Source organism: Bidens hawaiensis, unplaced genomic scaffold (genome assembly GCF_021521415.1).
Source record: "Bidens hawaiensis isolate Kalapana, Puna unplaced genomic scaffold, B.hawaiensis_p1.1 tig00003897_1, whole genome shotgun sequence".
Classification (NCBI taxonomy): domain Eukaryota; kingdom Viridiplantae; phylum Streptophyta; class Magnoliopsida; order Asterales; family Asteraceae; genus Bidens; species Bidens hawaiensis.
In genome coordinates, this window is record NW_027491225.1 from 69,564 (window position 1) to 141,652 (window position 72,089).

A 72,089-nucleotide genomic window follows, 5' to 3' on the forward strand; every position below is an offset into this window, starting at 1 on the left:
CAATTGGGGGACATTTTTCCCGGGGGTATCGCGCGGCTAGCTTCATTGTTTCAAAGGACAAAATCATTTTTCTTGAAGTGGCATTCTTTCACGCGCTGGTTGTAATATTTTTCCAATTTTTTCTTGTATTTGGCTTCACTGATGATAGCCGCCTCTCTGCGCCCTTCAAGTAAGTTGAGATCCAACCTCCTTTCGCGCTCGTTATCAATCTTGTTCATCATGAGCACTCTATGGGATGGGCATCCAATTTCTGCTGGAATCATGGCCTCCGTTCCATAGGTTAGGCTGAACGGGGATTCGCCGTTGCTGGTTTTGCTTAATGTCCTGTGCGCCCACAGGACATTAGGTAGCTCGTCAACCCAAGAATGGGATTCTCCCTCCAACCTTTTCTTCAGCCCATTTAGCAAGCTTTGGTTCGCGCGCTCCACTTGGCCATTCCCCTGAGGGTGGTATACCGAAGTGAAGATTTGGTTGATGCGCAATTCCTTGAGCCAGTTGGATATCTTCCTGTCAGTGAATTGTTTGCCATTGTCGCTCACAATTTCCATGGGCAAGCCAAAACAGCATATGATGTGGCTCCAAATAAACTGCTTCATCGCCTCGGCTGTGATTTTTGCTAGTGGCTTGGCTTCGACCCATTTTGTGAAATAGTCTACTGCCACTACCAAAAATTTTACTCGCCCTTGCGCTTGCGGTAGGGGACCCACAATATCGATTGCCCATTTGTGGAAAGGCCATGCGGAGGTCACCGGAATCAAGTTGTTCTTTGGCCGCATGGTGTTTGGCGCATAGCTCTGACATGCTTTGCATTTTTGGATCTCTTTTAAAGCGTCCAAGTACATGCCTGGCCAATAGTAACCTGCGCTCATTGCCTTGGTAACAACCATGCGCGGACCAGCATGTATTCCACAGATTCCTTCGTGTATCTCTCTGATCACATAGCTTGCTTCCTCAGCATCAAGGCATTTCATGAGCGGTCCAAGATAAGAGCGTCGATATAGTGTACCATCAAGCAGTTCATAGTTCTGCGACTTGTGTCTTATCTTCCTCGCCTGTGCGCGATCGTCCGGTACTTTTCCCTCCTTCAAGAATTCCATTATTGGAGTTATCCATGATGAAGGGGTTGTATGAGTTACAAGGACTGATTTCGCTCCCACCGACGGGTTGCTCATTACTTCTACTCTGACATCTTTGCCAAAGTGATCGAAGCTGGTTGATGCCATCTTGCTCAGCGCGTCAGCGGATTTGTTTTCACTGCGCGGAATATGAATGATTCTGAAGCAGTCAAATTGCTCGATGAGCTTTTTCGCCTGCTCTAGATACAGAGGCATGGTGTTCTCCTTGGCATCATAAAGGCCATTGACCTGTGCTACTACCAAGTATGAATCAACATGGGCCTCTAGCTTTTTAACTCCGAATTTGTGCGCGATGCGCAGGCCAGCCAGCAGGGCTTCATACTCAGCTTCATTGTTGGTGCTCTTGAAGTCCAACCTGATGGCGTAAGTATATTCATGATTCTCTGGATCCACCAGCTTGAGGCCTGCGCCGAATCCTTCGTTGTTTGAAGCTCCGTCAGTGAATAATCTCCAAACATTTTCTTCATCATTGGCTCGCGGAGGGTCTACCTCGCGCTGAGCCTCTTCAATTTTTTCTTCTGGGATTTCTGCGATGAAATCAGCTAAGAATTGTCCCTTTATTGCTGGACGGGGCTTATAGGCGATCGTGTGCTCTCCTAATTCCAGCGCCCATTTTGTTAGCCTTCCCGAGAGCGCGGGGCGCCGCAAGACTTGCTGGATGTTGTAACCAGTCAGAACTTCAATGGGATGACCATTGAAATATCTATGAAGCTTGCGCGACGCGTGTGTTAGTGACAAAACTAACTTTTCCATGATGGAGTAGCGCGTCTCAGGATCTGTCAGCACCCGACTCACATAGTATATTGGCGTTTGGATTCCCTTGCGATCCACCAACAATACTGCGCCGATGGCGCGCTCTCCTGCTGATAGGTACAATGTCAAAGTTTCACCAGGAAGTGGAGCTGTGAGCGCGGGCAGATTTATCAAACATTCTTTTATCTCACTGAAAGCTTGCTCGGCCTCAGGAGTCCATTTGAATTGGCTTTTCTTTAAGCAATTCCTCAATGTGTTGACAAATGGGGTAGATTTGCTTGCATGGTTCGCTAGGAACCTGTTGATTGAAACCAATCTACCATTCAGCTTCTGGACTTCTTTCATGGTGGATGGCGAGGGCATATCAAGGATGGCCTCCACCTTTTCTGGGTTCACCTTGAAACCATCCTTGGTGACCATTACACCTAGAAATTTTCCCTCTAGTACGCCGAAAGTGCATTTGCTCGGATTGAGCTTCATGTTAACTTCCTTTAGGCGCCCAAGGGTTTCTTCGATGTCTTTGAGCATTTGTTTTTCCTCCCTGCTTTTGATCACCAAATCATCCACGTAGACTTCTAAGTTTCTTCCAATTTGCTCGTTGAAAACAGCATCCATAAGTCTTTGGTAGGTGGCTCCCGCATTCTTCAAACCAAAGGGCATTTTTGTGTAACAAAAAACACCCTTGTCGGTTCTGAAGGCGGTCTTGTCCTCGTCTTGTGGTGCCATTTGAATCTGGTGATAGCCCTTGTAGGCATCCAGGAAACATTTGAGCTTGAATGGCGCCACGGAGTCCACCTTTGCGTCGATGTTTGGGAGGGGGTAACAATCTTTTGGGCACGCTTTGTTGAGGTCCTTGAAGTCAATGCACATCCTCCACGACCCGTTACTTTTCTTTACCATCACAGGATTGGCTACCCATGTCTGGTAGCGTATCGGGCGGATGATGTTTGCGCGCAATAGATCCTCAACCTGCTCATTCATGGCCCTCGCCTTCTCATCCCCCATGACTCTCTTCTTTTGAGCAATTGGCTCTACAGACTTGAACGTGTTGAGAGAATGTTGCGCCAGGTCTAGCGGAACCCCAGTCATATCAGAGTGTTGCCACGCGAAGACCGACATATATGCTGTGAGCAATCTTTTCATTCTCAACCTCGTGTCGTCTGATATCGTAGCGCCAATTGTGATTGTCTGCTTCGGGAATTTTGGGTTGAGAATCCATTCCTCTGGCGCGTTGTCTGCCATTGGAATTTTCATTCTCCCTTCCCGCGGAGTACTTGTCACTGCACACAAATGATCTCGGTATACAAAAGTTACACCTGTTGGTGTTGGGAACCCCAACGCGCCGTGCGCTGGCGACGGTATGGCGTTGAATTGGGCAATCGTTCCTCTACCCAAGATCATATTGTGGCATGAAGTGGTGGGCAAGACCAAGAAGTTGACAACTTCGGCTCGCTTGTGTTTCTCATCCCCCATAGTTAGCTCAAATTGTATTTGACCTAGGGGATGAATGATTTCATTTGAAACACCAGAGATTGGTGCATTCACAATTTCAAGCCTTGCTTGGTCTGCCGGATCCAGTTTCCTGAAACATTGCTCATACATGATGTCTGATTCGCTGCCAGTGTCCACCAGGACTTTTGACACTTCATAATGAGCAATGTGTGTAGTGATGACAAGAGGACTGCTGATAGAAGGGCCTCCCCTGATTTTTGGGAAGATTACTTGTTGCTTGCGCCAATCTCCTTGGAATTGAGCGCTTCTCTTTCTTGATGTTTGCCCTTGCCTTCCTCCCTCGGCTACACAGATTCTTTTGAACTTTTTGCTGGCAGAGGCTCCTTCTGGTTGTTCATTTTCTGGTCTTGCGTTTTTCACCAGGTGAGCCAGCTTGCCTGATTTCACATCTTTTTCAATTGCATCCTTCAAGTGATGGCATGCATCAGTGTTGTGTCCTGTGGACTTGTGAAACTCACAGTACTTGCCACTGTTTGATGGTCCCTTGTAGTGTAGTGGCTTGGGGCTTTTGAACTGGACATTCTCAGTGCTTAACACTTGTGAAGGCGTTTTTGTGAGGGGAGTCCATATTCTTGGCAGATGTCTGTTAGGATCTCTGCCGCCTTCCCTCTTATCACCTTCGCGATTACGAATGTCTTTTTGGGGCTGAGGTGAGCTTGGTTGCGCCTGCTTTTCTGCGGGAGAAAAACTGGTTGGTTGCAACCTGGACCATGCAGTGTTCTGTTTGCCCCTTCTTTCGTTGCTACGCGGTGCCTCTGCTTGATGCCCTCTTTCTCTCGCTCTATCTTGGGCTATTTGTTTTTCATTTCTCGCGAAGACTCGCGATGCTTCCATTAGCTTGGCCCAAGTGGTTGGCATGCCATCTCTGCTTACGAGAGCTCGGCGGAGTTGATCACTGCGCACGCCTTGTATAAAGGCCACGCGTAATAGTTGCTCAGTGATACCTCCGATTGCCAGAGACTCCTGATTGAAACGAGTTATGTAGTCTTCAATCGTTTCATCATTCCTGCGCACGCAGTGCATGATGTCATCTGGGTCGCGCGTGTGTCTGCGCTGCTGTACGAAGTGGGCTTGGAACTTTTCCAATAGTTCCTCGAACCCATCGATTTGCCCAGTCGGCAAGCTTTCGAACCAGACACGCGCCGCACCCGTGAGGCATCGAGCAAACATGTGACACCATGTTGGCATCGTCCAGCTTTCTAGGTTTCCAGTGTTGTAAAAACCTTGTAAGAAATCGTCTGGATCTGTTGTGCCGTCATATTTGCCCAAACCACTTGGCATCTTGGTTTTGTGCTGAATGGGGGCCTTCGCAATTCGCTCAGTGAACTTTGAATGTTTCACCAAGATGGCTGGCCTGTACGGTGTGGTTACATCCACTTGCCCTCTCACTGGTAGGCTGTATGGTGTGTGCAGATCCAGATCGGCTTTGGCCCCAGGCGCCATGTTCATGTGCGCGCGGAGCTGTGAGCCTCCTGCATGAGTATCTCGCGTCCTCCTCATGCTGTGCACTTCTTCATCACTAAACTCAGCGTGTTCAGTGTGAACAGAGTGACCCTCTTCCGGCGCGCGCCCCCTTCTTGTTCCATGAACGGTTTGCTTATCAAACGCTAGCCTTTGTGTTAAGTCGGCTAGCTTTTTGTTTTTGACCATCTCATTGTACTTGTCCATTAGACGTCGTTGCTCGTTTATGAGCCATTCTTTGGGGTCATTGGTTTCATCTTCTGGACCCATTGGTCCTTTTTGTTTCGCGCCGGCTAGATTTTGGAGCGTGAGATCGTCTGGAGGAGTTTCAGTCTGGCCATGAGGAGTTGTGATGAAAGGATGGTTACTGGTGGTGCGCGTAGAGTCACGCGGCACCCTCAGAAACTGCTGTCCCTCATTAACATCCTCACGTTCAATATCCTCCAGAACTTGATCGACGTTACGAACACCAGAAACCATGGTGAAAATTTGTTTTTTTAGAGAACTGATGAGATTTTGTTGCCGTTGTAACAGGTGATGGCGCCAATGAAGAAACGTGGATCGACTCACTGGTAGACGATCTACTTTCCTCGGGTGTGATTATGCTATTTCACCGATGGTTCTCTGGAATCTGGATTCTTCCACCTACAAAATGAACAACACCGTAAACTTACCCCTCAGAAAGGGACAGAGGGGTCCTCTTTGGGGTAACCCTCCGGTGTGAGAATAAGAATTTGCAGGAGAAGATAATAATGTGAGAGTAAGGAAATTGGAGTGTATTGCTTAATATAGCTGAATACTGTGTAATTGGATGTGTCTCTCCTTGTGGAGTTGATGTGGTATTTATAGTGCTAGGGTTTCCAATGATTGGGCTCAGACCCAATTAGGGCCTTGTTGGCCTCCTCCAATTGCTTTGCGCCACGTGTCCTTGGGACACCTGGTGCTTTTTCATTGGTTATAATCACGTGGTAGCACATGTGTTTGGCTGAGTTGTCCACCTTTCATTGGCAGCTGTCAACATCAGCATATTCTTATTCCTTAAAAAGATACCTTCTGGAAGGTTGTCTAACGTGCACAATCAAGGTTGCCCTAATCCTGATTTGGATAAGGACGAGGTTGATTATGTGCATGTGTGATATGCGCCTATCCTGAGGATGCGCGAGGTCTTCTCTTTATTCTCACGCGCAGATGTTTCATGCGCAGATGTGATATGCACAAGCATGTGATATGCGCCACGCGCGGATGCGCCACGCGCAGATGTGATATGCGTGAGCATATGTGATGCGTGAGCATATGTGATGCCTGAGCATGTGATGCATGAGCATATGTGATATGCGTGAGCATATGTGATATGCGCCATGCGCATAGGTTTTGGCTTTGTGCCTTCTTGATTTCAAGCCTCTTGTCTATGTCTTGTGGGTTGACCCGCCTCGCTCTGTGTTGAGGCGGGTACATACCTCTTCAAGCCCCCCCAGTCTAATGTGTGTCTTGTCTCGCGCGAGCGAGGTAAGATAGATATTAGACTTAATAGTTTGCTCTTTTAGTAGGGGTTTGTCTTTTTCTTATTACTCATCGCTGCGCGAAATTCTATCCTTTTTGTTGAAAACGAATCGTCCCTGTACGTGGTTGGTTGTTGCTGACATGCGTCAGTGATGGAGACGTGTCAGACCTTTCGTGTGCTCGAGGTGCTACAGTTGCCTTTCATGTCCCCTCACATAGTGTCAGGAACACGTGTCGCGCTCGCGTTGGTCCGTACCTGCGAGTGGTGGCGCGTGAACTCTGGCAGCACCTGTATAGTTTCTTTTCGTGTCCCCTCACACAGTGTCAGGGACACATGTCGCGCTCGCGTTGGCTTACACCTGCGAGTGGGGGCGCGTGAAGTCCGATCAAACCAACTCACTTTAAAAAAAATAAAAAATAAATTTGCTTAATTTTGGCATATTTACTCATGGGGTAACGTCTCATGTAGATTGTGAGAAAAAGAAACATAATACAACTAAAAAAAAGGAGTTTTAACTTTGCTAATTTCTTCTGTTTTGATGGCCAAGTGGCTAATAACAAGTTCTTTTTTTCAATAATCAAAATAGGTGGATTATGATTTTAATCATCACTTATAAGACTTACCTTTTAGTGCGATCTTTAGACACATATATTTGATCTAGTAATTGTTTATGATTATGCTTGTGTTACGACTTTTTTCTTAATCTAAAAGATGACATATGATTAATTCCTGATATATCCATTCCTTTATAGTGATTATAAGGTTGTACTATGTCTCTATGTAATTAATTTGTTACACATCATTATATTTTATCGAATAGACTCCACTATCGATTGACTCTGTTGAGTTTATCCCGTAGTCTTGTTTCAAGTCTTTCATCAACTAGTTACAAGTCTTGTAACTTTAAACATAAACCAAGTGACGCAATCTTTTCAGTTGGACCCTTTTTGCTTCATCTTCTCATATTTAGCTAATCTAAGTACGAGTCTACCAATTCTCAGATCAACTACATAATAAAATATCAAATTTACAAGATTTGGTTAAGTAATTGAATTATTAAAAAGACGATGAAAACAAGTTATTTAAAAGGGGTAGAGTGTAAAATTACAAGAATTAGACACCGAGATTCACTCACTCCAACTCATCATCCTCACCACTGCCATCATGTTCAAAAGATGTAAAATAAGATTCTCATTTCACCTGCAAAGAAAATGACCCAAATTCAAACCCCCAATCAAATTCATCCTTAATTCCAAAGCATTCATTCAATTACCTTAACTTAATAACTTAATAATAATCCATCCGATTTAACACCTCATTCTCCAGTTAGTTCAACCTACCGCCATCATCTCCTTCACCCACCACCCCAATAATACTCCAAACCCATCTCAAATCCTTCAAAAAAGCAACAATGAAACTGCTGGCCTTACACCAGAGCTACGCTAACCGAACCCGTAAATCGCCGTTAGATTCGTCCATGGACGGACCTAACGCCGTTAAGTCTCCGTCAAGTGTCTTCTGGGTAATCCTTCATTGCTTATGCTGTTTAATTAGTCTAGTCCTTGGGTTTAGATTCTCTCGTCTTGTATTCTACTTATTATTTTCAGCTTCTTCGATTAATAATCTCTACTCCACTACGACGTCGTTTGGAAGTGGTACAGATATATCCGAAACGCTGTCGTTTACCACTTCTCTTCGTACCTTTACACCGTCGATAGTTAATACTAATAATAATAATAATAATAATACGAGTAGAGTGGTGGTGGGTCGGCACGGGATCCGGATCCGGCCGTGGCCGCATCCGGATCCGGTGGAGGTAATGAAAGCTCATAAGATAATTGAAGCAGTTCAATGCGAACAGAAGGTTCAGTACGGGATTAAAACCCCGAAAACTGTGATTGCGATCACTCCGACTTATGTTCGCACGTTTCAAGCCCTGCATTTGACTGGGTTGATGCATACTTTGATGAATTTGCCTTATGATGTGGTGTGGGTTGTTGTGGAAGCTGGTGGCGTCACGAATGAGACGGCTGCGTTGCTGGCGAAATCGAAGGTTCGGGTTAAGCATATCGGGTTCGAGAAGAAGATTCCGATCTTTTGGGATGCGAGGCATAAAATGGAGTCCGAAATGAGATTGCAAGCTTTGAGGTGTAAATTTGAAGTTTTGTTTTCGATTTGTGATATTATGATTGTAAGTTGACTTATTTTTTCGTGATTTAGGATTGTGAGAGAGGAGAAGATGGACGGGGTTGTGATGTTTGCGGATGATAGTAATATGCACAGTTTGGAGTTATTTGATGAGATCCAGAATGTGGAATGGATTGGTGCGGTTTCGGTTGGGATTCTTGCTCATTCGAGTCATCCTGATGAAGATCCGTTTGAGGTTCATAATCGTAAGACGACGGAAGAAGAAGATGAGAAGAAATCACCGTTGCCGGTTCAAGGTCCGGCTTGTAACTCGTCTGATCGGTTAACCGGATGGCACACGTTTAATTCTGATGTATACAGAGGCAAGAGTGCAAATTATATTGGTGATATGGCGGTTGTGTTGCCAAGGAAGTTGGAATGGTCGGGGTTTGTGATGAACTCAAGGTCGGTATGGAAGGAAGCGGAATTTAGGCCTGATTGGATTAAAGATTTGGATGATGAGGATGATATTGAGAGTCCTCTTTCTTTGGTTAAAGACTCTTCTATGGTGGAACCGTTAGGTCGGTGTGGGAAGAAAGTGATGGTTTGGTGGCTTCGAGCAGAGGCTCGTGCGGATAGCAAGTTTCCTTCCGGGTTAGTCATCTTTCTTGTATTTAGTTACCTTTGCAAGTTTGCGTCACATGTTTATCACTGCTATATATGCATCATGTTACAAGTAAGCTTGTCAAAAAAGTTGTGTGGATTTGTGATTCTTGTTTGTATAGGGTACAATTGCATAGATCGGGTTTATAGTAATATAGGTTTGAAACGTTGTGACAATGGTCAACATATCTAACGGGGTGTTTGGATGTGCTTTTTGGAATTGTGAGGTTAAAATAAGAATTGATTAGCTAGCTGTAATAGAACACGTTGATGGAGATAGTTTCTGGATCGTTCATATTTGGAATTGTTTAGGAACTAACAGATAATGTGTATATATGTTAAGGATTAATATCCACATAAAATCAGCATACTTTCTATTTTCTTTCAAATAAAAGTCTCAACAATTTTTTGCACATTAAAGTCCCTCTACATGTTAAATTTGAATAAAGTTTAGATTTTTTTTAAAACTTGGAATGATACATTCTGTTGTTTTCCTAACGTGTTAATCCCCCTTTTCTTATTACGTGGATTATATTTTGTTTATCAACAATTTGGATGTACCAGTTTCAAGTTTAAAAAAAATTCACAATCTGGTTCAATTTAGTATGTGGGACTTTAATGTACTAACAGTTGTTAAGTGACTTTTGTGAGTAAAATACAGAAAGTGTGTTGGTTTTTTATAGTATCTGCCTCTTGTTTAGCCAGTGAAATTTAACATAACCTTTTTTTTATCAGTTATAAGAATATGCTGTATATTTATTTGTTATCAAAGCTTCAAGAGAAATTGTAGAGTATAGGTTTCAATAGGTATTTTTATTTTTTGTATTATTTTTGATAGCATGTGGATTTAGAAGAAGAATAAATATGTGATCTTAAATTCTTGATATATCCTAAATAATTGGTTGATTTTACTAGTCCCTAGAGAGTAGGACAGTTATGATCAAACTGACCATTATCGCTTCAAGGTTATACTTTCGTTCATTTTAGGTGGTTGTTCACTTGTTTGATGAAGTGTGGTTGGGTTAAGGTGGTTTTAATTGACATGAATGTTTTTGGATTTTGGGAATATGTAACAGCTTGGTTCATCATGTATTCATGTTTGTCAGCATTGATAAGCATAGAATCTACAATGTGTGCAATCTGAGCCATTTCTTGAATTTGTTACATATATGTATGATTGTATGTTCATATATACATATAAGTATGCGTGTTTATGTATACAGTATTGTCACAGTGATGATTTAATATTTTCCTATTGGAACTCTTTGGTTGTCTTTTTACTCGACTCATTGTAGCTAAGAGTTGGGTCCTTTTTCTGATGCAGATGGATAATCGATCCTCCATTAGAAATGACAGTGCCAGCAAAGCAAACACCATGGCCTGATGTTCCCCCTGAACTCCCATACAATACCCAAAAAGTGATCACCGCCACCCAAGAGACCGCCGAGAAGCGTGCAACAAAAACCCGGACCCCTAGATCAAGACGCAGTTCACGCAGCAAAAGAAAACACGAATTAAGAACCGCAGATGCACGCGTCTGAGCTAGGAATTCTGGAGAAAGAATCAACTTGTAGAGACATACTGGGTCAAGAAACCTGGTGATGAAATCTTTAATACAAAGTAAATAGGTGGTGTAATATTTTTTTTTATATATTTTACTTTTTATTCTATTTCCGGGTTCAAATTCATTCGATTTTCTGCTTGTGATTGATTAGTATTCAAAGGACATTTTTGCGTTTTATACATACATGAAGTTTTTATGAAATATGAGCAGATGGCAATCTTTTTACTGCAAATTACCACCATAACATTGCGTAGCTCATTTCTTGATCACACCTTCAATCTTCATCGTCCTTTCAGACTTCAGTGTGGAAATGCTGATGATTATGTGGGTCATGGGTTTATTTCCTTCTAATGTTATAAGTTGGTATCACGGTGTCGGTGTTGCAATGATGTTGAAATAACTTGGCCTGTAATATAGAAATATAGAAACAAAGTGGCCTATATTAATTATTTTGCTTGAAGAGCAGGGTTGGATAGAATTGCAATGAAACAGGCGAGATGATTATACAACGGGTCTATTTGGATAATTTAGATTGTATCATATGTGGTTTTGTGCAGTAACCGGCTAATTATCTACTTTTTTCATGTACGTGTGCATGTAGCTAAAGATTCTGAATCTTTCAGGTGTCTAGTCTATTCGATACATCTTCGGTTTTGGTGACATATTCGGGAGCTATGCTGATATAAAAAAGGCGATAGGTGCCGTGTTCTTGACTACACTTTGAAATTTTTGGAAGTGGCAAAACGACGAGCTCAGCAATCGAAAGAGTGTTGAAGAGATTTAAGGCTCTCTTCTCGTTCTAATTTTTGTTTTTCTCGTAATTTGTTGTTTGCACTTTATTGTTCGTTGTGCTTCCAATGTTGCTCGCCTTGGGCCCCAATTGCCTTTGTGTTTAATAAAATCTACCGTTTCAAAAAAAAAAAAAAATCAACCATCCTCAAGTTCTCAACTTCAATTCTTTGCATATCTATCAACATTATAGTACGTGTAGGTGTGTGCGCGTGCGCCGGGGGGGGGGGGGGTCTAAAGGGGCTTTAAGATGAAAAAGTGTTGTCATGAATGTACCATGTAAGCATGATAAAAGTGATTCTAAACGGGTGTTGTGGGGGCTTTATTGGGGTTTTATGTAAAAAGTGATATTGGCTAGATATGATTGGTTGGAAGGAAATTAATAAAAATAAATAAATAAAGAAACACACAAACAACCTGCCCCACGTTCTTTACTCGCCATATGCCCAAAGGGCTAAAGCCCCTATGTTTTGGTGTCAGGCGCTAAGTGTCTTATGTGGCATGTGGGCTTTGTTAGGTTAATGCCCATAACACAGAGTCTTAACTTCCAATATCTTCTAATTTTTTTTATACGCGTTAGTAAGTTGCCATCAACCATAAACATTTCAATATGAAAATATCATAAGATAACTTGTTTCACTTGGTGTTTCATTTGAACGTGTAGGCAACAACAAAATTTAAACATTTTTAATAAAAAAATCTTATCCAACATTTAAAAAGTAAAAAATAAAAATGGTGTGAAACCCAAATACAAATACAAAGGAGTGTTCGTAAAGCCGGGTGTGTATAAGATCCGAACTTCTTTTTATTTTGCAGTGAGAATAAGAATAAAATAAATAGGTTTCTTGGAGAGAAGGAAACCAGAAGAACAAGAAACAACCCAAACACAAACACAAACACAAACACAAACACAAACACAAACAGCGATGGATCCCAAATTGACCGAGGTCTCACAGCTATTCGAGCGATTGAAAGCTGCCTTAGTTCGTAATGATTTCGATACTTGCTCTAGGCTTCTCTCTCAGCTCAAGGTACCCCCCTAATTCACCATAAACCCTAATTAATTATTATACGCTTTGTTTTTCCGATTTTTCTTTATATATGTGTTAATTGTTTATTTGAAATCACTGTTTAGTAGATTCATTAGTCTCTATTGAAATTTGTAATTCCACATTTGAGATCTAGTTTGACCGAAAAGCTGAATAATTAGTTATTGCATATTTGCTTAATTGAATCAGCCTTTTTCATTTGTTGTTACGATTTACAATACGCAGATACTTGTATATGTATATAGTATTAACAGTTGGACAATAATAATACACTAAGAATAGACACTGAGTATGCAATTGTTGATGTTAGGGCTGTTAATCAACAATTGGACAATAATAGTATTGAGACCTTTGTGATAATATGCTTTTGAGACACTACCAAACTAATTAGAATACACGTAAAGATATTTCATAGTTTGGTTTCATACCGTCTATTAACAAAAACATTGCAGTAGAAAACACAGACCAAACAGGTTCAGAAAACTAGTAGTTTACTTAACACTGATAGGACTTGTTATAATTTTTCAGCATATGATCAAGATATGAATACTTAATTACTAGAGTTTGGCTCAACTAATTTTTCACCAAAACTTACATCTTAAGAAATTATTGATATTTTAAGTTGGGAAACAGTTTACTGTGTAGGTTGTAGATTAAATGTTTTCAAGATTGATATTTGTATGCCGTCTAGTGGCTAAGAAAGGAGAGTGAACAAATTTCACTTCTCTATATCATGTTTAACTCATGGTTATAACATTATTTTATCAACCATTTGGTAAACTAAATTATGGTTTCTTATCATGTAGGTCTTGTTGATTGAGTTTAAGAGCCTCCCACCGTTGTTTGCTGAAACTCCTAATGCAGTTCAAGAGTTAACTCTAGCAAGTAAGTATTCACTATCGTTTATTATGATTTTTTCTTATATTTATTATGATTTTTTCATATATTCTGTTGTTTATGATATGAATAATCAATATAAAAATCTGTTTACTTGCACTCTCCATGCTCCTTTTTCAGCTCATATAAAGTCTATATTTGTTGATAATTATAGGGGATATATACGAGCATGCTGTGGTGCTTAGTGTAAAGATGGAAGATCAGGATGCATTTGAGAGAGATTTCTTTCAGCTAAAACCATACTATACAGATGTTGGGTAGAATTTATTGCTATGTAGGCCTGTAAACAAACTGAACGAACATGGACAGTTAACCAAACGAGTTTTTTGTTTTTGTTCGTTCGTTAAGAAAATTAAGGTGTCCGTGTTCGTTTATGTTTGTCCATTAATGTTCTAAACAAACGTTTCACAAACATGAATGAACACAAACAAATGTTAACACACATAAGCGAACATAAACCAACACAAGTTAAAATTAAACGTGAATTTCAAATTGAAGTTTAAAATGCAATCATTATTACATCAAACACTTTAAAACTAAACAAACAATTCTAAGTATGAATATCAAATTGATTTCAAATTAACATTTGGAGTAAATAAGTTGAATAAATATTTAAATGAACACAAACGAACGAGCACACACAAACGAGCATAAATTAACGAACATAAATGAACATTCACGAACATGAATGAATGTTGTGTTAATGTTCGTACATTTATTAAATCAACGAATATAAACAAACTTTATGCCTAATGGTTCATGAACAGTTCACTAAATGTTTGGTTTGTTCACATATCTATTGCTGTGGTTAATTGGTTTCTGTTAAATTTATTGGTGACACTTTTATTCCTTTTTTTATTTGGAACAGTAACCGTCTTCCACAATCCCCTCAGGAGTACCCAATTTTGGGTCTTAATCTTTTGAGACTTCTGGTTCAAAACCGAATTGCTGAGTTTCACACCGAATTAGAATTGCTTTCATCCAATGCTCTAGAGAATCCTTGTATCAAACACGCAGTGGAACTTGAACAATCATTCATGGAAGGTGCTTACAACCGTGTATTGACAGCTAGACAAACTGTCCCCCATGAAACTTATGTTTATTTCATGGATCTATTGGCAAGAACAGTCAGGTAAGAATCATTCAATCTGCAATTTCAACACTAAAACTGTAATTATAGATATTGGTTGTTAATTGTTATGTATGACTTCATTTGCAGGGATGAGATTGCAGGGTGTAGTGAGAAGGCGTACGACTCTCTTAAGGTTGAAGATGCTCGCCAAATGCTGTTGCTTTCTTCAGACAAAGAACTTTTTGAATACATCAACGAGGTACCAAATATCATAATAGTTATTAATATGAATATGACAATTATCATAATATAAATATTAATGTGAATATGAATTATTGAACAGGAGCATCCAGAGTGGGAGGTAAAGAATGGATGGTTGGTCTTCAACAAGGCGAAAGACTCAGCAGCATCATGCAAGGAGATTCCATCTCTCCAGCTCATCAACCAGACTCTCAGCTATGCGAGGGAGTTGGAGCGCATTGTTTGATCACATCATATGTTTCTTGATTTCGAAAAAAAACTTGTTATTTGCTTTCTGGAACATAACCCAGGACCTGTTTTGTAATTTACTCATAATCTTACTGCTTTGTGTTATTTTGTACTTTCTTGAGCTCGTCTCTAATGGTGATTAGCCGTTTGGATCGTTCTATGTTTTTGATCGGAAATGACTGAAGAGGGAATATTTTGTTCAGCTTGGGGTTTCTAGTCTTGGTTGCACATTTTAAAAGTTTTTGACCTAGCGAGCATCAACATGATGGCCAATTGTCCATGCATAACGAGAAGAAAAGTCATTCAGATTGTTTTAACTCAATTTCCTACCCAATATGCTTGGTTGGATCTATGTCTGATAAATTTGGTGGTTTCAAGTTTAAGGGGCTGTTTGTTTACATCTGAATGAAACCATTCAGATGTTTATGTAAACATCTGATTCATTCAGATTTTAGACTGTTTGGTTCTAAACAGAAAAACATCGGAATGACTAAAATTAACATGATGGCCAATTGTCCATGCATAACGAGAAGAAAAGTCATTCAGATTGTTTAACTCAATTTCCTACCCAATATGCTTGGTTGGATCTATGTCTGATAAATTTGGTGGTTTTAAGTTTAAGGGGCTGTTTGTTTACATCTGAATGAAACCATTCAGATGTTTATGTAAACATCTGATTCATTCAGATTTCAGACTGTTTGGTTCTAAACAGAAAAACATCGGAATGACTAAAATTAGGTCTGAATCATTCAGACTTGTTGTTGCTGCTGAATGAGACAGATGTTTATTCGGACCTGACTCATTTAGATCTAAATGAACCAAACAACCTTTCCAACTTTTTTTTAAAGTCTTTATTGAAAATTAAACTTAATGAATTGGTTTCTGAATAACTTACAACAAAAAAAAAGTACTGGAAAGTAGTCGTGCACAAAAAAACCGGTTCCGGAACCTAACTGGAACCGAACCGGAACCGGTTCCAGTTCCTACCCGGTTGGCCCAATACCCGGTTTGGGTATTTTTGTACCCGAAAATCGTACCCGGTTCTCCTATTTGTATGTCCCCATCGGTTCCAACCCGGTTCCTAATTGTAACCGGTTCGGTTCCTACCCGAAAAAACCGGTTCCGGCGTCTTTTTTTTGAAAAGTCAAACACAGGTCAAACTAGCCGTTGGAACCGGTTCCAACGGTAATATAGTCGGTGGAACCGGTTTTTGAGACACAAAATAGCCGTTGTAACCGGTTCCAACGGTAATATAGCCGTTGGAACCGGTTTTTGAGACAAATAATAGCCGTTGGAACCGGTTTTTGAGACAAATAATAGCCGTTGGAACCGGTTCCAACGGTAATATAGCCGTTGGAACCGGTTCTTGTAGCCCAAAAACTATATATAAGTTGTTTTCCATTACTTGTTTCACCACCAAACTCAAAAACAAAACTAAAATACTACTCCTTTAGCAAACCCGTTCCGTTACCCGACCATCCAACTAAATATTATTATGGCACCCATAAAAAAAACTAACAAGAAGGCTAAGAAGAGTGTTTTTGTTGCCTCCGTTCCTGCTACGGAGGACCCAAGGGTTGTTACGGTAGTCAACCATAACCGCAACGAAGACATATGGAAGAATTGGGATTTGATTGTGGATGACGAAGGTTATCAAAAGGCTCGTTGCAAACTATGTGGTTCACTATTAAAGCACGATTCCAACTCTACTTTGAGAAAGCACATCGAGAAGCCATATTGCAAGGCGTTGAAAGGGATTGGCGCGACCGATCAAATTGACTTGGGTAAAGATGGTACACTATTTCGTTACAACACGACTTAAGTTCAAGATAGAATGGCAAAGTTCGTTATTCAACGAGGTTTTCCGTTTAATCACTTTGATGACCCGGATTTGATGTCGTTGATTCGAGAAACTCTACAACCGCGATACACACATGTAAGTCGTACTACCTTAAGACGTCATTGTATCAGGTTGTGGGAGTGTGCTAAAAAGAGTTAATCGAGTCTTTGATTCTTTAGAAGCCACGGTTAGTTTAACTACCGATGTTTGGTCGGCACCACACGGGTTGCCCGAATCATACATATGTGTCACCGCTCATTGGGTTGATCCGGTGACATAGCAATTGATGAAACGCACCATCGCTTTTGAAAACTTCCCGTTCCCACATACCGCCAAAAAATTGTTTGAATTACTTGATGAAGTTATAACGACTTACAACTTGAGAAATAAAATATTTTCGATTTCGTTTGACAACGCTTCAAACAATACTAAGGCGGCCGAAAAATTTATCATTAAATATTCACCACCTTGTTTCGAGGATTTTTTTCATGTTCGATGTGTTGCACATATTATCAACTTGGTTGTTCAAAAAGGTATTGACAATGAAAACATTTGTGGCGATTTAAAATTCTTTAGACTTATGTTACAAGATGTCTTCAAAAGTGGTAAAAGAAGACATCTTGAATATAAGAACTATTGCAAGTCGGTTGAAAGAAAGTATTTGGGGCCGAATTGGGACGTTCCAACCCGTTGGAACTCAACTTGTCATATGCTAAAGTGTGCTTTTGCCCAACGCCAAACTTTACAAGCTTTTCATAACAATCTTGTTGAAGAACGCGAGGCCAATATGTTTCCGGAAAGTGTTTGGGTCCAAGTCGGTTATTTGTTGGAGTATCTTGACGTGTTCAAAAAGTCTACAACAAAATTATCGGGAGTCTATTACCCTACTAGTTGTTGGGTTTTGCAAGAATTGTACTATATGTCTTATGTTTTTAAAAGCTTTGCGGAGAAGAACAAACTCTTCAAGAATATTGTTGCGGTGATGAAGGAAAAGTTCATAAAATATTTTGAAAACATACCGCCGGTCTTTACTTGTGCCGCCGCATTAAACCCCTATTGAAATGTTAATGGGGTTGAGACAACGATTGAAGAAATATTCGACAACTTAGGTATGCACGAGATCGACCCGAAGTTGTCGACGGAAGCAAAGGAAAAGTTCAACAAAAACCTTCAAGACCTTTTTGACCATTATTTTCAAATGTATGGTCCAAGCACGAGATCGTCTTTTGTGAAAAAAACAACAACTAGTAGGCCGTGCAATGACCCACTTATAAACTTGATGAATGGGATTCGTGAATCGGCATCTAAGAGGCAAAGAGGAAACACACCAACTAGCGAACTTGGTCGATATAGTGGAGCAAACTATGTTGAGGGCGCAACGGTCGACGAAATTCGCAATATTGATTTAGTAAAATTATTTGTGTTTTTTATTTGTTTTAGTAAAATTATTTGTAACTTGTTCAACTAATATTTAGTTTTGATTTGTTTAATTATAATTACTTTTGTTACTCATGATTAATTTTTTGTTACTTTTTTAATAACGACGAACATTTTATTTATTTAAACAATAACTATTACAAACATTATTAAAACATAAACGATACATAACAACTAAAACTTAAAAAACAAAGTCCGTCGTTTTAATTCGGGAATACTTATTTTTGGGTTGTAGAGCCGGACGATTCTCCCACTTCCGCTTTTTTAGCATCCAAACTTCTTTTCTCTCGACAATACTTATTCGTATGTTTTCGTAATGTTGAGTTGGACCCTGCTTTAAGAAACTTCGAGCAATATTTGCAACGTGCCATCTCATGTGAGTCGGTCATCAGACACAAATCGTAATGAACCCAAACATCGGGGCATCTTGTTGTTTCGATCACCATAACAACTTCGTCATTAGTTGCCATTTGTTGTCGGTTTAAGCTTAATTGTGTTTTGGAGTGTGTTTTATAGTTTTGGAAGTGGTTTAACAAGTACACACTCATACATTTATATTTATAGAATGAAAATTAGCTAAATATAGTAATAAAACCGGTTCCAACGGTCAAAAACGGCTATATAGCCGTTGGAACCGGTTTCTAACGGCTATAATGTTTGAATTTCAAAAAAAACCGGTGGAACCGGTTTTTACGTAATAACCGGTCCCGGTTCCAACCCTACCCGGTTCCTAAAAGTTTGCATTTCTGGGCATCGGTTCGGGTCGGGAACCGAACCGGTTCCTGACTGGAACCGGTGTCATTTTCTACCCGGTGTGAAAAAAACGGTTCCGAACCGGTTCGGGTTTTCAAGGTGAACCCGATTTGTGCACGTGTACTGGAAAGTAGACGTGCACAAAATAACCAGTTCTGGAACCGAACCGGTGGAACCGACCCGGAACCAGTTCCTACCCGTACCCGGAACCGGTTCCTGACCGGGTATAGGATTTCTCCTCGGAGCCGGTTCCGGAACCGGTGGAAAAAACCCGGAGGAATCGGTCAAAAACCCGAAAAAAACCTGGAGGAATCGGTCAAAACCCGACCCGGAACTGGTCAAAAACCGGTCAAATACCCGACTATACCCGGAACCGGTTCCTACCCGAACCTGGTTTGATTTTTGTTGACCATACCCGGAACCGGTTCCTACCCAATTCCGGGTTTTTTAAATACCCGATTTTGTGCACGTATGCTGGAAAGTAAAAGAAAGAAAATGAAAACAAATGTAGAAAGAAAAAAAAAATCGAAAAGAAACAAATATCAAATTACATATTTGGTCATTTAAAGGCAAGGATAATTTGTCATTTTCAAAATAGTAACTAAAGATTTCTAGAACGCATTGTGTTACAAATACATAAAACATAAAGGATGTTACACGTGACTTTTAAAGATAAAGGATGAAATATTCATTTTGTATATATGCAAAGAATATTTTATGTAATTTTGTCAAGAATTAAACTGTTTTCTGATGGCGGTAACTGACCTGACCATAAACTCGGAAAATCATAAAGCACCATAGAAACGAAGCTCCACTTCTATATGTGATACAATAACTGCATCTCCTACTTGCTATGGCAACCCAACTGACAAAAAAAAGACATTTGTCATCTGATCATTTATATTTATAAACACTAAACGCCATTGTCATCGACCATAGCCTAATTAACCCTCCACCAATCTACTAGTGTACGCCCACTAACATTTACTCTCTGGTACCATGACGTCAACATGTAAAAGACGAACTATAACCTGAAAAATCATAAAGCAACATACGAATGAAGTCAATACTCCTATATACGACAATGACTACACCTCATACTTGCTATGGTTACCCAACTGACAAAAAAAAAATAGACGTTATCGTCTAATCAATTATAAACAATAATTATCGTCAACCATGGTCTATAGATAACTATCACCAATCAACAAGTATGCATCCACTAACATTTACTATCTAGAACCATGATGAAAGCTGCAACATAGTACAACCTCAAGAATTATAAAGCCCCATAGAAACAAAGTCCCACATCTATAGACGGCACAAAGACCATATCTCATATATGATACAGTAATCCAAGTGACAAAAAAAGTCATTTATCGTCCAATCATTTATCTCCGGTAAGTGTTATTATCGTCAACCATAATCTATTAATAACACTCCACCAATCTATAAGCATGCATCCAATAGCATTTACTCTATGGTATCATGACGTAAGCATACAAAAAAACAAATAGTAACCTCGAAATCAGAAAACACCATTGGAACAAAGTCCCACATCTATGGACTGCATACAACTGTGTCATATTTGTTACAATAATTTGATTGATGAAAAAAAAACATTTATCGTCTAATCATTTGTAAACACTAAACGTCATTCTCATAAAACAAATCTATAAATAACTCTCCATCAATATGCAAGTATACATCACTAACATTAGTCTCTGGTACTTTGACGTATGCACGTAAAAGACTGATTATAACCTTGAACTACGTAAAACACCTTAGGAACGAAGTCCCATGTCCATGGACGTGACAAAGACTATATCTCATAGCTGTAATATAACCAAAAATTGACAAAAAGGATATTTATTGTCTAATCAGTTATATGCACTAGACGTCGTCCTCGTCAACCACAATTCATAAATAACTCTACACCAATCAACAAGTATGCATCCACTAACATTTGCTCTTTGGTGCAGTTTCGAAGATAAATAGAAACAAAATCTCACGTCTTTAGAAGACACAACAACTCTCACCAACCGATAGAAAAAGGATTCAAATTATCGCCTAATCACTTATAAGCACTAAACACCATTATCTTTAATCAAAGTCAATAAATAACTCTCTACCAACACACAAGTATACATCCGCTGACATATACTCTCGAGTACTTGACATTAACATGCAAAAGACGACTCTACCCTTGAATATCATAAAGCACCGTAGGAACAAAGTCCCACGTCTATAGACGACACTATGACTAAATTTCATATTTGTTACAGTATCCAAACTGACATAAAAAGAAAAGAAAAAGAAAAAAAATGTTATTATTGTTACAATGACTTCCCTATCATGCACATTCATAATCAATATCAACAGTTGATATCATGCATTAATGGTTAAACTAAGATAACACTTCAGTAATATGATTATTATACATGAGTGATGAGCCAACTAATTCTCCTGTGTAGAAAAGAAAACATGTAGAATTCTGTTAAAGCTTCAATATAAACATATGGTATGTATACATGCACCATATGCTACCTATGATCAAATTACTGCTTTTAGAAATATATAGTTAAAGCAGCAACTGGTTGCAAACACATCCTTACATCAGCATCTCTAACATGATCTACCGACTATCCCTCGTTTGAAAGAGCAATTTACGAGTCAGGCTTCCAACAATACCCCCACCTACTTAGATTTATCCAACCCTTATTTGTGTCTTAACTTATTTAACATTACCTAAAAAGAGGAAATATTTATGAAATATACAAGAAAATAAAGTGAATCTAAAAATATTTATGAAATGCACACCCTTAAAAAGTTATACCTTAAAAAAGACTCTTCAGCATTCGAGTTTTACTAAAGGTGTTCATCCGTTAATTACTTACGAATATTTTAATCAAACCGTTATACGTCACACCAAATCAGAGTAGTTAAGATTGTCGGCCTGTTTGCAAACCGTTAAACGACAAACCAAAACAGATTAGTTAGACTGTCGGCCGGACCAACCAGTTTTAGCAGTGTGACAATTCAGATTGGACGGTTTGTACTTTATACCAATTTTTATATATTTTTCCTCAAAGTCATTAATTCGTATTATACTTTTTGAAGTAACGCTTATGGTTCATGATTATAATACATATGCATCATCATGCTTTCTAAAAGTATAATATATTAATTAATGTTAATAATAATAAAGGTCAAATGACAGTTACGGTCAAGCTGTTGTTAAGTCGCCAAGCCACTGAACCAGAACTGACTGAATCTCAAACCGGCTGACTTGCTTCGATTTAAACTTTATTCAGTTTAATTGTTTATAATGGTTTATGAAGGCTACAAACATAGAAAGTTTATTCATTTTTGTATGCCAGATGCAACTGTATGCAAGAGCTCAATAAACCAAAAAATTAAGCATAAGCCAAATGAGGTAATCGGTAGATCTCAAAATATTCTTCATAAACACAACCACTAATATCGTTGTGTAGGTAACTACACTTTCACAATTAATGGTTGCAAACTAAAATCGTTTAATTGTCTTTATTACGAAGTTGCCATGCCTATCGTAGACCATTGATTAAACCCAATTAATGGTTCAAATTCATTTCTCGCACTTCTTACTATTATATCATTTATCGCATGAACCATCCCATATATATATAGGATTTGGTTTATTTCAAAAGTGTTCTTATGGTGAGAAGTGCGAGAAGAGATTCTAACCAATCAAAAATTTTCTATTTAATTTTGGATTATTTAATTGTAGAAATATATTAGTAAAAAGTTTAATGAGTTTTCTTTAGTAATTAATAATAATTAATGTTAAGTTACAAATAACTATACATTTGTTTTTATTTTTTAATTTGATTTAATCTTCAAAAAATACATAAAACAAAACCACCATACTTATATTATAAAAAAATTACATTAACCATCGTAAAAACAAATACCTACACAAATCATAATATTAGCCTACACATAAAAAAACTAGTTCATATTATCACCTACACATATCACAATATTAATATACATGCACATAACTAGTTCATGGTAAACTACACAAATCACAACATTAACCTATATATACAAATTTAATTACTTCATATTATAGCCTACCCATTTGTATTTACCTAAGTAGGTCACAAAACTAACCTACAAACTTGTTCATGATATCACATGCAATTAATAGTATTAACCTAAACTTGTAAAATTTCGCAACGTATGAACACATTATGTTTTTTATTTTTATGTTCATTATTCTATAATCTATTTTTTATGTGTAAGCAATACGAGTTATGTGTAGGTGAATATTATTTATATGTAGGTGAAAATAAAATGAATTAGCAATTTGTGTAGGTGAATACGCGTTATGTGTAGGTGACTATTAGTTATGTGTTGGTGAAAACAAAAGAAACAAAATTTGTGTAGATGAAAATAAGTTGTATTTGTAATACGAGTTACATTTTGATAAAAATAAAAATAACTAACAATTTGTATAATTAAACATGAGCTATATGTAGATTATTGTGTTACTTGTGCACATGATCAATTAATTATAATTCACCTACATATACATTTATTTTCATATGTAGGTATGTAAAAGAAAATTCAAATAAATCTTATGAAACCATGAATGTAAAAATTTTCTCTTGATTATAATTCATTAAAATTATTCTAGAAGATTTTTTATGTAAAATTCAATTTATATTTTCTAAAATTTGTAACTTTATACAAGATTTAATATGAAGAATAATTTATGAGTAATTAGGGGAATTAATGCTTTAAACAACTAGGTGATAATCAATGGTTGAGATCGACTTCTCGCACTTCTCGCATGATCAATCCTATATATATATATATATAAGGGATGGTTCATGAGAGAAGTCAAGTTATTGCAAGAAATGTGAGAAGTGATTTCCTACCATTGATTAAGATTGATCAATGACCTATGTTGAATGTGTCATATTTGTAATTATTTGTAACTGATTTTAATGATTTTTAATGAAAATGGACAATGAGGTAATTACCATAATATGTTAAATAAGGAAACCTAGCTTTTGTCAACTACAATCCTTTTTTTATACTTTAGTCATCTCAATCACCAAAACAAATTCCCCTTATATCCGAAAATACTTGTTTATTTTGCAATAATTTTCTCTTAATATATTTGACTGTAGAAAAAGTTAAGACAATTCAACAAGGAATAGGAAGGTTGATGCAACTATGATTTAGGCCTACACAAAGATCAATAACATCCTATATAAAGATTAATAACATCCTACACAAATTTGATTCAATGCCTACACAAAAGGAAATAAGCAAAAACCATTGTGTAGGCCTTATGTAAACTTTAGTATGTTATGGTATACTATGTATCAATTATTTATTGTTTTCTCTTACATTTTTTTATCAGGCATTTGTGTCTATTTACGAATCCTACACAAATATTGATAACATCCTACACAAATTTGGATCCAACCCTACATAACTAAAAATAAGTGAAACAAGTTGTGTAGTGCATATGTAAACTTGAGTATGTTATCGTCCAGTATGTAGCAATTATTTTATGTTTTCTCTTACATGTGTTTGTTTGTATATTACAGTGTATGGGTTATGCATGCCTGTGTAGTCTACATATGTAAACTTTGGTATGTTATAGTCTACCGTGTAACAATTATTTTTGGTTTTATTCTTACATGTAGTTTGTGTATTATGGTGTAGGATGTTTGTCATGTATGTAGGTACATTTTAGAATTGTTAATGTGAAGTATGATTTATTTGTGTAAGTTGTTTACCATTTATGTAGAAGTATTTAGAAATTGTATATATGATTTATATTTTACCATTTATTGGTGCATAGTGTTGAAAGACAATAGTTTGTTTTATGATGTATAGGGTTTGTGTAGGATAAAAAAGTGATTTAATGTTTACGCTTTTCTATTTGAACGACCAAAAATGAATAAATGGAATGCCTTATAAGATATTTAAGATAAAGGAAAATCCTATGACTCTTATAATATATTGTTATAACATAAAAATAAAAAAAAAAGAAAACAAAATCACGTAATTGAATTCATATTCTTTGAATTCAAATTTTGAAGATAAAATACCTTAAAATAACTAATTAATAGCTTTTCTATTTGAACGACCAAAAATGAATAAATGGAATACCTTATAAGATATTTAAGATAAAGGAAAATCCTATAACACATAATATATTGTTATAACATAAAAATATAAAAAAAGAAAGAAAACAAAATCACGTAATTGAATTCATATTCTTTGAATTCAAAATTTTGAAGATAAAATACCTTAAAATAATGTAGGTTCCCAGCCGGATCTACACGGAATATCTCGTTCTACGTAGGTGCGGAATCCCTACGTAAGACGTTACGAGTGTAGAAGACGATACACGTTAACACGATCAAACACACGTTACAATAAACAAAGACACGTTGTATTGCAACTGGAAACACGTGATTCACTGATCACCGATTACACAAAACTGAATAACTCGTAAACTAAAACTCTCACTCGTCTACTGATCTAGCCGTAACCTAGCAGTTTATATAACACGACAACTTCGCCTAGCATGTTTAGGCGAAGTTGTCCCTAACTTCGCTTGTTCCACAAGTTCGCCTATATCAGCGAACTTGTGAGAACTTTGCTTACATCCAAATACAAATCCAACTAACTCGATTACAGACACTAGACACTGAACTACTGACATCATGTACCAACAAATAACTAATTAATACAAGTTATTTTGGATATATACGTATACTTGATTTCCATTACTCTTTGAATTCAAAACTGTATTTTAAATTTGAAAGAGATAATTAATTAAAATTATATACTTAAAATAGTGAAGTTAACTTTCTATATAAAAAAGTTAAGAGATTTTAGATTAAAAAGAAAAAAGAATATGAAATTTCTTATTGGCTGAAGCCACTTCTCTCATTTTTACAATAATTTGATTTCTTTCTTAAACTTAAACATATATATATATATAGGGTAAGGATCCTAAGAGAACCCTTTGCAAATTGAGAACTTTGAGAACCATTTTGTACAACTAAAAACACCTTTAAAAAATATTTAAAAAAAATCACAAAACAAAAAATAATAAAAATTTTAAAAAAGTAAAAAAACCAAAATTCTTATATTTCATTCCGGTTTCATTAAAAAAAATAAAAAAATAAAAAAACGTCGTATTATACACATATGTATAATTTTATTTAATCTTTAGTTACGTAATATACACATATGTACAGTATCATTTATCTTAAATTATACACATGTGTACAAAAAAAACATATAAATGTACATATATGTATATATTATACATATGTGTATATAATTTAGCTAAACCGAGTTTTTTTAATGAAACCGGGATCATAAAATAAGAATTTTGGTTTTTTTACATTTTTGATTTTTGTGATGTTTTTTATTTTATGATTTTTTTTATTTTTGCGTTTTTTGTGGTCCAAAATTGTTTTCATGGTTCTCAATTTTAAAAAAGTTCTCTCATGATCCTGATTTATATATATATATATATATATATATATATATATATATATATATATATATATATAAATCAGGATCATGAGAGAACTTTTTTAAAATTGAGAACTATGAAAACAATTTTGGACCATATATATATATAAATTCAGGATCATGAGAGAACTTTTTTAAAATTGAGAACCATGAAAACAATTTTGGACCACAAAAAACTCAAAAGTAAAAAAAATCATAAAATAAAAAACAACATAACAATGAAAAAAGTAAAAAAACCAAAATTCTTATTTTAACATCCCGGTTTCATAAAAAAAACTCGGTTTAGCCAAATTATATACACATATGTATAATATATACATATATGTACATTTACATTATTTTTTTATACACATGTGTATAAATTAAGATAAATGATACTGTATATATGTGTATATTGCGTAACTAAAGATTAAATAAAATTATACATATGTGTATAATACGACGTTTTCTTTATATTTTTTTATTATTTTTCTAATAAAACCGGAATGAAATATAAGAATTTTGTTTTTTTACTTTTTTAAATTTTTTATTATTTTTTGTTTTATGATTTTTTAAAAATATTTTTTATAAAGGTGTTTTTAGTGGTATAAAATGGTTCTCAATGTTCTCAATTTGCAAAGGGTTCTCTTAGGATCCTTACCATATATATATATATATATATATGGGATGGATCATGCGAGAAGTGATATTATAGCGAGAAGTGCGATAAGTCGATCTTAACCATTGATTATCTCATAGTTGTTCAAAGCATTAATTCCCCTAATTACTCCTAAATTATTCTTCATATTAAATCTTGTAGAAAGTTACAAATTTTAGAAAAGATAAATTGACATTTACATAAAACATCCTCTAGAATAATTTTAATGAAATATAACCGAGAGAATTTTTTACATTCATGGTTTCATAAGATTTATTTGAATTTTCTTTTACGTACCTACATATGAAAATAAATATATATGTAGGTGAATTGTAATTAATTGATCACGTACACAAGTAACACAATAATCTACATATAGCTCATGTTTAATTATACAAATTGTTAGTTATTTTTATTTTTATCAAAATGTAACTCGTATTACAAACACAACTTATTTTCATCTACACAAATTTTGTTTCTTTTGTTTTCACCAACACATAACTAATATTCACCTACACATAACTCGTATTCACCTACACATATTGCTATTTCATTTTATTTTCACATACATATAAATAATATTCACCTACACATAACTCGTATTGCCTACACATAAAAGATAGATTAAAGAATAATTAAAATAAAATAAAAAACATGATGGGTTCATACATTGCGAATATTTTACAATTTTAGGTTAATACAATTAATTGTATGTGATATCAAGAAGAAGTTTTGTTTATGTAGGTTAATTTTGTGATCTGCGTAGGTAAATACAAATGGTAGACTCTAACATGAAGTAAATTTGTATATATAGATTAATATTGTGATTTGTGTAGGTTACCATGAACTAGTTATGTGCATGTATATTAATATTGTGATCTGTGTAGGTGATAACATGAACTAGTTTTTTTATGTGTAGGTTAATATTACGATTTGTGTAGATATTTGTTTTTATGATGGTTAATGTAATTTTATAGAGTATGGTGATTTTGTTTTATGTATTTTTTGAATATTAAATCAAATTAAAAAATAAAAATAAATGTATAGTCATTTGTAACTTAACATTAATTAGTATTAATTACCAAAAGAAACTCCTAAACTTTTTTACTAATATACTTCTACAATTAAATAATCCAAAATTAAATAGAAAATTTTTGATTGGTTAGAATCTCTTCTCGCACTTCTCACCTAAGATTACTTCTGAAATGAACCAAATCCTATATATATATGTAACACCGCGTCTTTTACCCTCTTTAATTTAAGCCTAAATATACTAACTTAGAAAGTATAGGGACCAAAAGTGTAAATTTTGAAAATGTTGTCCCATCGCGGTACGCGACGGGGTAACATCAACCCATCGCATATCGCGATGGGCTTGACGAGTCAGTGGACACGTGTCCAACGACGTGTCAACACGTGGCACGTTGTGACAGGCCACGCGTCACCACCGCATAAGGCGGTGTAATATTGCGGCGCCGCGGTACGCGACGGGTCACAAGGAACCCATCGCGTACCGTGAAGGGGTCCAATTTCGGCTATAAAAGGGGGGGTTCCGGGCATGAGCTCCATTCATCCTAAAATACACCTCTCTTTACACACACATAGCATTGGAAAGTGTGCCCCATTGCCGTAACAAGCCGACGTGTTGTTTTCTCGTATTTCGTGCAAGAAACGAAGTTATAATCAAGTAGTAATCACTTAATCAAGTAGATCAAGATCCTGCCTTTTTCTTATTATCAATCTAAGTGTCCGCTTTAAGGCAGGGTTTACGTTTAATTTATTTGAATTATAGCTTAGACTATCAATCGAGGCTATGGCCTTTAACCTTAATCGTATTTTTACAAACATTCATTCTCAATCATGTTTTTCATAAACGTTACTTCATGATGAAGTAATAACAAACAAAAGATATATTTTGACGAGCATGCAGTAACTGGAAGTGGGATATCACTAGTAGTAAGTTTCTTGCCTAAGGAAAAGTAATTCGTATAAATCCCAATCAACCGAGGGACCCGTTTACTTACCTGGAGAAACTTACCAACGTGTTGAACCTATTAGGCCAAAGCATGCTATATCAAACGTCACATAAAACTAAGTTTTTTCATTCACAATCAAAGATAAACGATTTCAAGGTTAAGCTTACAATCATAGCTTAATCATCATTCAAAATATTTATACAAACCTATTTATGTATATGTTAAGTATCATTCACAACCAATCGATCAGTCAATGGTTTTCAACACCGATGGTACAGCTGAATACGTCAACCTTTTCAATCAGTCAAAACATATTTATACTCAATGAGATAAACAGGTGTTTGTCTTAACGAATCAATCAAGTGTCTACATGAGATCATTTGATCTCTAAAACATTATAAGACAAGATAGAAAATAAAAGCAACTCAGACCGAGTACAGATGTGTCTGGATCCAAACATAACTGTTCAGCCTAATCAGTCAAAGCCTAGGTGGCCGTGGGCTAACGGTCATGACTAGTTCTCCTTGCAGGGGCATCATAGCTCGGGAGAACATTTGTGTGTGTGTAGAGTAGTGGTACAAATCTCAGATGTGGCCGTGCATCTGCTGAGTGTACAGAAAACTATAATTGTATTATAATTGTCATTCAAAATGTTTTATCGAGTCATATGTGTTCACCAGCGACGTATTTGTCCAACCCATTGCAGGTAATTAAGCATAAGTAGCATTAGCAAGGGTTGGAGTTCATATGAAGATAGAAACACTTACAAGATGGCTCCGTTTTTTATAAACAAATCCTTGTATTATGAAACATATATTTTGTAAACTATACTTGGGTGTTTGATTCCCAAATAAATTTTCAATGTAAATTAATATTATATTCGACCTAAATTCTTCCGCTAAAATTAAACCATAAACTCTGATATATTTACAAAACAGGTACCAACTTGTGGTCACACGCCTAGGCCCTAAGTCGGGGTGTGACAGGTTGGTATCAGAGCCATCGGTTTCAGTGAATTAGGTATTAAAACATTAGTACCTAGGCTTTAATTATGATAATTATTACTATTCATAGGGATAATATAGGATTGGTAAACCTCCTATCCCTAATCTAACTAAATGTAGATGTATTATATTAACTACTTTCGCCGTAGACACCGATTAGCCATTCGATCAAAACCGACAATCAATCTCGAACCATCTGATATGGAGAGTAGCAATAGTTATTATACTAGCTTTTTCAGTCACAATCAACCAATCGTTCCAAACTTACCCTATGGGAGCCAACCTGTGTATCTCCCAGGGAGTCGGCAAATGCCAATAGAAATTTCTGACGACACCACCGACAACAATCCTCAGTATTATCCATCCGAGGTTCCGACTTACCATCCTTCCGAGGAACAGGAAGTTCAGAGTAAGATAAAACAAGAAGTTGAATCGGAATCATCTAGCTGGATGAATTATCACTCTGATCAAAGGAGATGGCAATTTGGATCACCACCATTGAACTATCAATACGAGACCCCACCAACATCTGCAGAACCCAGTCATAAACCAAAAATGAGGGTATGCATGCCATACAAAAAGATACTTAACTCGTCACCAATCAAAAACCCTTATGAATCAGAGGAGGATCCTGAAGAAGAGGAGGATCCCGAGGAAGAAGAGGAAAGCGAGAATCCTTACTTTCCGCCATATCTCGGACCAAGACCTTCAATCTCACAACAATCTAAGGAGATTCGTGAGGAGGCAAATCTTATCGAGGAATTTTATACCACCAATATTCCCGATGAAGAAATGCACGCATACGTTGCAAACCCATATCTCTATCCACAAGAAAATGCATATCTCTTCCTAGCTGCATCTGCACCAACGGGATATCCGAACCCGCCAAATTCGGTGATGGATGAGTTGAGGAACGAGGTTGTGGACAAGAAGAAAATGGGAAGGAAAATAGTTAAGAAATGTGACAAGATGAAAAATCTTGTTAAGAAATGGATTAAGGATTAGATATTATGTTGTATATCAAAGTTTGTTGTTATGTTTTATTCATGTAACATAAATAATGTAATATAAAATGTGTCTTTCCCTAAATTTTGTTTTATTCATGTAACAGCATATCTAAAGCAAACAGTAACCAAGAAACACAAATAAACAACAATAAAGGAAAGACCATTGAAGAAATTCTGCAAGAAAAGAATAAGGAAGAAAACATAATCAACAACAAAGAAAAGACTGTAGTAGAAAACATACAAGAAATACCGAAAGATTATGTGCTCGGTATTCGCGATCTAATAAAAGAAGCTGTGAACCCAATCTATGAAATATTGAAAAATGATCATAGCCGTTCCGCTTCTCAATCTAGTAAAAGGGCAAGCCGAAGCAAAAGTGAAACGGTAAATTCAAAGAAAGAATCTAAGAAAGAGACGTAAAAGAAGGAAGATAAGAAAAAGGAAACCGAGAAAAAGAAAGAAACGAGTGATGCAAGCTCCACTGCTGAAAATGATCTTCATGAGAAAACTAAGAACCTCAAAATAAACGAAGGTTGTGATTTCAAAGTATTCAAAGTTTACAACCCCAAAGAATTTCACGGGGACAAAGGATCAATAGTTACCCTCCGATGGTTGGAGGAAATGGAATCGATTGTGTTAATTAGCAAGTGCACGGAGAGAGAGAAGGTTCAATATACCTCCCAGATGTTCAAGGGGGAGGCATTGGAATGGTGGAATACCCTGATCGGAATCAAGGGTAGAGAATCTATACAACTTGGATTGGGAAACTTTAAGGCTATGATATTGAAGAAGTTCTGTCCAATCAATGAAATGGATCAGATTCATACCAAATTGTGGAACCACAAGGTTGTGGGAACCAATCTCAAGGAATATAACACCAAGTTTCTTGAGTACTGTAGAATCGTACCTCACTTAGTCACTCCTGAAATCAACAAAGTGACACGCTATATTTACGGATTACCAATTGAAATCCGTGATTTAGTCCGTTCACATATGCCGTCTTCGACGGAATCTGCCATGGAGTTGGCCGGGTACTTGATGGATGGGATGATAATGAATTGGGATGAAAGGAAAAGAGATGATGGCAAGACGCCAGTTGGAGGAAAGATTAGGAAAGTTGAGAAAAATAAGGAGAGAGCATTCGTGTATACTCGCCCTGTTTGTAAGACATGTGTCAGAAGACATTTCGGGAGATGTCAATGACCCTTAAGTACCATTATATGTAATTTTTGCAAAAGGCCGGGTCATATCGAAGCAGACTGTAAAAAGAAAGCAGTAGTGTGTTTTGAATGTGGTGAAAAGGGGCATTTTAGTACGGAATGTCCAAAGAAGAGGCCAACGGCAGTGACAGTTGGTGCAAGTGGCAGCTGGGTGAAAACCGATGCCAAGAAGGGAAACGCTCGTGTCTTTATGCTAGACACCCAGAAGGCTGTATATATACCGGACGTGATCACCGGTACGTTTCCTATAAATAATGTTTATGCTGGAATATTATTTGACTCAGGTGCAAACCAAAGCTTTATAGATTATAAATTTTGTAGTCTATTAAATGAGCCCTTAGTTAAACTAGATAAACATTATGAAGTAGAAACTGCTGATGGGAATGTAAGTAGAATAACCGAGGCTTTAGAGAATGCCACAATATCTTTAGCAAATCACATAATACCTGTACGACTGTTACCCATGACATTAGCAGGTTTCGATGTACTGATAGGTATGGACTGGTTATCATCTAATCAAGCCCGTATCCTATGTAACGATAGAGCCATTGATATTCGAACACCTAATAATAAAACCATTCGTATAACCGGAGATAAAGAAGAAGGAATGGTAGGAATTATTTCCAAGATAAAAGCAAGTCATTGCATAGGAAAGGGATGCCTCGCATTCATGGCCTATGTAACCAAGGAACCTGAACCAAAGAAGATGGAGTAAGTGCCAGTTGTATTTGAATTCCAAGATGTATTTCCCGATGAGCTACCAGGAGCCCCGCCTGATAGAGAAGTAGAATTTAAGATCGACCTAATACCAGGAACTTCACCGATAGACAAATCTCCTTATCGTCTAGCACCGAAAGAAATGAAAGAGTTAAAGAAACAATTGGATGAGCTATTAGAGAAAGGATTCATTCGACCGAGTTCGTCACCGCGGGGAGCTCCAATCTTGTTTGTAAAAAAGAAGGACGGATCAATGAGAATGTGTATAGACTACCGAGAACTAAACAAGGTCACAATCAAGAACAAATATCCATTACCAAGAATCGACGATTTGTTTGACCAGCTCCAAGGAGCAAGCTATTTTTCAAAGATAGATCTTAGATCGGGTTACCATCAATTGAAGGTACAAGAAGAAGATATACCTAAAACAACCTTTAGAACCCGATATGGACATTATGAGTTTACCGTTATGCCTTTCGGACTCACTAATGCTCTAGCAGCTTTCATGGACATGATGAATCGGATTTGCAAGCCATAGTTGGACAAGTTTGTTATTGTCTTCATAGATGACATTCTTGTTTACTTAAAATTCAAAGATGATCATCAAGTTCACCTTAAAATCATACTTGAAACCCTAAGGAACGAGAAATTGTATGCCAAGTTTTCTAAGTGTGAATTTTGGTTATCCGAAGTTCAATTTCTTGGTCATGTTATAAATGAGACAGGGATTCAAGTAGACCTAGCAAAGATTGAAGCCATAAACAAGTGGGAGAAACCCAAGACACCGAATCAAGTCCGAAGTTTCTTAGGCTTAGCCGGTTATTATAGAAGATTCATTCATGACTTTTCCCGAATAGCTGTTCCATTAACTTCACTCACAAGAAAGGCAATCAAGTTTGAATGGGACCGAAGCAAGATGAAGCATTCGAAACACTCAAACAAAAGTTAACTAATGCACCTATCTTGGCTTTGCCATATGGACTAGAAAACTTTACCATTTACTGTGATGCTTCGCACACGGGAATGGGATGTGTTTTGATGCAAGGAAAGAAAGTAATTGCCTATGCTTCGAGACAATTGAAAGTTCATGAAAAGAATTATACCACACACGACCTTGAACTAGGCGCTATAATTTTCACTTTGAAGTTACGGCGACATTTCTTGTATGGTGTAAAGTTCAAAGTATATACTGATCACAAGAGTTTGAAGCATATATTTGACCAAAAAGAATTGAATATGAGGCAAAGGCGATGGATGGAAACACTCAATGATTACGACTGTGAGATCGTGTATCATGAAGGGAAAGCCAACGTAGTGGCTGACGCTTTAAGCAGACAAGAATATGAAAAGCCTAAGAGAGTTCGAGCTCTTAGATTAGAACTCAAAGTTGACTTAGCTTGTCAAATAAAAGAAGCTCAGAAGTTGGCACTGGAAGAAGGAAACATAAAAGCCGAGAAAGAAAACGGTACAGTCGATCAACTAGTAAAAGGAAGTGATGAAATACTTAGACTCGGTACAAGGATTTGGGTACCGATGGTCAGAAGTCTAAGAGACAAAATTCTTGTAGAAGCACATAAGTCAAAGTATATGATGCATCCGGGTAGTGATAAGACGTACCACAATTTGAAGAATGATTATTGGTGGATCGGTATGAAGAAAGATGTTGCGTCGTATGTAGCCAAATGCCTGAAATGTTCAAAAGTAAAAGCCGAACATCAAAAGCCGTTAGGATTGCTACAACAACCTGAAATACCAATCTGGAAATGGGATATGATAACTTTGGATTTCATCATGAAGTTACCGAAAACTTCACGCCAAAATGATGCAATCTGGGTTATTGTAGACAGACTTACTAAGTCTGCTCATTTCATTCCAATCCAAGAAACGTTTAGTATGGATAAGTTAGCACACTTATATGTTTAAAACAATGTATCCTTACATGGTGTGCCGCTATCCATCATAACCGATAGAGATAGTCGTTTTACTTCAAATTTTTGGTCAAGCTTTCAAAAAGATATGGGGACTCGATTAAACCTAAGTACTGCTTACCATCCCCAAACTGATGGCCAAAGTGAATGTACAATTCAAACATTAGAGGATATGCTTCGTGCATGTGTTATCGACTTAGGAGGAAGTTGGGACACTCATCTCGCACTAATGGAATTCTCGTACAACAATAGTTACCACACGAGTATCCAAATGCCACCATTTGAAGCTTTGTATGGGCGTAAATGTAGAACACCTGTATGTTGGTCAGAAACAGGTGATGGTCAGTTGTCAGGACCCGAAATTGTTCAAAGAACTACTGATCAAGTAATACAAATTCGGGAACGCCTAAAAGCAGCAAGGGATAGACAGAAAAGCTATGCGGATGTTCGCCGCAAGCCATTAGAGTTCAAAGAAGGTGACAAAGTGTTATTGAAAGTATCACCTTGGAAAGGTGTAGTAAGGTTTGGAAAGAAAGGAAAACTGTGTCCACGATTTGTCGGACCATTCAAAATACTCGAAAGAATCAGACCAGTTGCTTACCGATTAGAGTTACCTGATGAAATGAAAGGTATTCACGATGTGTTTCACGTATCCAATCTTCGCAAGTGTTTAGCTGATGAAACTCTTTCCATGCCATTAAAGGATGTTAAAATTAATGAGAAGCTTAAATTTGTGGAACAACCAATCAAATAGAAGACAATATGATCAAGTTTCTCAAGAATAAGCTTCTCAAGCTTGTGAAGGTCAAGCGGGATTCAAGACGAGGACCCGAGTACACATGGGAACTTGAGTCAGAGATGAAGAAAAAGTATCCCTATCTATTCCAATAAATCTCGAGGATGAGATTATTCAAAAGGTGGGGAGGATGTAACACTGCGTCTTTTACCCTCTTTAATTTAAGCCTAAATATACTAACTTAGAAAGTATATGGACCAAAAGTGTAAATTTTGAAAATGTTGTCCCATCGTGGTACGCGACGGGTTAACAATCAACCCATCGCGTAGCGCGATGGGCTTGCTGAGTCAGTGGACACATGTCCAACGACGTGTCAACACATGGCGCGTTGTGACAGGCCACGTGTCACCACCGCATAAGGCGGTGTAATATTGCGGCGCCGCGGTACGCGACGGGTCCCAAGGAACCCATCGAGTACCGCGATGGGGTCCAATTTCGGCTATAAAAGGGGGTGACGGGCATGAGCTCCATTCATCCCAAAATACACCTCTCTTTTCACACACATAGCATTGGAAAGCGTGCCCCATTGCCGTAACAAGCCGACGTGTTGTTTTCTCGTATTTCGTGCAAGAAACGAAGTTATAATCAAGTAGCAATCACTTAATCAAGTAGATCAAGATCCTGCCTTTTTCTTATTATCAATCTAAGTGTCTGCTTTAAGGCAGGGTTTACGTTTAATTTATTTGAATTATAGCTTAGACTATCAATCGAGGCTATGGCCTTTAACCTTAATCGTATTTTTACAAACATTCACTCACAATCATGTTTTTCATAAACGTTACTTCATGATGAAGTAATAACAAACAAAAGATATATTTTGACGGGCATGTGGTAACTGGAAGTGAGATATCACTAGTAGTAAGTTTCTTTCCTAAGGAAAAGTAATTTGTATAAATCCCAATCAACCGAGGGACCCGTTTACTTACCTGGAGAAACTTATCAACGTGTTGAACCTATTAGGCCAAAGCATGCTATATAAAACATCACATAAAACCAGTGTTTTCATTCACAATCAAAGATAAACGATTTCAAGGTTAAGCTTACAATCATAGCTTAATCATCATTCAAAATATTTATACAAACCTATTTATGTATAGGTTAAGTATCATTCACAACTAATCAATCAGTCACGGGTTTTCAACACCGACGGTACAGCTGAATACGTCAACCTTTTCAATAAGTTAAAACATATTTATACTCAATGAGATAAACGGGTGTTTGTATTAACGAATCAATCAAGTGTCTACATGAGATCATTTGATCTCTAAAACATTATAAGACAAGATAGAAAATAAAAGCAACTCAGACCGAGTACACATGTGTCTGGATCCAAACATAACTGTTTAGCCTAATCAGTCAAAGGCCAGGTGGCCGTGGGCTAACGGTCATGACTAGTTCTCCTTGCAAGGGCATCATAGCTCGGGAGAACATTTGTGTGTGTGTAGGGTAGTGGTACAAATCCCAGATGTGGTCGTGCATCTGCTGAGTGTACAGAAAACTATAATTGTATTATAATTGTCATTCAAAATGTTTTATCGAGTCATACGTGTTCACCAGCGACGTATTTTTCCAACCCATTGCAGGTAATTAAGCATAAGTAGCATTAGCAAGGGTTGGAGTCCATATGAAGATAGAAACACTTACAAGATGGCTCCGTTTTTGATAAACAAATCCTTGTATTATGAAACATATATTTTGTAAACTATACTTGGGTGTTTGATTCCCAAGTAAATTTTCAATGTAAATTAATATTATATTCGACCTAAATTCTTCCGCTAAAATTAAACCATAAACTCTGATATATTTACAAAACAGGTACCAACTTGTGGTCACACGCCTAGGCCCTAAGTCGGGGTGTGACAATATATATATATATATATATATATGATATAGTCATGAAAAACTGGTTGGAAGCAACAGGCTTGAAGTTTTAATGGTACGGCTATAGTATGGTGAATCTTTTCAAAAGACTTCCACTTGGTTATATACCCCATTTGGTGAATCTTTTCAAAAGACTTCCACTTGGTTATATACCCCATCTGGAGTGTTATTATAGTAATGTGCCAACTGTTTATTATTGTCATTTAGTATTCTAACACTATAAATCTTTTATTTAACTATAACGGTTTTGACTTATACTTTGAATTTAAGTATGGGTGCCTGTTTAACACCCCTTTTCGAATTTAAAGGATAAGTCAAAACCGCTAGATTTAAATAAAAGATTTATACAATGTTAGAATACTAAATGACAATAAGAAACAGTTGGCGCATTCTCAGGTTCACGTTTGTGTCAGGTTATACCTGTCAGCATATGAAAACAACCCATTTGACTTAAACGAGTAGTGTTCATGGGTTGATAGGTACATCACTAACAACCCGACCCAAATGTGAACCCAAAAACAACCAAAAACTGAAAACCATGTTAATCATGTGTAACTGAACACGACACGAATATTCACGGGTTAACCGGAATACATCCTGTTTGACCAAAAAGTTTTTATTTATCTATTCTTTTTACATATTAATACTTAAAATACACATTTTCATGGAAAATAGACAACTTTATAAAACAATTTCAAAATTTTTTAAATTTCATTTAGGTTTCTGTCACGTTTTCGGATATTGGATCTCAAATTCACACCTCTAAATTTCATTTATATACTTATTTTAACGTGTTTAAGAAATATGCAAATAAATCGTCACCAAAAAGTTAAATCGATGTTTTTACATCATATCCTTAGCACGTGGAAAGATAATGTCTGCGCTTACGGCTAAAAAGAAATCGCTAATCGTTTTGCTAGACAAAGAAACCGCTAATCGTCACGAGATGTGACGAACCGTGAAATTAAATATTGATAAGATGTTATGGTCCGTCTATGAATCACCCATAAGTGGTTTCATGTATTCTTTGTACATCTATATGTCATGTCCTACCAAAGTTCTTGTTACTTCCTTTTGTTTTTATTGTTTCCGTTGAGTCGCGGTAGCATACCTGCGTCATCAACCACGTTAAGTAATTAAACACGTGATAAATTAATACATTTTAACTATTTTAGTGATTTATTCACGTTGGTTATAACTATAGACAGTCTATTATTATTAAATCCTAAAATGTATTCGTAAAATTATGTTTTTTTCTTAGAGCATTCCCAACCAATTGTATGTGTATCATCATTCACATCTTTATATGTTGGTTTAAATGGCTGCATATTGTATGTTGGTTTAATTGTTAAGTGTTGTTTTTATACATGTTTTTCTTTTGAATCATGAACAAAAACTTTCATAAAGAAAAGAAGTTTTAGACTATTTTTTTGAATTGATACTAATCCTTGTTTATAAGTTTGATGATGACAATATAGATGTTTGTTGAGGTTGAAGTTTCTAGTCTTGGTTGCACGTTTTAAAGGTTTTTGACTTAGCAAGCATCAACATGATGGCCAATTAGATTGTTTAACACAATTTCCTACTCAAGATGCATCGTTGGATCTATGTCTAATAAATTTGGTGCAGGACCGTTTCCGAGAATTTAAATACCTTGGCCGAGCAAAAATAAAAAGGCCCGTATGCCTTAACGAAATTTTTTATTCGCTAGCGTACTTGTATAAATTTTTTATCGACCGACTTATTATAAGCTGAAACCATTCTAAGCATGTACTTATTTCATAAACCATTGAAAATAACCTTATTTTTAACACCAAAAAACACATATGTGTAATATGTATAAAAACGTTTGTGCCCCCGAACATTATGTGCCCCGGCGAATGGTGCGGCTCGCACACCCTCCGAGCCTTCCCTGATTTGGTGGTTTTAACTTTTAAGTTCCTAACTTTGTAAAAGTCTTTAGTAAAAGTAGTACTTAAAATAATAATTTATGAATTGGTTTTTGAATAATTTATAATAAAAAAGAGTACTGGAAAGAATAAAAGAACGAAAATGAAAACAAACGTAGAAAGAAAAAAAATCGAAAACGAAAACAATTATCAAAATTAATGATTTGGTCATTTAAAGGCAAGTGTAAATTGTCATTTTCAAAATAGTAACTAAAGTTTTAAGAATGCATCGTGTTATAAAAAATATATGAAAAGGATTTTAAACGTGATTTTTAAAGATGAAGGATGAAACATTCAATTTCATATAAATGCAAGTTTTTAAGAACGCAGTGTGTTGTAAAAAATATCTGTAAAGGACGTTAAATGTGACTTTTAAAGATAAAGAATGAAACATTCAATTTCATATAAATGCAAGGATGTTTTATGTAAATTTGTCAAGAATTATATTAATTTTGGGTGACGGTAATTGATGACATAATCATGTAAAAGACCGACCATAAACCTGTAAATCATAAAATACCCGTATGCCTTAACGAAATTTTTTATTCGCTAGCGTACTTGTATAAATTTTTTATCGACCGACTTATTATAAGCTGAAACCATTCTAAGCATGTACTTATTTCATAAACCATTGAAAATAACCTTATTTTTAACACCAAAAAACACATATGTGTAATATGTATAAAAACGTTTGTGCCCCCGAACATTATGTGCCCCGGCGAATGGTGCGGCTCGCACACCCTCCGAGCCTTCCCTGATTCGGTGGTTTTAACTTTTAAGTTCCTAACTTTGTAAAAGTCTTTAGTAAAAGTAGTACTTAAAATAATAATTTATGAATTGGTTTTTGAATAATTTATAATAAAAAAGAGTACTGGAAAGAATAAAAGAACGAAAATGAAAACAAACGTAGAAAGAAAAAAAATCGAAAACGAAAACAATTATCAAAATTAATGATTTGGTCATTTAAAGGCAAGTGTAAATTGTCATTTTCAAAATAGTAACTAAAGTTTTTAAGAATGCATCGTGTTATAAAAAATATATGAAAAGGATTTTAAACGTGATTTTTAAAGATGAAGGATGAAACATTCAATTTCATATAAATGCAAGTTTTTAAGAACGCAGTGTGTTGTAAAAAATATCTGTAAAGGACGTTAAATGTGACTTTTAAAGATAAAGAATGAAACATTCAATTTCATATAAATGCAAGGATGTTTTATGTAAATTTGTCAAGAATTATATTAATTTTGGGTGACGGTAATTGATGACATAATCATGTAAAAGACCGACCATAAACCTGTAAATCATAAAATACCATAGAAACGAAGTTCCATTTCTATATGCGTTACAATGACTTCATTATCTACTTGATATGGCAACCCAACCGGCAAATAAAGACATTTGTCATCTAATCATTTATAAACACTAAACGTCATAATTGCCGGCCATAGCTTAATTAACCCTCCACCAATCTACTAGTCTACGCCCACTAACATTTACTCTTTGGTACCATGACGTAATCATGTAACAAACTGATTGTAACCTAAAAAATCATAAAGCAACATAGGAATGAAGTCATTACTGATGACCGTCGTTTGAGTCAATCAAAAACCTAATTATTCTAAATAGTTAGAGCAAGTAGGGTATCGTATCACAAGGAGTATGTGGTCAATGTATTCGTGTAACAGATTTCTAATTATGAAGTGAATGAATTTTAGTGCTGATCACACAAGCAATAATTTAAATTAAGAGAACTAAGCAACGAACACGTAAACGAGTATTAAGCAGTTAACAAACAAATCACACCCGGGAATTCAAGCAAGCAACCAATAGCATCTCATGCAACCTAACAAATTAATTATTAATGATTAACTGAAAACTGATCAATCAGACAAAACCTTAGACATCAACAATTACTTTACACACGACACTGGTTATCAAACAGTCCTTGCCAGTGTAACTCAGTTAAGGGTAATTGTAAGTTTTATCGTATTCAATCTAACCAAACAGTTATATGACTAATTATCTAGCAACTGGTAACATATCGTTCAGACCAACATAAACCTAAACCGACCGAACACACAGAAATACCAAACATCAATAATCATATATCAATCATAAATAATAATACACAAGCGTTCTTAATCACATGAGAAAAACTGTAAAGGTTACAAACTATACATCCCGGGTGCGATTATAGGAGATTAGCCGAGCCTAGACATCATCATCTCTTCGATACGGGTGATATGAATCATGCGGAGGGTCTTGGCACAAGCTATGATGGTGGAAATCGCCTCTTGGAGCTGCTAGAATCGCCTTTTGTTCGTCAAAACGGAGTTAGGGTTATTGTTTTATGAAGAATGAGATATAACCTAATTTTCCTGTCTGCACACCCGTCGCGGTACGCGACGGGGTCTTCTATGGCCAATCGCGTATCACGATTGACCAAAGTCAACATAATTTAATCTCCCATCGTGGTACGCGATGGGACTCTCAGCAAGCCCATGGCGTACCGCGATGGGTGCTGCTACAGCAATCCTCTACAAATATCATCGTTTCGCGTGCTGGACATTCCGGGTCTTCATTCCGTGTCACAACAGGTCCAAATTGAGCACTTTAACACCTGTGACCTGATATCCAATAATACACGTATGAAATATCGATAGTTCTAGAATAAACAGTTAAAACTAAACAATAAACGAACTAAAACATATACAAATTAACCGACCATCACATCCCCACACTTTTCTTTTGCTTGCCCTCAAGCAAAACTCTAAAGAAAACATCAACCTCCATCATAAGTATGTAGATTATAACCATTAATACTAGTAAGGTTTAAAGTCATACCCAGTTTCCCAGACTGACACTGTTTTTAGATTGACATCTCACAAATACGGTTAAATGCTATAATAAAAACAATAGAGCCGCCCAGACAAGTGTACTTTGTTTTCGGTTAAGGCACACATGCTCATACCCCTCGTAATATAACATCTCTCCTCTCGGTTTAATATATGGACTAGCAAAAGATGTGCCAGTATCACTCTGCTCTCAGTATCACTCATAAGTACATATTCGTCTATCAAGCTGCTTTGGCACAAATGCAAATCAAGAGGTTTTTAAAGGGTTGTAACGGGGCCAGGTGTAAGGGTATGGAAGGGAAATATTTAAGTAGCTCAAACGATCCGACCCGGCTTATTACAAAACATCTAAATAAACGAGACTACTATACAACTGACTGACTGATTATATACATCTAAATAAGCAAACTAACAACATACTGATTTCACAATTTTTTTAAGCATAATAACGTGATGCTTAATAATGGAACAAATACAAATACAAAAACAAATACAATTACAGTTACAAATAAACCTAGTAAGCCAGATCGTCTCGTAACATAATGTCGGGGTTAAACAAACGAAAATAAGTCCAAGAAATGTTTTCTAAGGGACCCAACCCCCCGCCCCTCACATAAACCATCCTCATAATAAACATGTGCACCTGTCCCCACGACTCGTTATCCCCGCCTAAACGACCCCATTTTCAACTTCTCGTTTTAAAACATTTGTGAGTAAGACTAATGAGACGCTGAAAAACCAACCATGACCAGAAACCTATGACTTGGCATTAATGGCAATAATTAACAGTTAACAACTTTGGTTTCTGAACACTCTTCGAGGTACTATCGGGCTAAAATTTTTTAAATTTCCCCATCCCCACACTTGAGGTTTACATTGTCCTTAATGTAAGAATTCTTAACATTGTCCTCAAAGTTAAAATTGATAAAACGATTAATGAACATTTGAGGGACGAGGTTGAAATTGACTTTTTGACTATTAAGCAATTTAAAAATTTCGGGGCTCATGTGAGGCGGTTCTACTAACAATTATACAATTACACTTTTAACGTTTAAAGCAATAAAAACATAATAGATTATGAAACTTATATCACTCGATATCAACGTAACTGGAGAAGGACCAGTCGGCTCGTGAACTCTCGTAACACTCGTATACTCTCATCTCATCCAATTACCAAACTGACAATCGAACCTGCAAAATCTCGAGATGTGTAGAAGCAAGCTTCTCACAAGTGTAAGACATAGGTCTTTTAAGAGTTTCGAAAATGAATAATTGTTAATTTTATTAAAACAATTACCGAGCCAAATTAATTCGTGTCATAATAAATTCTGTTAAATTAGTTAAAAACGTTAAAAGACCTAACTCACTTTCGTAGGAATCACGATTGCATTTAGCGTATGCAACAAGCCCTATAAACCCCCTGGTAGCCCGGGAGGACGAGTGGGGTCTCGTGAGGGTTTATAGTGAACCACACCCACAAAGTTCGGTTACAACAAAATGTACAAATAAAGTCAAACACAGCAGCAATCAAAAGATATATAAACATACAATCCCAACCAGTTACCCAAACATGATCCCCCAAAATATAATATAATATAATACAGACCATGATACTAATAAAAACAAAATAAAATGAAAAAGGGTAACCAAAAAGCTACTGTGCTGGTGGATCATCAGCTGCCTCGTCCTGCGGCTCCACTGGCGGGTCCACCGCAATGATCAACGACCGTGGGAGCGGTACCTGCAAAGAAACAAACAATAATCGAAAGTAGTCATCATGGCGGGCCAGGTGGACCCGCGTCTCCTCCCGCTGTGCCAGAATGGTCTCTAAAATCTGCTGCTGCTGCTGATAAATCATATCCAATGTGACTGGCTGCTGTGGCTGTGAAGATGATGATGCAGATGCCTGTCTCAACGGATGCTGCTGCTGAGGTCGCTCAATGTGTGGAGTCGGACGACGCTGGCGGCGTGTCGGAATACCCCTCTGAAGAGAAGCAGCAGCCTCTGATCCCTCAGGTGGTGGTGCCTGTGGACCCCGTCATACCGGGACTAAAGCTACTGGATCATGCTCGTCAATGATCCCAGCCCAACGTGCCTTCTGTAGTCCGAAAACGCCTATATCTGCCCCCCCGCGTAAAGTATCTCGTCGGACAACGCTCAAATACCCCAAGTCGCTCAACGATCCTCGTAATATAAGGCCCCAAAGGTAAGCGTGCCGAGGATCCCTGAAGTCTGCTACCCCGAGCGAATGACGTGAGCAGGAGCATCGCCACATTGGCCGGGCACTGGCCAAGAATAGAATATAAACACAAAAAATCTAAGTTCACTTCTCGTGGCCCGAATGTCAGCCGACTAGAGTACAAGCAACGATCTTGTGAATGTAGCGATGGACGGGGTCCCGAATAGATGACTCCACAACAGAACTGGAGTGGGCCCCGTCGGCGATCTCCGCCAATACTAGCCGAGCTGGGCCTCCGTGAGCCAGTGCTCACAGGGGTCCTGAGCATGTATCGTGTAACCACGTATGCTCTGGAGGAAGGCAGGCGCCTGAACCTCGTCGGCCGTATAAAATCCAGTGGCCACGGCGATGTCTGGGACGGACATCTCATACAGCTGTCGTCCCAGCGAAAATGATACTGCGCGTGGCTCACTGAACTCCGTGGGCGTGAAGTCAAATGTCGAATAAAACTCACGTGTGAGCTCGACATACGGAATCGAGTCACATGCAAGCGCATCTGCCCACTGAGTAGTCAATAAATCATGTACCTGGTCGTAAATCCCCAACTGACGCAGCAATGTCCAATCAAATGAACGGTGGTGAAGAAGCTGCATCTGTCGGATCCGCTGTAGTCTCGTATACTCGTCTGTAGTCATGTAAAATCGGAGAACCTGATGCGGAATGCCTGCATCCCCCATAATGTCTGCAGGCTTAATGCCCTCTACAATCTGCACCTCGTCACTATCGTAATGGATGAAACGAGGGTCAGCCCTCCGCCTCTTGCGGCGGTGGTGGTGTGGTTACAGTGGTGGGGTAGCGGCGGGAAGAGAGAGAGAGAGAATGGAAGACGAAGAAGGAAGAAAGAAGGAAGAAGAAGAAGTTTATAAAGAACCGGGTCGGGCGTTGCTCCATGACCCATCGCGGTACGCGATGGGTTAAAAAGTGACTGAGCGCGTACCGCCGCCCAAATTTGGGAAAATTAGGGTTTAACCCATTGCAGTACCGCGATGGGTGCATAAATCAGATTCGAAATTTTTTGAAAACACACATGTTTTTGGCATCCCGACATCACCCTGGACACGTTCAGAACTGAAAATACCTTTACATACCTGAAGTGACGTGTACTACACCAATGCTTACCGAACTTCTCAAATTTCCCAATCTTTAACGAGCTTCCCCACACTTGGCGTTTACTGCACAAAACTCGAGGCGACACTAAGTACAAGACTCAATAAAATAAAAACAAAACTGGACAGACACTTACAAACCCCGGGTTGCCTCCCGTAAGCGCTGAATTTAAAGTCGACAGCTCGACAATGCTTCGAACTCAGTTATCTTCATAAACCGGTGAAGTTACAATAAAATCACCGATTCCTTATCCAACTCGTGTATGTCCTTCATCTCCAAATATGGCTTCAATCTATAGCCATTTACCAATTGCCTCAAATGATCATCGAAATCCTCAATCTCGTACTGACCATGATTTCCGACCCTTACAATCAAATACGGGCCCGTCCACTTACTTTTCAACATACCCAGGAAGAGTTTCATCCTCGTGTTGTACAACCACACTCGTTGACCAACTTCAAAATTCTTCAACCGAATATTAGCATCATGAACTTTCTTCATTTTAGCCTTGTAAGCGGACGCGCAATCGCATGCCTCGTCTCTCAACTCCTCAATCTCGCACAAAGCCAGTTTTCTCGCTTTACCTGCATCATCATAATCCATGTTAACCTGTTTAGTAGCCCAAAACGCTCTTTGTGCAATTTCAACCGGTAAATGACAATCCTTTCCATACATAAGTCTATAAGGAGTGGTTCCAATTGGCGTCTTATAAGCGGTTCGGTAGGCCCATAAGGCATCGGTCAACTTAGTTGACCAATCCTTTCGGTCCGTCCGAACAGTTTTCTGTAAAATCTGTTTAATTTGTCTATTGGAAACCTCAACTTGTCCACTCGTTTGTGGGTGGTAAGGAGTTGCAATCCTATGTTCAACACCATATCGTTTAAGCAATTTCCTGAATTTAAAATTCTTAAAATGAGATCCCCCATCGCTTTTGATGGTTCGGGGGACTCCAAATCTCGAAAAAATAGTACTTTGAACGAAATTGCAAACGACTATGTGATCATTTGTCCTAGTGGCTATCGCTTCAACCCATTTAGAAACGTAACCGACGGCAACTAAGATATACAAATTACCATGTGAATTCGGAAACGGGCCCATGAAATCGATCCCCCAAACATCAAAAATGTCAACAACTAGGATCGGGTTCAAGGGCATCTCGTCCCGCTTAGAAATACTCCCGAGTTGTTGACACTTTAAACAGTGTGTCGCGAACTCGTGAGCATCCTTAAACAATGAAGACCAAAAGAAACCACTCGTTAAAACTTTTCGAGCGGTTTTCTGGCTACTGAAATGACCACCACACGCAGACGAATGCGCGTGTTCCAAAACTGACCTGACATCCTTCTCGGGTATGCATCGTCTGATCATCTGATCTGCACCAATTTTAAACAAATCCAGATCGTCCCAGATGTACTGTTTAGCTTGGGTCATCAACTGTTTCATCTTTCTCCTTGGCCAAAATCACTTGCAACTTTAAAATTAACAATATGAGCAAACCAAGGATTTTGTGAAACTGCCAGAATATGCTCGTCCGGGAAGGAATCGTTAATGGGCCCATCAGTCTTTCCATTTTCCACCATAATTCGGAACAAGTGATCTGCAACAACATTCACACTCCCTTTCTTGTCCCGAATCTCTAGATCAAATTCCTGCAACAGCAAAACCCATCTGATAAGCCTCGGTTTTGCATCCTTTTTATCCATGAGGTACCTGACAGCAGAATGGTCAGAATAGATAATAACTTTACTACCCCAAATATAAGACCGGAATTTATCTAGAGCATATACTACTGCTAGTAACTCCTTCTCGGTTGTGGTATAATTTAATTGAGCATCCGAGAGGGTTTTACTTGCATAGTATATAGAAACGGGTTTCTTGTCAACCCGTTGACCCAAAACAGCCCCGACTGCGTAATCACTTGCATCACACATTATTTCAAAAGGTAAACTCCAATCGGGTGATTGCAAGATCGGGGCTTCAACTAATTTTAATTTCAAAATATCAAAGGCCTTAGGACACTCATCATTAAAGTCAAACGGGGCATCTTTAAGCAATAAATTACATGAGGGTTTGGTAATGTCACTAAAACCCTTAATAAACCGTCTATAAAACCCGGCATGCCCCAGAAATGATCTAATGCCTTTAACATTTGTGGGATGAGGTAAAGTGGAAATAACTTGGACCTTAGCCCGGTCCACCTCGATCCCTCGACTCGAAACAACATGGCACAATACAATTCCCTCTTGGACCATAAAATGGCTCTTCTCCCAACTAAGAACCAAATTCGTTTCGACACATCTTTTCAAAACTCTTTCGAGTTGGTTTAAACATGACTCGAAAGATGTGCCGAAAATCAAAAAATCATCCATGAAAATTTTCAAAGACTCCCCCACCATATCTGAAAAGATACTCATCATGCACCTCTGAAAGCTGGCAGGGGCGTTACATAACCCAAATGGCATTCGCCTAAACGCGAATGTGCCATACGGGCACGTAAACGTGGTCTTTTCCTGATCTTCAGGATGAATAGCTATCTGGTTATACCCAGAATACCCGTCTAAAAAGCAATAAAATTTTTGACCAGATAACTTTTCGACAATTTGATCGATAAACGGAAGCGGAAAGTGATTTTTTGATGTTGCCCGCGTTCAGTTTACGATAATCAATACAAATGCGCCACCCGGTTACCGGCCGGGTGGCGACCTCGTTACCCGAGTCGTCCTTGACGACTTGAATGCCCGCCTTTTTCGGTACTGTCTGTGTCGGGCTCACCCACGTGCTGTCTGATATGGCAAAGATAATGCCAACATCTAACCACTTCAGCACTTCCTTCTTCACCACTTCCCTCATGTTCGGGTTCAACCTCCGCTGAGCATCATGCGCGGGTTTGACAGCCGGATCTGTTAGAATTTTGTGCATCATAATTGAGGGACTGATTCCCTCCAAATCCGCTATCGTCCACCCGATTTCTTCTTTATTCACAACCAGCACCTCCATCAAAGCATTTTCCTGTTCAACAGATAAGTTAGAAGCTATAATACCAGGCAATGTATTATTCTTACCAAGAAAAGCATATTTTAAATGCTTTGGGAGCTCTTTCAGCTCGACTTTCGGTGCTTCCAGCATTGATGGTTTCAACCCGGTATCAATCTTCTCGGGAAGCGGTTCAACCTGAACTGACCAAGGTGGACGGTCTCCTCGCACAGCTGCGATCTCCATTTGTCTTTCCTCCTCTTCCAGCAACTCGTCTGTTTCCACCTGTAACCTGTCAAACAAAAAACACGTCTCCGCTGTGCTATCCAAACTGACGACAGAGTCGTATAGCGGAATGCACTCGTCAATGACATCGGCCATAAAGCACTCGTCATCAACCGGAGAGTTATCTCCACGTGTGAAAACATTAATTCTCAGCTTACGGTTTCCGAATGCCATGTCAACAGTACCATTTCTACAATTAATGTTGGCATTTACGGTAGCCAAAAATGGTCTACCGAGGATAACCGTAGGCTGTTTAGTCCTCTCACCCGAAACATAATTGAGGACTAAAAAGTCAACTGGAAAGTAAAAGTCTTCCACCTTGACAATAACGTCAGTCAATATTCCTCGGGGCAGTTTCGGTGTCTGGTCAGCCAAGACAACCGTGGTGGCAGCCGCACGAAGCGGGCCAAAATCGTACTGGTCGTATAAACTACCCGGGAGAATACTGATGCTAGCTCCAAGGTCTAGAAGCGCCCGAGTCATTTTAAAATCACCCACTTGAATGGGTATAATGGGCGTTTCCGGATCTTGTAGCTTGGGTGGAAGTGCACCCGAAAGAATTGCACTCACATTGTCAGTAAAATCAACCTGTTTAGGAATCTTATGACTCCTTTTCTGTGTGCATAGTTCTTTTAAATACTTAGCATAGGCGAGAATTTGTTTTATGGCATCTAAAAGAGGAATGTTAATTTTGACTTGTTTAAACGTTTCCCACATTTCTTCTTGTTGCGGGCCTCGTTTTGATGCATTCTTCGCCTTTGATGGCGCCAACAAAGCATCGGGATATGGAATGGTTTTCACCTTTTCCTTATCCTTAGAGTTGTTGGTGTCATCCTTCGGAACCGATTTATTATTTTTAGTTTCACTTTTGTTAGTTTTATTTAATTCAATCAGTTCCGGCTCGTCATCACTGACGAGATTTTCATCAATTTCTTCCACCACCCCAACCAATGGTGGTGGACCCCAAACCTTATTATCATATTTCTTACGATTACGTAAAATACTTACCTGGTTGACGTGCTTTTTCGAACTTGAATTGTGATGATTCGGGTTGACTGTGGTGTCGCTTGGAAGTTGGCCCACATTCTTTTGTAATTTCGCCATGTCTGAAGCGAGCTGACCAATTTGCTTCATCATTGCCTCCGACGATTTATCCCGTAACTCGAATTGTTGCTTCGTCTCGGCCTTTTGATCAGTCATGGCTTTCAATAACGCATCCAACTTCGAGTGTACTGACTCATCCGAATTACCCGAGGACCGTTTCCGCTGATCCTGATTACCCGAAAAATTTTCACCCCGGTTACCGTCTCTGTTATACCCGTGATTCTGATTACTTGAGCCCTGATGATAACCGCTCTGTCGGTAATTACCCTGCGATCTGTTCTGACTCGATCCCTGAAAGCTAGGGTTCAACTGAGAAGACGCATTCCCGTAACGAAAATTCGGGTGATTCCTCAGGCCCGGGTGATATGTGTTTGAATTGAACCCTTGACCTTTGGAATCCCCGTAAGCATAATTAACTTCCTCGGTGTCATCCTCCTCATCATCATAATACTCGGGGCAATTTTCTGCCTTATGCCCGAGTTCACCACAATATTCACAAACCGGGAATTTCACTCCAACTTTCCCGACTTCTTTCTTCTTACCCTTTCTGTACCCGGCCAGTTCACGTTCTAACTCAGCGATTCTTTCAGACTCACTCGTGACTGACTTAACCGATCTGGATGAATTGCCCCGTCTTCTTCTTTCAGCCGCTGCTTCTGCCTTGGAATCTTCACACATGAACTATAAATATTCCCAATCATCTTCCTCAGGATGATTCAACAACTGACTATTACACGAGGCCTTAAGATGCTTTCGGTCCTCGTATGTCAAACCATCAACAAAGCACTTTACCAGTTACCACAGTTCGATTTGATGATGTGGGCATTTTCTGATCATATCCTTATACCTGGTAAAAGCTTCATGGAATAACTCACCCGGTAACTGTGAAAAGTGATGAATGTCTGAACGGGCTTCGGTAGTCTTCGACTGTGAATAAAACTCGTTTAGGAAGACTTGTTGCATCTCGGCCCAGTTTCTGATACTGTGTCTTGGTAACGAGTTAAACCACAGTTTCGCTTTGTCTTTTAATGAGAACTGAAATAACCGCAACCGGACTTCATCCTGATCGAACGTACCATCACCAATAGACCCGCAAACAGCCGAAAAATTGATCAAGTGCGAATACGGGTCTTTCGAAGCCATCCCGTTGAAATGAGGAACGATGTTGATGTAAGATGGCCAGGACTTGAAAGTTTGTTGTCCCGACACTCGTTCCTGTGGGACCAACGAGGATGCTCCGTCTGAGATAGCCGGTCTGAACCGACTGTTAACACCATGAGCCGGGGCTATGTAATTTCTCCTTTGCCCCCCGGGGTTTCCTATACTGCCCCGGTTAACCGGAATACCACGAACTCTCTCGGGCCGTTCCGCCCGATTTACCCTTTCTCAATCCCTTCGGTGTTTGTTAACGGGTTCAGCTCGTCTTCGATTTACTGGCTCCTCCACCTCATCTTCATAATTATTTTCACCCTCAATTTCCGGTTCACCAACCTCGTTCTCGGGTTCAACTTCCCGATTTCTCCTAACCCATCGATCAACCTCATCATCAGCTGCCCGAAAACCCTCGTTTCCATTATTCTCTTCACCCTCATCCTCATCTTCAGTCGGAACACTCGATCGAACATCATCAATATTTATCCTAAGTCGACGGTTTGGGTTGTTTGGAGCAGATGGTCCGGCTTGGTCAAAGTTGAGGTTTAGGTTTCGGTTAAGGTTTCGGTTTCGGTTTTGATTTCGGGTTCTGGAGGCACGAGCTGAGTTGTTTTGGTTATTCTGGTTATTGAAGTGTGATGGGCCGGGTATGTTTTCTGGGTGAAACATGTTGGTTTGTGGAAGTGGATCTTAGTTTTGGTGATTGATCTGGTTCTGGTTCTGTTCTTCCATTTCTGAGTTTCTGTTTTGCACTCGGTTCTGCCGAGCTAACCTCTCTATTTCAGGCTCGTAAACTAACAGAGACTGTCGGCCCGAATGGCGGGTGCGCATAAACCTGTAATCTGCACAGCTAACACAACCCGCGTAAAATGAAAAAATACAAATAAAATAAAGTAAAAGAAAATTTAAACTAATAACTGAAAATTAAAAACACGAAAAATCAAATAACCCGAAAAACAAAAAGCGCACTAACTCCCCGGCAATGGCGCCATTTTGATGACCGTCGTTTGAGTCAATCAAAAACCTAATTAAACTACCTAGATAGGATAAGTAGGGTATCGTATCACAAGGAGTATGTGGTCAATGCAATTCGTGTAACAGATTTATAATTATGAAGTAACTGGTTTTAGTGCTGATCACACAAGCAATATTTTGAATTAAGAGAACTAAGCAACGAACAAATAAACGAGTTGTAAACAGTTAACAAAGCAAACCACACCCGGGAATTCAAGTAAGTAACCAAACAGTATCTCATGCAACCTAACAGATTTATTATCAATGATTAACTGAAAACTGATCAACCAGACAAAACCTTAGACGTCAAAAATTACTATACACACGTCACTGGTTATCAAACAGTACTAGCCAGTGTGACTCAGTTAAGGGTAATTGTACGTTTTATCGTATTCAATCTAACCAAACAGTTATATGAATAATTATCTAGAAACTGGCAACAGATCGTTCACACCAACGTAAACCTAAACCTCCCGAACACACAAAAATATTAAACATCAATAATCATATATCAATCTTTCAATAAAAAAACATAAGTATTCTTAATCACATGAGAAAAACTTTAAATAGTTACAAACTATGCATCCCGGGTGCGATTCTAGGAGATTAGCTGTAACACCCCGTAACCGCAGCGGAAACGTACACGGGATGCAACAGACACATCTGATATCAACAGCATTGCTTATAAAGAAAATACCACTACATTAATTTATAACATATTACATTGTTGCGAGTTTCGTTACTGTCTAGGTGTTACACACATATTTTACCGATAAGACATTAATAAATTCATTACAAAACATAGAGCAGCAAGCTTTCAACAGGTAGCACAGATAGTTAAGCACATATCAATCATTCCAACTTGGGCATACCTAGAAAACATGTAAAGAAAACGGGTCAACTACGAATAGTTGGTGAGTTTCACTAATTTAAATAAACATTGACAAATCATTTTAATAATCATTTATTAACAATATAATCATGCTGGGAACTATGTTACCCCAGAACATTTCCATTAACTTCCTGGGAACTATGTTACCCCAGAACAATAATAACCCCTGGGAACTATGTTACCCCAGAACAATAAATACCCCTGGGAACTATGTTACCCCAGAACAATCACAACCTCTGGGAACTATGTTACCCCAGAACAATAATAACCCCTGGGAACTATGTTACCCCAGAACAATAATAACCCCTGGGAACTATGTTACCCCAGAACAATAATAACCCCTGGGAACTATGTTACCCCAGAACAATAATAACCCCTGGGAACTATGTTACCCCAGAACAATAACACATGATAAACATTTTATATATTCTGTGCATCAGACCATATATATATAAATGTACAAGTATTTCCATACGATCGGTATGTACTTAAATACTTTAAATAAGACATGTTTTCCGCCCCGGGAAAATATAATTAAAACAATTCATTAAAAGGGGCTCGTGAAAACTCACCTTAGCACATGCAAGCAGGTAACAACAATCATTATCAATTAACACGTCCAATCGGTAATATGATCCCTACGATCGTTATTATACAATTATTGTTTATATAATCTTTAACCTTATCAATCGGTACATCTGGGGACACTGTTAACCCAGTACTATACCTGTTCCGGGGGCAATGTTAACCCAGAAACACTTCTCCGGACTCAGATTGTGATGTCGTTTAGAGTTCCATGGTCCCAATTACTATTAGTCGTTTTTCTCGTTTTGCGTGCCTAGCACGGTTATTCGTTTTTATGTTTCAAAAATGAGTTTGGTCACACACGACCCGAAAATAGTCGTTGACTGATAGTTTAAGTAATGTTGTGAAATTTGAGCTCGGTTTAGACGCCCCGTTTGGCAGCGGGACCCGTTTCCGTCTTTAGCGTACCGGAAACTGTTAAAATAGATTAAAATTACTCAAATCATCCGAATTATTTTCGGATGATTTATTTTTACTTGTTTAACTCATTTATATGAAAATAGTTCATTTTTAGGGTTTTTATACACCAGTCAGCTCGCTTAAGCGAACTTCACCGGTTTACGCGTTTTAACTTTAAAAGTTTGATAATTAGCACAAATAATTATCCGTTTACTCTCGGATCTTGAAATTTTGTACAAATCACTTTTTAACAGTGGGGAATTTTATAAAAATATTTCCAGAATTAATTTCTATATTTAAAATTTATTTATCTATTTTTAAATACCATTTAAACACTAAATATGTCGTAAATACCAAACGATCTTAGAAAAATCCCAAATTTTTCCTGGATGTCCCCTGCCATCCACATAGTCCCCTGTAATTTTTCCAGAACCAAAATCTTCTTTTACATGCCCTTTTTACTAAAACCGAGCTAGAAATCCCTAGAATTCGTTTAACCAAAAAGCCTACTTAGACTTCTCCAACGGACCTCAAATTTTGTGTGTGACTTATACATGATATGAAAAGCTTATCTGCAATTTTCCAGAATTTTTCATGATATTTAACTATTTTTCACCATTTTTGGCCAAAACCGAGCATTAAATTCACCAAATATTCATCCTTTATCCAAAAATTACCAAAAACTCACAGATCTCATATTTTCATGTGTTTAACACCTATGTAAAATTTCATGACCTAACTCTAAAGCATCAACAATCTGTCCAAATTTCCCAAAACCGAACATAAACCGAATATACCTTTCGTTTTCCGCCACTACAAGCTACAAACTCGTCTTTCCGCCTTTTCTACCACTAAACACAGAGCTTAGTTTTAGAATTAACCCTTAGAGAGAGAGAGAGAGAGAGATTAAAGAGTCTTGAGCTTGTCTCTCCACGTGAAGCACGCTTATCTTCCAGGAAAGGGGCTCCTACACCATCTTGATCTGATGAGTGAGAGTGCGGAGAGAAAAGATGGCGGTTGATGATGGTGGTTACGGTTGGTGGCCTGTGGTGGTACGAAGTGGTTTCCTGTTGGTGACGAGTTGACGGTGGTGTGTCGCGGTTATGCTACGGTGGAGTTACGGTGCCATGAAGGTGGAGAGAAAGAGAGAGAGAAAGGTGGTTGATGGTATTTTGTGTGGTAGGAAGTGGCGGTTTTATAGTGCTACCGTTGTTTCCGTGAGGAGTATGATAGTGATGGTGGTTTACTACGGTGGAGAGACGTGGTTAGGTTTGTTGGTCTAGTGCTAACAAAGAGCAGAGAGGAAGAGTAGTTGTAATTTGTTGAGTCTTGAATGATGTGTATATCATCTTGCTTCATAGGATTGTTTATATGGTAGGTAACAAGCATGATGAAGATCTTTAACAGTAGTGATCATATATATTTGATGGCCTTGGTTAGAAAATATCAACAAAGAGATGGGTTTGTGTTGCTTGTGACAGCATACACGACAAGAGTGGGAGTGCTCATGATTGACTTCTACCATATGTGTTTCCTTTTTGAAGATATTGTTTATCTTTATTTTATCTTTTCTTTTATTATGGTAAAAATGTTCAAAGTAATTTTACTAAAATCATATTATCATTTTAGTCATGGTCTCTGTTTGTTTGGAGGCAACTTTGAACACACTTTTATTAAACTTGTATGTCATCTTATTTGCCCGACATTATACCTGAAGTTTCATATTAGTTTGATGAAACATATAAAGTTTTAGATTTATTAGTTGCATTAAATTCATTTGAAGACTATATGACTTGTTCTATTGTATGTGCATTAAACTCTCGTAGACCTTATACAAGTTTTTAAAAAACAAAAATGTCTATATTTTTATATTATTTTTGTTTTGGTATATATATATATATGGATGGCGTTATGAAGTTTTAATAACATAGAAAGGGCCATGATGTTTGGATTAGTTAGGGATGAATTAGAGATAAATCTATGTGATTAAGTTATATTCCATGAAGATTAGATGTTAATATTAACCTTATTCGTTCTCACGTTTATGTACCGGTAATATTCACAAAATTGGTTCGTTAAAGTAATAATAAACGCTCGAAGAACTAATTCGTTTTTTTTTTTTTTTGTTGTTGTTGATATTTTATACATTCATATAATATAAACTCAAACCTTATAGGTACGTTAAATATGTTCAGGTCAATTACACAAGTTATCACCAATGCTCATATCCATCGGATAAAATTCGAATGTTCAAGTAATCTATAAAACTACTTATAAGCAATGTATCATGCATGTGGGTTTGTTCTAGACTCGTTGATGATGATTAAATCTACAAAATTTGATCTAAAGGGAATTAACACAAAGAATTCATATTTAGTACTTGTACGGGAAACGACTTTATTTACGGAGTGTCACATTCTCCCCATGTTATTAGAATTTCGTCCCGAAATTCAGTTGAGGTTAAGTCCTTTAAACGAGTTATGAGGATGAACTTGGAAGGAATGGGTCATTGGGTTGGGGTGGAGAGATTTATTTTCCTATAAAGAATGAATTGCGCAAACTTTTATGATCGAATATGTGCTGCAAACTCGACCCATCTTCGTTGCCTCATATTCAGTTCTTTCTGATCGAATATGTGCTGTAAACTTTTATGATCGGTGGAGATGGTGCACTTCGTACCGTAGAGATAATGTCTCCAGATTTTAAGTGTGAAGATAACCGCTCCCAGTTCTAAGTCGTGAGTAGTATAATTTTCTCGTGTACTTTTAACTGTCGGGAAGCATAGGCTATAATCTTATTATTCTGCATCAACACGCATCCTAACCCTCTACGCGATGCGTCACAATACGCGACAAAACCATCGTCTCCATCAGGGAGACTTAAAATCGGCGCTTGGCACAATTTTTGCTTTATTGTTTGAAACGCCGTTTTCTGCTCTTCTCCCCATTCATACTTTCGATCCTTTTAAGTCAGGAAAGTTAAAGGTTGGGCGATGCTGGAAAAGTTCTCTATAAATCGACGATAATATCCAGCTAAGCCTAAGAATTGGCGGATTTCCTTTGGCGATTTAGGCGCTTGCCAATTCGTAATTGCTTCAACCTTACTCGGATCCACGTGTATTCCTTGATGGTTTACAACGTGACCGAGGAATTGCACTTCTTGTAACCAGAAGTTACACTTGGGGAATTTTGCATACAACCTCTCCTGATTCAGAAGCTCTAAAATTATTCTTAAGTGTCGCTCGTGCTCTTTTTTACTTTTCGAGTAGATCAAAATATCGTCAATAAACACGATGACGAATTTGTCGAGGTAGGGTTTACAGACTCGATTCATGAGGTCCATGAACACTGTCGGCGCATTTGTTAGCTCGAACGGCATAAATAAGAATTCATAATGGCCGTAACGAGTCCGAAACGCTGTTGTTGCAACGTCCTCCTCTTGGATTTTTCATTTGGTGATAACTATATCTAAGATCAATTTTCTAAAAATAAATCGCCCCTTGCAGTTGGTTAAACAGATCATTTACTTCGAAGAAGTGAATACCTATTCTTGATCGTCACTTTATTCAATTCTCCCTAATCAATACATATCCTAACACTTCCGTCCTTCATTTCCCAAATAACACTGGTGCACCCCATGGTGACTAACTAGGTCATATAAAACCTTATCCAATAATTCTTGCAATTGATTGGATAATTCTTGCATCTCGGACGGTGCAGGTCGGTAGGGTGCTTTAGCAATAGGGCCAGCTTGAGGTATTAAATCGATTCTGAATTCGACCTGTCGGGTTGGCGGTAATCCAGGAAGTTCTTCTGGGAAAACTTGTGGAAATTCGCGTACCACCGGGATATCTTCTATATGTTTTCTTTTAAATCGTACACTTTTCTCTGTATCTAATCGCTTCATCGTCCGAAAGAGAGCTCTAATCATCTTCTTTTCATATTTGATTTCAGCTTCATGTTGAGTTAGCCAATCCATGTTAACTATTACGTCAAAACTTCTTAACTTTACTGGTCGTAAGTCAATAAGGAAAGGTTAATCGTTCAGAATAATAGGACAATTCCGAACAATTTAGTTAACCATCAGGGATTTACCGTTAGCGATTCTACAGTATAGGGTTCTATAGTTTCACTAATCGGTAACTTTCCAAATGGTAGGAGGTTAACAGGAACTAACTTCTATCGGCGACAGTAAAAATATCACTGAAGCCTATTGATTTAAAATTACAACATACTTTATATCACCTTCGAGTCATGACGGGCTTTATTCGAATTACTCACAAAAGTTCGGCTCCTTGCTTGATCAGAGGTTGATGCTTGTCATGAGTTTCATCTCCCAACGACACCTTGGTTCAACTTTGGGCAATTTCTCTTGAAACGTTCTGTACTGCCACATTCATAGCAATTACAACTGTTTGGCATAATTTGGTTTCTTTGAATGGATTGTTATTGAAGTTGTTGGTTTCGGAGTGGTTGTACACGAATGGGTTGGGGTTGCCGGTTCACATGGCTTCAATTGATTCTACTATTAGGGCATTACGTCCATCTTTACCACACCTGTGGCCTACTATCACTCGACATTCTTCTTCCTACTTATTCAAAGTCTATCTTGCACCATGCCTTTATCACTTCTCTCTTTACACTCGACGTCTCACCCAACGTCCTTCCGGTCCGTTTCCCATAGAGTCAAATACATCAATGCTGGCTTGTGACACCACCCTTCCAAAGGTTGTATATTTTACAGGATTGACTATACTCCTTATCGCTGGAGTTAGTCCCCAATATAGCGCTCACTTCGCTTAGTTTCAGGAGTAATTAACCATGTTACCAGACATGACAATTCCTTCAAACAATTAGCGTGTTCTAAGTGATCAGCACACAACATTTCTATCTTCCATAGCTCAGTTCCCAATCTCTGAACTTAATTACTCGCATAAAAGTGCTCTAGCACAAGAATTTCAAATTCTGACCATATCATCTGAGTAAAAATTTTCTAACTATAATTTTGTACCATCGTGTTCCATCACGATACAACATAATCTACCAACATATCTGTAGCATATTTCACTACACAATGTTCTAGGCTCTTACCAAAATCCTTGACCATCTCGATCTTTTCTATCCACTCGCTAATCTATTCCTCCCTTTACCATCAGTAAACTATTAATAATTTCCTTAACACAACCAACAAACATATCCTTCATACCGGATCTAATTCATTACGACTACTATTCATGTTTAGTTTATAACTAATACTTGTAGTCATAATTGTATTCGGTGGGACATTATCACTCTTAGTAATACCACTAAGAATTTAAATATTCATATTCATGTGATTGCTCGATCTATAATTCCGCGATCACATTTGCATCAACACTAGCAGTGATCTGTGATACGACATTCGGTATCATCATCTGCTATCTTTAGAGCATTCAAATGAATCATATCAATCTCCATCATTGGAGTTACTCTTTTTATGTCATTCTGCCGTACTCATCCCGTACGCAGTAATCAGCACTAATCTCACCGTATATCTCGTTACCAGCTCAATCATAACAGCAGGTACACATACACACCAAATATTATCATACATATTACACATACCAGTATCTAGTATATATGTCCCACAAAAATAATAACATATGGACTTAACCTGACGTCGGTTAACGTTTGAATATGTTTCATAACCCTTGTCACCAACTGACATATAGATCTTTCTCAACAAAGATTAATGTTTAACATGCTTGATTTCAATATCCTTCTGCATGTCAGCATAACCGATACATGCTCACCGTGAGCACCAAACGATTACGTACCTCGGAGTTATAATATCTGTGTCTATTTGTATATCCGGCATACACGGTATACCACCTACGAACGAATAACCAACTATGCTTTAATGATTCAACACCTCTTTGTGTACGGGTAATTATTCTACTCGAGTATACATGGGTATAGGCATCTGACGGATGTAAAGATAACATAGGGAGTTGCAAGGTTCAAGGTAACCGCGCAACATGGGTTGCTTTCAAATATTATTAATTACTATTATGGGAAACTCTATCACTTGCTCCGTCAATGTCCTCCGGCGTTCTAGGTTCGCTAAAATTAGTAATCCTCGATCTGGAGGTGGTATGTCTCATATGTTTGAGAGTGAGAAATACATATATATATTTCTATATATTATTTTTATCTGCTCATTTATTATCAATTTTTTTTTTTTTTTTTTTTTTTATTTATGGAATAAGAATGGGTTCAGGTATAGGTCCGCCCGTGCGTGAGGGTCGGCGGTTCGGGTGAACATAGGGGGTTATTAGGATATACGGTACCGGTGTTGGTAGGGTAAGGGATTTATCAATTTTGGTTGGGAGTGACGGTTACTCGATATTTCTAGTTAATGTCAAACGGGAGATTTAACTTGGTACTATCATAACTATGGCCCGATAAGTCAGACTTATCATCAACCGATGCTCTAGAAATTTCAGCATCCTCGGTACTTTTATTATTTCATCCACCGGTTCCTTATCCGGGTCCTATTTCTCAATACTTGTACCCACAAGATACGCACATATATATATACACATTAGCACGTATAAATAATATTATATACTTTACACATATGTTGCCATTTTTACCTATTAATGTACCTAGTGACTTCCCCTGAATTCCCTCGTGCAGACAAGTCTGTTATTATGTTCCGGACCATAATAGCTCACTTGTCCGACCGAGTTCATCTCGATACTTGTCACCATATAAATTATTAGTTGATATTCAGATCCTATAATACTTGAGCTACTGGTTATATTTTAGGTATCTTTTAAAGACATCCTAATTCTTTATAACCAATGGCTCTGATACCAAGTTCTGTAACACCCCGTAACCGCAGCGGAAACGTACACGGGATGCAACAGACACATCTGATATCAACAGCATTGCTTATAAAGAAAATACCACTACATTAATTTATAACATATTACATTGTTGCGAGTTTCGTTACTGTCTAGGTGTTACACACATATTTTACCGATAAGACATTAATAAATTCATTACAAAACATAGAGCAGCAAGCTTTCAACAGGTAGCACAGATAGTTAAGCACATATCAATCATTCCAACTTGGGCATACCTAGAAAACATGTAAAGAAAACGGGTCAACTACGAATAGTTGGTGAGTTTCACTAATTTAAATAAACATTGACAAATCATTTTAATAATCATTTATTAACAATATAATCATGCTGGGAACTATGTTACCCCAGAACATTTCCATTAACTTCCTGGGAACTATGTTACCCCAGAACAATAATAACCCCTGGGAACTATGTTACCCCAGAACAATAAATACCCCTGGGAACTATGTTACCCCAGAACAATCACAACCTCTGGGAACTATGTTACCCCAGAACAATAATAACCCCTGGGAACTATGTTACCCCAGAACAATAATAACCCCTGGGAACTATGTTACCCCAGAACAATAATAACCCCTGGGAACTATGTTACCCCAGAACAATAATAACCCCTGGGAACTATGTTACCCCAGAACAATAATAACCCCTAGGAACTATGTTACCCCAGAACAATAATAACCCCTGGGAACTATGTTACCCCAGAACAATAACACATGATAAACATTTTATATATTCTGTGCATCAGACCATATATATATAAATGTACAAGTATTTCCATACGATCGGTATGTACTTAAATACTTTAAATAAGACATGTTTTCCGCCCCGGGAAAATATAATTAAAACAATTCATTAAAAGGGGCTCGTGAAAACTCACCTTAGCACATGCAAGCAGGTAACAACAATCATTATCAATTAACACGTCCAATCGGTAATATGATCCCTACGATCGTTATTATACAATTATTGTTTATATAATCTTTAACCTTATCAATCGGTACATCTGGGGACACTGTTAACCCAGTACTATACCTGTTCCGGGGGCAATGTTAACCCAGAAACACTTCTCCGGACTCAGATTGTGATGTCGTTTAGAGTTCCATGGTCCCAATTACTATTAGTCGTTTTTCTCGTTTTGCGTGCCTAGCACGGTTATTCGTTTTTATGTTTCAAAAATGAGTTTGGTCACACACGACCCGAAAATAGTCGTTGACTGATAGTTTAAGTAATGTTGTGAAATTTGAGCTCGGTTTAGACGCCCCGTTTGGCAGCGGGACCCGTTTCCGTCTTTAGCGTACCGGAAACTGTTAAAATAGATTAAAATTACTCAAATCATCCGAATTATTTTCGGATGATTTATTTTTACTTGTTTAACTCATTTATATGAAAATAGTTCATTTTTAGGGTTTTTATACACCAGTCAGCTCGCTTAAGCGAACTTCACCGGTTTACGCGTTTTAACTTTAAAAGTTTGATAATTAGCACAAATAATTATCCGTTTACTCTCGGATCTTGAAATTTTGTACAAATCACTTTTTAACAGTGGGGAATTTTATAAAAATATTTCCAGAATTAATTTCTATATTTAAAATTTATTTATCTATTTTTAAATACCATTTAAACACTAAATATGTCGTAAATACCAAACGATCTTAGAAAAATCCCAAATTTTTCCTGGATGTCCCCTGCCATCCACATAGTCCCCTGTAATTTTTCCAGAACCAAAATCTTCTTTTACATGCCCTTTTTACTAAAACCGAGCTAGAAATCCCTAGAATTCGTTTAACCGAAAAGCCTACTTAGACTTCTCCAACGGACCTCAAATTTTGTGTGTGACTTATACATGATATGAAAAGCTTATCTGCAATTTTCCAGAATTTTTCATGATATTTAACTATTTTTCACCATTTTTGGCCAAAACCGAGCATTAAATTCACCAAATATTCATCCTTTATCCAAAAATTACCAAAAACTCACAGATCTCATATTTTCATGTGTTTAACACCTATGTAAAATTTCATGACCTAACTCTAAAGCATCAACAATCTGTCCAAATTTCCCAAAACCGAACATAAACCGAATATACCTTTCGTTTTCCGCCACTACAAGCTACAAACTCGTCTTTCCGCCTTTTCTACCACTAAACACAGAGCTTAGTTTTAGAATTAACCCTTAGAGAGAGAGAGAGAGAGATTAAAGAGTCTTGAGCTTGTCTCTCCACGTGAAGCACGCTTATCTTCCAGGAAAGGGGCTCCTACACCATCTTGATCTGATGAGTGAGAGTGCGGAGAGAAAAGATGGCGGTTGATGATGGTGGTTACGGTTGGTGGCCTGTGGTGGTACGAAGTGGTTTCCTGTTGGTGACGAGTTGACGGTGGTGTGTCGCGGTTATGCTACGGTGGAGTTACGGTGCCATGAAGGTGGAGAGAAAGAGAGAGAGAAAGGTGGTTGATGGTATTTTGTGTGGTAGGAAGTGGCGGTTTTATAGTGCTACCGTTGTTTCCGTGAGGAGTATGATAGTGATGGTGGTTTACTACGGTGGAGAGACGTGGTTAGGTTTGTTGGTCTAGTGCTAACAAAGAGCAGAGAGGAAGAGTAGTTGTAATTTGTTGAGTCTTGAATGATGTGTATATCATCTTGCTTCATAGGATTGTTTATATGGTAGGTAACAAGCATGATGAAGATCTTTAACAGTAGTGATCATATATATTTGATGGCCTTGGTTAGAAAATATCAACAAAGAGATGGGTTTGTGTTGCTTGTGTCAGCATACACGACAAGAGTGGGAGTGCTCATGATTGACTTCTACCATATGTGTTTCCTTTTTGAAGATATTGTTTATCTTTATTTTATCTTTTCTTTTATTATGGTAAAAATGTTCAAAGTAATTTTACTAAAATCATATTATCATTTTAGTCATGGTCTCTGTTTGTTTGGAGGCAACTTTGAACACACTTTTATTAAACTTGTATGTCATCTTATTTGCCCGACATTATACCTGAAGTTTCATATTAGTTTGATGAAACATATAAAGTTTTAGATTTATTAGTTGCATTAAATTCATTTGAAGACTATATGACTTGTTCTATTGTATGTGCATTAAACTCTCGTAGACCTTATACAAGTTTTTAAAAAACAAAAATGTCTATATTTTTATATTATTTTTGTTTTGGTATATATATATATATGGATGGCGTTATGAAGTTTTAATAACATAGAAAGGGCCATGATGTTTGGATTAGTTAGGGATGAATTAGAGATAAATCTATGTGATTAAGTTATATTCCATGAAGATTAGATGTTAATATTAACCTTATTCGTTCTCACGTTTATGTACCGGTAATATTCACAAAATTGGTTCGTTAAAGTAATAATAAACGCTCGAAGAACTAATTCGTTTTTTTTTTTTTTGTTGTTGTTGATATTTTATACATTCATATAATATAAACTCAAACCTTATAGGTACGTTAAATATGTTCAGGTCAATTACACAAGTTATCACCAATGCTCATATCCATCGGATAAAATTCGAATGTTCAAGTAATCTATAAAACTACTTATAAGCAATGTATCATGCAAGTGGGTTTGTTCTAGACTCGTTGATGATGATTAAATCTACAAAATTTGATCTAAAGGGAATTAACACAAAGAATTCATATTTAGTACTTGTACGGGAAACGACTTTATTTACGGAGTGTCACATTAGCCGAGCCTAGACATCATCAAGTCTTCGATACGGATGATATGGATCATGTGGAAGGTCTTGACACAGGCTATAATGGTGGAAATCGCCTCTTGGAGCTGCTGGAATCGTCTATGGTTCGTCCAAATGGAGTTAGGGTTTCTTGTTGATGAAAAAGAAGTTATAAACTAAAAATCCTGTCTGCACTCCCGTCGCGGTACGCGACGCGGTCTTCTAAGGCCTATCGCGTACCGCGATTGACCATTAAAGTCAACACATCATTTATCTCCCATCGCGTACCGCGATGGGTCTCTGACACATCAACCTTCACCTCTTTTATCGTTTTGCGTGCTGGACATCCCGGGTCTTCATTCCGTGTCACAACAGGTCCACAATGAGTACATTAACGCCTGTGACCTGAAATCCAATAATACACGTATGAAGTATCGATAGTTATAGAATAAACAGTTAAAACTAAATAATAAACGAACTAAAACATATACAAATTAACCGACCATCAGCGACGTGTCGGAATACCTCTCTGTAGAGCAAATGAAGCCTCCGATCCCTCTGGTGGTGGTGCTTGTGGACCCTATCGGACCGGGACTAAAGCTAGTGGATCATGATCCTCAACGATCCCGGCCCGACGGGCCTCTAATAGTTCGAAAACACCTGTGGCTGGCCCCAACGTAAAATATCTGGTCGGATAGCGCTCAAATACACCAAGTCGCTCGGTGATCCTCGTAATTAAGGACCAGTCGCCCGGTAACGGCGTCATTTTGATGACCGTCATTTGTGTCAATCAAAAACCTAATTATTCTAAATAGTTAGAGCAAGTAGGGTATCGTATCACAAGGAGTATGTGGTCAATGTATTCTTGTAGCAGATTTCTAATTATGAAGTGAATGAATTTAGTGCTGATCACACAAGCAATAGTTTAAATTAAGAGAACTAAGCAACGAACACGTAAACGAGTATTAAGCAGTTAACAAACAAATCACACCCGGGAATTCAAGCAAGCAACCAATAGCATCTCATGCAACCTAACAGATTAATTATTAATGATTAACTGAAAACTGATCAATCAGACAAAACCTTAGACATCAACAATTACTTTACACACGACACTGGTTATCAAACAGTCCTTACCAGTGTGACTCAGTTAAGGGTAATTGTAAGTTTTATCGTATTCAATCTAACCAAACAGTTATATGACTAATTATCTAGAAACTGGTAACATATCGTTCAGACCAACGTAAACCTAAACCGACCGAACACACAGAAATACCAAACATCAATAATCATATATCAATCATAAATAATAATACACAAGCGTTCTTAATCACATGAGAAAAACTGTAAAGGTTACAAACTATACATCCCGGGTGCGATTATAGGAGATTAGCCGAGCCTAGACATCATCATCTCTTCGATACGGGTGATATGAATCATGCGGAGGGTCTTGGCACAAGCTATGATGGTGGAAATCGACTCTTGGAGCTGCTGGAATCGCCTTTTGTTCGTCAAAACGGAGTTAGGGTTATTGTTTTATGAAGAATGAGATATAACCTAATTTTCCTGTCTGCACACCCGTCGCGCACCGCGACGGGGTCTTCTATGGCCAATCGCGTATCGCGATTGACCAAAGTCAACATCATTTAATCTCCCATCGCGGTACGCGATGGGACCCTTAGCAAGCCCATGGCGTACCGCGATGGGTGCTGCTACAGCAATCCTCTACAAATATCATCGTTTCGCGTGCTGGACATCCCGGGTCTTCATTGCGTGTCACAACAAGTCCAAATTGAGCACTTTAACACATGTGACCTGATATCCAATAATACACGTATGAAGTATCGATAGTTCTAGAATAAACAGTTAAAACTAAACAATAAACGAACTAAAACATATACAAATTAACCGACCATCAATTACCTAACTGACAAAATTTTTTTTATAGACGACACAACGACCATATCTCATATTTGATACAGTAAACCAACTGACAGAAAAAGTCATTTATCGTCTAATCATTTATATCCGGTAAGCGTCATTATCACCGGCCATAATCTATTAATAACATTCCACCAATCTACAAGTATGCACCATAGCATTTACTCTTTGTTATTATGGTGTTAGCATGTAAAAAAAAACCAGTAACCTCGAAATCAGAAGACACCATCGGAACAAAGTCCCACATCTATGGACTGCATAACGATTCTCACATTGGCTACAATAGCCTAACTGACAAAAAAGAACATTTATTGTCTAGTCATTTATAAACACTAAACGCCATTCTCATTAAACAAATCTATAATTTACTCTCCATCAATATGCAAGTATACATCAACTAACATTAGTGTTTGATACTTTGACATAAACATGTAAAAGATTGATTCTTCAAATACGTAAAGCACCTTAGAAACGAAGTCCCATTTCTATAGACATGACAACGACTATCTCTCATAGCCAAGGTTGTAAATGTCGCTTGGCAGACCCTAGGTGGCCGACGGGGAGTTGGGTGTAATCGGAGTACTTAGACATGGCAAATATAAGAAAATTAATTTTGGATACTATATATTTGTCGAATATCATTAGTTTACTAATATTTATAACAAAATATGTGAATATCAATATAAGTAAGAGAAATACTGTAGGTTCCCAGCCGGATCTACACGAGATATCGCGTTCTACGCAGGTGCGGAATCCCTACGTAAGACGTTACGAGTATAGAAAACAATACGAGCTAACACACGATACGATAATCAAACACGTTGTATACCAACCCTAAACACGTGATACGAAGATCACTTGATTACAGACTCTCTCTCTCGAATACTCTCTGGAAAGCTGTGTGTTAGTTATGAAATAAGCCGTAACCTAAACCTTATATAGACACGACAACTTCGCCTGGCATGTTCAAGCGAAGTTGTCACTAACTTCGCTTGTCTAACAAGTTCGCCCATATCAGCGAACTTGTTAGCAACTTCGCTTATACAAAACATAAAACATTACAAACGCGATTACAGACACTAGACACTGAACTACTGACATCATGCACCAACAGACTCCCCCTTGGCAGTAGCTTCATCTCTTTAGCTTCAAACACGTGTCTTGTAATCTTCAACCTTGTATCTTCACGCATGCACTCCTTCTCGAACACAAACAGAGACAACTCTTTGATATTTCCTCGCTTCGTCTTTCCAAGCAGGAATATAAAAGATTTTCTTCTCATTGAGCACCTGCAGATCAGCTTGCGATAAGTTTACCAAATGCATCGGATCGTAAACTCTTAGCACCTCTTGTTCATCCTCGTCTTCCATCACTGCTTCAGCTGTCTCACAATCTACAAACCACCACTTTAGGTCTTTAAACACATCCTTGGGCATTAGTTTCATCGGTACTTCTTTCAAACACCGGATCGGTTTATACTTCATGACCATCCAAGGCTTTCCATCAGCTCTCAAACCTCTATCCTTGTCTTCAACAAGTTTTCCCTTTTGTGGTTTTAACAGCTCAAATTTCTTCTCTTTTATACTCTCTTTCCAAACAATTTTCCCAATAACGCTAGCCATATTATCGTCACTTCTGTTTATCAATCCCAATCTGGCTAAGTCTTTCACTTCACATTCTGGCAGTGTATTCAACGATCTTAACATCCTTCTAAAGTACTGAACACCGTCATACCTTTTAATCACGAAGAGTCTCAACTGCTCATCATATATCCAGCAAATAATCCCTTTCTTCGCTTCTGCATAGCCTTTAATGTTGTAACTCTTCTTAAACATTGTAGGGACCGCCGGTTTCTTCGTTTTGACGAACCACTGAGCATAGCCTTCCTTCCACCTAGGCTGCTCTTCCCATTCAGACTCATCATTCCCAATCTGTTGACTCATATCTACGTTCTCGACTTGCGGTATCTCATGCTCCACATTCTCCTCTACTATCTCTCCCTCTTCAATCTCATAATCAATCACAATATCTTCTCCAATCTTCTCTATCACATCACTCGGTAATACATCATCATCACCAACCAAACCATCATCCATCTCCTCTACGTCCACCACCACCACATCATCACCACCAGCTGCAGTTGTCGACTCCCCCTGAGTTGTGGAAGTTCCAAGAGCTTGAGTAGTTCTTGGTAGCTCACCACCTGCATCTTTCGATGCATTGGGATCATCGTCTCTATCATTCCTTCTCTTGGTCCTCAACTCATCGCCTTTACAGCTCGTCTCCCCCTGAGATGCCAAGAACTCCTTCAGAGCATCTATGATCTTTCCATGTTCTACCAGCAGGGACGACTGCATCTGATTCTCTGCAACTAGGCGTTGAATAGCCTGGGTCTGGATAAGATTCACCCTTGATTGTTCTGCCACGACCCGTTCAAGTGCTGCTATTCGTTCTGAGTCTGAGAGGGTTGCATAGAAATCGAACCTCATATGTGATATGTCTTGAGTGTACTGAGGAGGGATTTCCGATGTCACCGGGACCTCAGAAGTAGAAATAGACGTAACCGCATGTGGTATCGTCATTGATAACCCTGCAGTGGCCACAACAGTCGACTCTATAAATTGTGCCACGACCTCCGATGGAGTAACAGTCGGAGGCGGCAATGAAACGATCTCCGGAGCCGAAAGTTGGAAAGTAGTGGGTGGGAGGCCAAATGTAGATGAGGTAGCCACCACGGGAACACCCATAGCGCTTGGCCTTGTAACCTGTAATGATGAGGGGACCATTGTCATACCGGATAGTGCTGGTGGAGTGAAACGTGCCACCCTAGAGCTCTCACCGGCTCCCGATCCTGCACCTATCCGTTCCCTTCTTGACCTCCTTATCAACTGTTGTACCTCTTCCTCATAGTCTGACTCGTCATCATCATCTGTTCTCTTTCTTTTCCCAAGTAGTCTTTCTCGAGTCACCATAATCCTTCTGGCCTCTGCCACTTCATCATCAGAATCTGAGCCCGCTACCGTTGTAGCTGCCCTAGTAACATTCACAGTCGAAGCACGTTCAACCGGGACCTGAACGTTCTCCTCTGGATCCACCCGATCCATATCAAAGAAGCCTTGACCACCAAATTCTGCATCAAGGTCCACGTTCTCCTCCGGTGACACAACAGGAGCAGCAGGTATAGCTTGAGGTGCTCCTGCCTGTTGTGTTGCCGGGTCCCTAAACTCATCCCCACGAGCAGGCACATACCCCGGGTTTATCAAGTACCCAAAAAGTGGAGTATGGCGAGGACGAAGCTCAGGTTTGCTCCTCGCACTGGAGGATCTGCATTGGGCGAAGATCCGTTTGTTCACACTCTCAACATATCGGATCGGACGGCGCTGAGGAAGCGTTGGAGCAACATGATTCAAGATCATTTGTAGGAATCTTGGATACATGATGAATCGCTCACGCGCCATCGCTCTTCGTTGACAATCAATCTCATAAAAGACCATCTGACTAAAGCTGAATCGCTTGTTGTATGTCAGAGCAGTCATCGCTGACTGCATGGTCGCGCCCATGCCATCAGTGCCCGCCTTTCTCCCTGACATGCATACTATCATAACATGCATGAGAAAGCGCCACTGGTCAAGCAGAAATCCCTTCCTTCTCTGCGAATCCCCCAAGGGACCAGAATAACCCATCCTCAAAAATGCTCCATCACGGAAAGGAGCTACAAACTCTGTCGGGTCATCCCTTGTTTCATTTCCAAACCGCAGAGCCGCCCGGATATGTTCAGAAGAGAACTGAACAATCTGATTGTTTACTGTTGCGCGCATCACCGGGGGTTCGACTCTACAGTCATATTCCACGGTCTGCCAGAAATCCTCAATGTTGGGTAAGGATATCGGCAGAGTTGTTGTAATGGCGTGGAAAATCCTCGAGCGTAACAGAAATGTGATGATTTCGCGGAAATCATCAACTCCGCTCGCCTCCGGGTCTAAGGTGATATACATGTTGTGACCCGGGAAGAACTGTCTTTGTTGATCACCTCCGTCATCACCGCCTGCACCACCTGCTCTAGCAACAACAGCCATATCTGCAACAAACAGGTTAAGTTAGATAAACGTCAAAGCGAATCACAAGTTCGCCTGTTACCATGAGCGAAGTTGTGATCTATTATGTACAGGCGAAGTTAAAGGTGGGGCGAAGTTGGGAAACAACTTCGCTTCAACTTGATCTTCATCTGATAATTGTTATTTAAAATGGTCCAGGCGAAGTTAATGAGAACTTCGCCTAATCACAACATCGCCTCTTAAGATAAACCTCAGGCGAAGTTAAACCTCAGGCGAAGTTACGGATAACTTCGCCTAAACTGTAACTTCGCTGAATTTGAATCGGCATCAGTTAGGTTTATCAAACGACGTGTAGGTGATGAAATTTGAGATCGAGGACTCCGTAACACATGATTTTATGAAGTTTTATACGTTCAGGTATATTACGAACACGTAATAACAGGTTTGAAATTGAGTGTTTAAGGTTCGAATGATCGAGGTCGTTAATCGAGTCTAAACGACCGATGTTTAACCTCAAAAGACAGAGATTATATGATAAAAGAACCCTACACACCTTTAATCGACAATGAAATCGAGAAAGAAACACAGATTGATTGATGAAATAGAATCGATAAGTTCGCCTAGGTTGACAGAAGACAAGTTCGCTGATTTTGAAATAATGATCAAGTCTGACCTTAAAACTTCCTTATATAGGGCCACAGATGTATCGGCGAAGTTGTGGATAACTTCGCCTATTAGGCGAAGTTATGCAGAACTTCGCTGATATTAAAATTTTTCAAAACAAACCCCATAATTTGAACAATTTGCAATTAAGTTTTAAAACATCCTTGAAAGCGTTAAATGAAACGATCAAGACCAAGTAACCAGGTATAAAATCATACAACTCCAAAAATAGAAAAACTTTTAACTATAAAGTACACGGGATCAAATTTCAGTCTGGACAGGGACTACCATGTTTTAGAAAAGATCCGAACAGGAATCATACTAATTACATGACTGTCACACAGATCCGTATTCAGCTGTATTATGACATAAAGAAACAGGTTGTAAGCAGGTAATATACTTAAAATGGTTTTCATCGTTTCTGTGATACGAGTTAGGTTCAATTAAGCTCAAAACTTAAGTGGGCAACAACTCAGAGATTATGATGCCTCATATCTATTCTCAAA

General features: G+C 38.1%; 2 protein-coding genes across 2 annotated transcripts; both read left to right on the top strand.

The window, feature by feature from the left end:
• The first annotated feature begins 7,472 nt into the window (after positions 1-7,472).
• On the top strand, positions 7,473-10,949 carry LOC143624571 (beta-1,4-xylosyltransferase IRX14-like). Its single transcript, XM_077095177.1, has 3 exons — positions 7,473-8,511; positions 8,584-9,144; positions 10,478-10,949. The coding sequence occupies exons 1-3, from the start codon at positions 7,775-7,777 to the stop codon at positions 10,692-10,694; spliced, it is 1,515 nt and encodes a 504-aa protein (XP_076951292.1). The 5' UTR covers positions 7,473-7,774; the 3' UTR covers positions 10,695-10,949.
• Positions 10,950-12,343: 1,394 nt separating this feature from the next.
• LOC143624572 (26S proteasome non-ATPase regulatory subunit 8 homolog A-like) lies at positions 12,344-15,138 on the top strand. Its single transcript, XM_077095178.1, has 6 exons — positions 12,344-12,537; positions 13,362-13,440; positions 13,607-13,709; positions 14,321-14,584; positions 14,672-14,783; positions 14,868-15,138. Exons 1-6 carry the CDS (start codon positions 12,433-12,435, stop codon positions 15,009-15,011), a joined length of 807 nt encoding a protein of 268 aa, XP_076951293.1. The 5' UTR covers positions 12,344-12,432; the 3' UTR covers positions 15,012-15,138.
• The last annotated feature ends 56,951 nt before the right edge of the window (positions 15,139-72,089 follow it).

What these genes read in the sequence shown, in the direction of transcription:
- LOC143624571 (XM_077095177.1), top strand. Translation starts at nt 7,775, where the DNA reads ATGAAACTGCTGGCCTTACACCAGAGCTACGCTAACCGAACCCGTAAA. An exon ending in ATGAGATTGCAAGCTTTGAG is followed by an intron (nt 8,512 to 8,583) that starts GTGTAAATTTGA and finishes TTCGTGATTTAG; the next exon opens with GATTGTGAGAGAGGAGAAGA. An exon ending in GATAGCAAGTTTCCTTCCGG is followed by an intron (nt 9,145 to 10,477) that starts GTTAGTCATCTT and finishes TTTCTGATGCAG; the next exon opens with ATGGATAATCGATCCTCCAT.
- LOC143624572 (XM_077095178.1), top strand. Translation starts at nt 12,433, where the DNA reads ATGGATCCCAAATTGACCGAGGTCTCACAGCTATTCGAGCGATTGAAA. An exon ending in GGCTTCTCTCTCAGCTCAAG is followed by an intron (nt 12,538 to 13,361) that starts GTACCCCCCTAA and finishes CTTATCATGTAG; the next exon opens with GTCTTGTTGATTGAGTTTAA. An exon ending in TCAAGAGTTAACTCTAGCAA is followed by an intron (nt 13,441 to 13,606) that starts GTAAGTATTCAC and finishes TGATAATTATAG; the next exon opens with GGGATATATACGAGCATGCT.